The sequence below is a fragment of the Zonotrichia leucophrys genome, chromosome 1A (assembly GCF_028769735.1).
Source record: "Zonotrichia leucophrys gambelii isolate GWCS_2022_RI chromosome 1A, RI_Zleu_2.0, whole genome shotgun sequence".
Lineage (NCBI taxonomy): Eukaryota > Metazoa > Chordata > Aves > Passeriformes > Passerellidae > Zonotrichia > Zonotrichia leucophrys.
In genome coordinates this window covers 16,691,613-16,763,221 of record NC_088170.1, presented here as the reverse complement: position 1 = coordinate 16,763,221, position 71,609 = coordinate 16,691,613, and the positions used below count along the sequence as shown (strand labels likewise).

The 71,609-nt window shown below is 45.3% G+C and overlaps 4 protein-coding genes across 4 annotated transcripts; all 4 read right to left on the bottom strand.

Annotated features, from left to right (window-relative positions):
* Nucleotides 1-49,916: 49,916 nt before the first annotated feature.
* Nucleotides 49,917-51,509, bottom strand: LOC135456642 (inositol 1,4,5-trisphosphate receptor-interacting protein-like 1). Its single transcript, XM_064730627.1, has one exon. It carries the CDS (start codon nucleotides 51,492-51,494, stop codon nucleotides 49,917-49,919), a length of 1,578 nt encoding a protein of 525 aa, XP_064586697.1. The 5' UTR covers nucleotides 51,495-51,509.
* A 3,715-nt stretch (nucleotides 51,510-55,224) lies between these two features.
* Nucleotides 55,225-56,817, bottom strand: LOC135456636 (inositol 1,4,5-trisphosphate receptor-interacting protein-like 1). Its single transcript, XM_064730614.1, has one exon. The coding sequence runs from the start codon at nucleotides 56,800-56,802 to the stop codon at nucleotides 55,225-55,227; it is 1,578 nt and encodes a 525-aa protein (XP_064586684.1). The 5' UTR covers nucleotides 56,803-56,817.
* Nucleotides 56,818-60,545: 3,728 nt separating this feature from the next.
* LOC135456629 (inositol 1,4,5-trisphosphate receptor-interacting protein-like 1) lies at nucleotides 60,546-62,138 on the bottom strand. Its single transcript, XM_064730602.1, has one exon. It carries the CDS (start codon nucleotides 62,121-62,123, stop codon nucleotides 60,546-60,548), a length of 1,578 nt encoding a protein of 525 aa, XP_064586672.1. The 5' UTR covers nucleotides 62,124-62,138.
* Nucleotides 62,139-65,867: 3,729 nt separating this feature from the next.
* Nucleotides 65,868-67,459, bottom strand: LOC135456591 (inositol 1,4,5-trisphosphate receptor-interacting protein-like 1). Its single transcript, XM_064730554.1, is given in 2 exon segments — nucleotides 65,868-67,294; nucleotides 67,297-67,459. Coding segments are annotated over 2 exon segments (1,575 nt in total). The 5' UTR covers nucleotides 67,445-67,459.
* Nucleotides 67,460-71,609: the final 4,150 nt, after the last annotated feature.

Genomic DNA, 71,609 nt, shown 5'->3' with positions numbered 1-71,609 from the left:
GATTGCTGACAGTATTAGGAAATGTTAATCTCTATTTGCTACCCACTGCATTTTTCACTTACTTTGGTTTATTTTCACTTAGTCTTTTTTTCCTCCTTTTATTGCCTTCTTTTCTCAAATGTGTAACTGCATCAATACTTAAAGCTCCTAAAGATTAAATTACATATATAAAGAAAAGCAAGGCAGCAGGCTAAAAATATATCAATTAATGTTGCCTCATGATAACAGTAAAATACAGATCAGCTGCAGCTTCTAAAACATTTCCCAAAAAAGAATGGGTTTTTCCTCTAGATTTAATTCCTCAGAATTAAAGGAGAATTTCTTGTCCCCATTGTGGCCTGCTTGCTTTCTTCTGTTTCCACTGTAACACAGAGCCCAACAAGCTTGTGTACCCAAAGGACCACAGACAAAACCCTCTGCTCAGTCGCTCTGTCCATCCACTATGCATTCCCAGATTACCTGGAGCATTAGTGAGTTGTCAGCTCAGGACTTGCTGAAATAGCATAACTTCATGAGGGCTATGGAGGAATTTATTAAATACAGCTCAAAGTCAAATACACTTCTGCTCATACTGTCCAAAATTTAATGCAAGTATAGTACTTGTGGAAAGCAGCATATCACCTTTAAATAGCATTTCACTTCCAAAGGGAAATAAATACAAGAACAAAAAAGCAAACAAACAAAAAAAGCCCTTCTTACAAACAGTTTTCCACCAGTGTACAGAAAGCAAAACAGAACAGATAAAGCCAGTGGCTTGGACTGAAATACTTCCCCATGCAGCAGACAAGTTGAAGTTTAGATGCAGGCAGTTCCAGAGCCACAGTGATGGCAGGAATCTTGGTGGGTCACCTCATCTACGCCCAGGGCACACAACTGGACCAGGCCAGCCCAATAGACTGGCCTGACCCATACAGACCAAACCCCAGCCAGGGAGAAGCCTCTATCTCCCAAGGGCAGCTGCTCCTGTGCTCCCTGAACCCAGCACACACTGCCCAGGGATGCTCTTTAGAGCCTGCGAGATTCTTCAGAACATCATTTACCACTGCCCAGCTCTGTACCTGGGATAAGAAAGGATGGCTAACTTATTCCTTTTTTAATACAACATCACTCAGCTGATCCCCTGCCAGCGGGGGATGATACAATCCCCACTGCCTGACGCCTCACCATCAAGGAACTGATTGTGTTTTCACTCAGGATGTTCACAAGGCTTATGCAGAAAAAAGAGAACAATAGTCTACATATATTAGATATTACATATCTACACTGGCTCTTTACGTAGTCTCACTAAACAGCTTTTAAACATCACTGAGCGGCCACCACCCAGGACTCGCTTTTCGAGAAGTGAAATCCTGGCACATCCCATCTTTCCACACCACTTAATCCCTCTGCCCAGGTGCAGAGAATCCACCCACCCATCCATGTTTATCAGCCATTCACAAAACAGGAGGGAAATGTTCAGCATAGGGGATGGAAGTTTCCCCCAGCAGACACCAAAAAACATCTGTGCCAAGCCAAATAATCAATGGAATGGTTGGGAAATGTCATCCCATACTGGTTTTGTCTAGAAGTATAAATTCACATTAAAGAGGAGCCTCAATTCAAATGCCCTGCTATTTTCAGAAAACCCATTTGTGTTTGCAGGTGGCTGATGCTGTCTCTGCCAACCTGCTCTACTCTTCCCAACAGCTCTCCACTCATATCCTCACTGTGCTGCCCAGACCTGGTGCTGTCCATAAATTCTCATTACAGGGGGGAGATGCCTCTTGAAAGTCACTATCACAGAGAGAAGAGACAGCCATGAAGCTGAAACATACAAGAGAATGGGCAAGCTATACAGAATTTTTCTCAAAGTTGCAAAACTATGAAGCTGGGAATAAGTTGCTTGGAAGCTAAGCCTAACCTGAAGTTTGAAGACAAAAAAGGGCCAAATGCCAGTGAGAAAATTTCTTGAAGGCTTCCCTCAAGGGCCCTTGGAACACTTTGGTCACAGTCTGGTGCCTCCTCAGGGTCACCTGCAGCTGCAATGATGGTCAGTGTTTTCCCAATGTTCTGTTACAAAATATTGTCACACAAGATTACCAGCAGCCATGGGGCATCACACAGCTGTAGAAGCAAAGGGACACAGACAGGGGACAGAAGTTCACAACAGACACAGGGTAATTGCTGCATTTCAATGAGCTGACCAAAACAAAGACTCTTTGGTAGAATGAAATTACTGATGTCACAAACAGAGGTAAAATACAACTGGTAGGAAGGAAAGAAGTCCTCTCCAGACAGGATTTTCAGTGGTTTTGAGATTAAAAGAAAGGGGAAGGCAAAAAAGAGGTTTAAAATTCTAAAAATCAATGTGTTCAGTATACTTGCATATACAGCTGGGAAGGCTTTGTATCTCTGTGCCCTGGAATTCATCTTTATTGGAAAAAAAATTAAAAAGGAGATTATTACAGCCAAAAGATGGGATCTGAATCAGCAATGCAGACAGCCACAGATGTAAAAAATAGGAAAACAATGGAACATCAGTGTATTTTGGTTTACCTGCCACAGCAGCCTGGAGGAAGAGAAGTCTCTGTAGCTTCTTGGCCCCTGGGGGTTTCACAAAGAGTATATTTTATCTTTTTGCCCTACCCTCTAAGTTAAAAGAAAATCCACACTGCAGCCTCTAGCCTTCCAGTGCTCCTGATGGAAAAAAAAAAGGCCACTGAGTTTGCCAGTCTTCTGTGGGATTTGCTCCTGAGAACTTGGAAACTGCAGGGTTTTGTGCCTCGTTTGCACTACACGACAAGGAGCCCAGTGCAAGGGTTATGCTCTTCAGATGGTGCAAGATGGATGCCAGACAAACTCTTCATTTTACTGTCCAGGACAGCCACTAAGCTTTTGCTTCCTGGTCAAACTCACAAGGCATCCAACAAGAGCAATTTACCAGCTAGAGGGATGTGCTTTTCCAGTGCAAAATCAGGTCTTAAGTTTGCTTATTCTTCTCACGTAGCACAACTGGCAGAAGTAACAGAGTGAGATCAAAAGGAAAAGAAACTACATGAGAAAAGATGAAGTATGAAATAATGCTGGTAACAGACAAGCTGCAATTCATGATCAAAGGAATGAATCTGGCCCCAACTATATAAATAAAGAAGTATCTTCCCCCATTTCTGAAAGGAAGAATTCATTGTTTGCCTTTATATCACGCAATCCTTTCAAGTGCAGAAATACTTAGGTAGCTGAAAGGAAAAAAAAGTAACAGAGCACCTCAAATTTTGTCTATTTTGCTTTATTCATCATGAAAGAGGGTTTTCCTGGGACCTCACTGCTTTCCCATTCATGTTATGTATAATCCACAAAATAAATAATCAAACCCCAGAGCATTTTCCATTCCACCTAAACAAGGTAAGTATCAAAACAAGGTCTCCTGACCATTACCAGCTCAAAGCAAAGAGTCCTTAGCAGACAGATCAACACTGCATGCCCCACATATTTCACCTCCACAGTCACAAAGTGGATTTGTGAGACACATGTGTCCCGCCACCATCTCCCAGGGAAGGCAGAACCCACCCCATGAGGCTTCCCAGTGCCTTGAATTCAGCTGGAGCAAGAGGCTAAGAGGGGGGTTTGATGAGGAGGTGGTGGAAGCACATGGAAAGAAATGGTTTTCCACCCATACAAACTCACCTCAAAGCCTGAGAAAGGAAAAGAACCTCAAGCCTCTCACCCTCTGACACATGATCAGCTCTGCATTGAGAAAGCTGCCTCCAGGTCTGCTGCTTATGCTCAGGTGAGAAAAAGCGATCCCCCCACAGCTCCTCAGCACCTCCACTTAGGAATGGACTTTTGGGCCCCAGGGAAAAGGAAATCTTTTCACTGCTTGAAAAAAAAATTGTTTTACTATTCAGATAAAGGCAAATCAAAAGGAACACCTTGAAATTTTCACTTCAACTTTCAAAGTCTCAAACACTATTTATCTACCATCTTATTTATTAAGGCCACACAACACTTTGGAGACTCCCATACCAAAAACCAGGAAGCAGCAGAGTTTCTGTGACACATGCTGATTTTCCCCCTCTCCCTCTATCCCACACCAGAAATGGGTCCAGTCCCATCTCCCAGCTTCAGGAGGGGTTAATGACAGAAGCAGTGCCAGCACCACCTTCCTCGGTGCATGCAGATGTCTTGTGCAGAGTCAGAAGAATGTTACAGCATTTCCTGCTGAAATGGATGGCCTCCCAGCACACCTGAGCAGGGAGACTTTGCACAGAGAAATGCATCAGCCTGATATCAGCAGTGACTAATGGGCACTCTGCAAAGCTGAGCATTCAAAGCCTTTGTGTTCCCATGAGAAGGACCAATCTATGCAAGACCTGGGCTCATACTTTTGTTGCACCAACAACTCAATGTGCAGAAAACTTTCAAAATCCAAGAGAAAAGGTGGAAGATTTTAGATTCTATTTTGGTTTTCAGAGTCAGCTTTGAAATACACAGAATGTCCTTGTGGAACAGAAATTTCCATGTAATTTGATGGTTGCATGCCAAGAGTTTTTGGTGTGATTGTTCCTGAGCAGAAGGTGAATGTTAGGAAGCACATTAAAGGGGAATGTAGCAGAACCATTTGAATTAGTTCCTCTGTTCCTGCTGACAATGGCCAAGGCATCACCACAGAAACCTGAACTTCTTGATGCTGCACCTCCAGAGAGAAAACAGCCCCTCTGACAATCTCTGCTGTGCTACCAGATCAAACACTTCATTTTAGCTCTTCTTCCCTCATATATTATCTCTTACCCATTTAAATAAACCACTCTGAGGCATCTGCTAGTTTTTGAGGTTGTACTTATACAAGCCCCTTGCTAATTACTGTAACATCAATCATTGCAGCATGAATTTGGACTGGATATGTTTTCATAAGTGCTTCCTTTATGTACATTAGTCCTGATTATTACATTATTGTACCTGATAAGTAATTGGCAAGCAACAAATGACTCCTGGTACGCAGGCTGATGGTTCTGCTCAGGTTTGGGGTTTGTTTTCTATGGCAGACTACAGTTACTGCTGTAAGATAATATTTTAAAAAATCATTTCATACTTGATAGGATTGAAGAGAAAATACTGTTCAAACTCAAACAGAGAGAAGACATTGTGAGATGGGACAGGGTTTATGCTGGAGAAAGGACAATATGGAGGCAGAAGGTGGGAGACAGAATAAAGAAAAAATAGAGCCCCCATTTTTCCCCTTTCTGTGTGCTGAAATACAAGACACTCATTTTTCCTTTAACAAAAAATGTTTGTACTTCACAGCATCTTTCTACTAATGAACATTTTTAAACTAAACATCCTGATTTATTGAAAAGGATTTTCTTCTTATCTAGGTTTTTTGTTGTCAGTTTTTCTTTAAAACAGAGAATACCGCCAAATACAGAGAATACCACCAAAACTCTAGATAGGTATTTCTTTCTCTAGGTATCTAGAGAAAGAAGTCCCTCAGTGCTTGATTATTAGAGGCCCTTCTGTTAGAACAACATTTGCACACTTCAATAATTGCCTCCCAACTTGTGTAAAATATTGATAAGAGACATTATTTTAAAAAATTATCCTAGACACAACTTTATTTCATTCAACACAAGTTTAATGTGCTTTCTCTAAGAAGCAGCAAAAGAGAATTATTTTTATTCAAGGTCTTGTCTCTTTACCTGCTCCTATTAAAAGTCCATGAGTGTCAATGTTGGAGCCACTGGTTTTAAGAAAAAAACAGAAAAGAAAATAAAGCGAAACCAAAAACAAAAACTGAGCCACTTTCTATTGCTGACAGCAATCTGAGTAGAGTTGCAGCCCACACCCAGCAGCCAATTTGACCTGTGCAACAAACTCTGAGGGACCTGAGACCATCTATCCTTCTGAAATGCCACACTTCCCCTTAACTTGGGATTTGACAGCATAATAGCATTTACAATTCCTCAGTTTTATATCTGCCTGCCGCTCTAAGACTTCAGAGATACAAGATTATAATACAAGATTATAATCCTTGTTGCAAAACAAAACTCCTTGGAACTTCCTGCACCAAAATAGTCCAACCTCAATTAGTAATTCATTTGCCCAATGAAGGAACAATGTTTGCTTACAGTGTGAGTTTGGGGGCTGATTTTTATGGCCTGGAATGTCTAAAGAAGTATTCATAAAATTGCAAAATGTAAGGCATATCCTGGAGGGCTAATTTTAGAAAAATAGATTATCAAGTTTTAACATTAAATCTAAATCTGGAGCAGTACAGGATTAAGCAGAGACACAAAAATGTCATCATTTTAAAATTTATTAAATATTTGCTCTTTGAAGAAAAATTGTACTTTTGTAATCTCTCCATTCAAAGAGTTTGGAGAAATATTCATGCGTACAGTCTGACAGCTGAATGATTTCCTTTTGCTGTGTGTCCCATTTGCTTTTTCTGTATTATTCACTACCACGGAGACACGGTGATTTACCATTAATTTAATTTACATATATTAAATGTGCTCAGAGTATTTGCACAGCTTGACTAGAACCATGGGACTAGCTTTCCAAATTCAAATAAAATTTCCAAATTCATGACAAAGCCCACAGGATGCAGCCATTTTGCTAAGCTGGCTGTGGAACAGAGTCACTTCTTAACTCCTCAAATTTAACTATTCATGGGGAGTTAATTACTTCTTTTCTGCATATCAGCAACAGCTGACAAACCTTATGCATTAGCATATTTTTCCTTTGTCAAACCCTTGCTCTGCATCTGCGTCTGCCTCAAAGCTTTTCAGAAAGTTTCTGTGTTGATCAGTAGAGTTTTCCTTTTGAAAATCATACAATTGGATGATTATAAAAAAAAGATCATCATGTTTTGAGAGCAGAGAGAATCTGGACTTTCACAGTCACCTTTTTGTTCCTTGCAAAAATCCTCAGTGTAGGTCTAGATCTGTAATGCTGAGTATTCCAGATCCCATTCCTTGTTTCTTGGTACCACTGGGGTAGGAGGTAGAGCTGGGAAGGAGGGAAGAGTGGGGAGAAGGGGTTTCTAAGGTTTTATTTTACTTCTCATTATTCTGCTCTGATTGTATCAGTGTAATAAATTCAATTAACATCTCTACTTCAAGCCTGTTTTGCCTATGACAGTATTTGATGAGAGATCTCTCTCCAGTTCTTAACTCATGAGCCCTTGGTTGTATTTCCTTTCCCCTGCCCAGCTGTGGAGGGCAGTGTGAGAGGGGCTTTAGTGGATGCTGGAATGCAGCCAGGGCCAACCCACCACACCACAACAGCACACCCAGTGCCAACAGCCAGCTTTAGTGGAAGGTTAAAGCCACCAATCTATAAGGAGAAGGGGGAATTAGGGAATCTCAACAAGAGAAGGAGATTAGAGGATCTCAGGAACATTGCCAGGGTCCTGACTGTCTATAATAGTAGGAACATATTTGATTTTAATGCACAGAACAACCTAGACTAGCCACACTCCATTTCAGTACAGAAAGCCAGAAGGGAATTGCAGTAGTTTTTGCCAGTCTCACCTGAGGAAACTGGCTTTGGTCTCCAAATGAGGTGATGTCTTTCACTCTGAGTCAGTGTGGGTAGGACACACAAGCACCACTATCTCCTGGGTTAAGTTATATCCCAAAGAAAAATTAATTCCTTTTTAGCTTCAGCAAGCAACCAGCTGGAGCCTTAGGCATGGATTAGGACAATATCAATATGATGCAAACAGCAAACCAGTCTGTTTCTGCAGCCCCTCAAAAGTACTTACCCATGGTACATGGGTAATACATGATACTGAATGCATGAGTCACAAGTTCTATTTTCTATTTACATGGATTATTCTGTTGTGTTATAAAATCCCTTCTACAATTTTATGAAGTTCTATCATAGATTTCATGTCCTTTTCCTCAGCAATTTGCGGGGCTGTGTTCTGTGTCCCCCAGCTCCCTTGAACTTCATCTTTGAGATAGCTGGAAACTTCCACCCTGCAAATTGGTAGTGTATGAATTGAAGCAGTTCATTCTGTGCCAGTAGTCCCCCTTCAATTGTTACTTTTTAAATTCAGCAGCCTGTAGTAATCTTAAAATTCCAGATGGATGGTGGCCAGCCTCTTTCACCTCTGCCAGTAAAGAAAACTGGAACAAGCATCAGAAGCCCAAGTACAGCAACTCCCTAAACTTAAACACATCAAAACCACTTGGCCAGGAGGATTAAAACAAAGTGGTACAAGTACCATAAGAGGCAAGCACAGCTATAAAACTGTGCATGACTCATTGACTGACTGCTGCAAATAGCAGAAATTTAACCAATCACGTACTAAGGAGCCAAAAGCCTTAATAGTCAGGTGCAAATGTTAAAAAAAAAGGTGAAATTTGAAATTCCTATAATAACCCCAGAAACTGAAATATCTCCGTGTTGTCAACACAGTTTCTGGGAGAAATCTAACGTAAAGCCCCATGCTAGCTACTATGAAGAATATTAACTCCATCCCAGAAAAAAAAAAAAAGCACAGTCCTAAAGGGAAATGCCAACATTTTTCTGTTCCCTGTATCTTTTTCAGGAGAATCGACTACATCAACCTCTGGTGAACCAATACACTCAGATGCACCATCTCATCATCTTTTTAAAATAAACTATTTCTAAAGCAAGCAAGAAACTGTCCCCTGTTGTTCTGTGTAGGTATCAGAGAGGTTCAGTAAATTTCAAACATCCTCTTATGGCTGGCTTAGGAAGCAAACCTTTGGGGCTGTGACTTTGCCCAGAGGAAGGCCTGCAAAGGCAGGGGCACACAGCTGGTTGTGCACTGCTCCTCCCGTGGTATAGAAGCTTGGCAAGGGGAGACAAGTTCCTCACTCATTTTAGGAAGAGGGTATGCATGTGAAAAGGGAATAATGGCATATATTAAGAGGAAACTGTGAGGGTGAGTAGGAAAGGCACAAGAGCTGGCAGACAAGCACCAAGAGGATTTGCTAATTAGCCATCAGCTGCTGCCAAGGTGAGTGGCGGGGGAAGCACAGCACCTCTGAGTTGTCACCATCGCCTCAGCAGAGCTCACTTCTCCCAAAATTATTCTCTTCATCTCCCCTCCCATCAAAGAGTCCTGAGGGACTGCAAAGCACAAATCCTGGCAGCCAGGCAAGCCTGCCACTGAAGCACTGACAGCTCAGAGATGACATCTCCATGCAAGCTTGGGGGACTTGCATTCCAGCATGAAGCTGGGCTCGATTTTTGGTTGCCTACATGGGCACCATCCTTCAGTCAAGCCAGCCTGAAGCCTGGCAGATCTTCTCCTTCACTAAGGCTTTCTCTCTATTCAAGCTTTTTTTTCTTTTCCTCATGTCAACCTGATATGCAGGAGAAAAAACAAATGATAAATCTGTTTATTTAACTGTGTTAATAAAAATTACTGTGTCACGTCATCTGTGTTTGTCTACTGAAAGCAAACGTACAAGAATTAAACTCATGTTCTGTAAAGTCAGTTTGTGCTAAATAATACTCCCTGGTAAAGGTTTTACTTAAAAAGTGATTGGAAAATCTAGTGCTAAAGTAATTTACCAAGTTTTGTGCGAGCACCAGTTAAAAAATAGGAAATGAATGTATGAATTCAAATATATTTATAAAAGTCTTTCATCTGTACTTTAGCCCATACTTGGGATGAAGAGCACTCTTGAAAGTTGAAATTACTGTCTACTAAAAGCATTAGTCTCAGAGAATTTCATCTAAGCATTTTTTTAGGTCAGAGTTATAACTTTTTAAAAGCAAAATTGATCTAATTTCCCTTCTACAAAGCCCAATCCCTGCTTGATTTGCAGTCCAGATTTTGCATCATTGTGCTAATTCATGAGAAGAACAGAGATAAAACCACCAGAAACAAAAGGAAAACCAGTTTTGTTTCACTGTGTTAGGAGCAGAAGAAACAAAGAATTAACAGGAGAAATAGGAGGCAGAGAGAAGAAGAAGGCAGGGCAGAGAGAGAACAAAAATTTACCCAGGCTCCCTGCTTTTCAATGCCTATGAACAGCCCCTCCTGTCTATCCAAAAACACTGCAGAAAGACTCCTGGGTCCCACAGGACATCAGCTGTGCAAAGATGGGGCATGAACACAAAGTGAGTGACTGTCTTTGTGTCTTCATGGACTCAAACAGCCTCCATGACCACTCCCCTTCCCAGGCTGCAGGGATGCCTCCTAGGCTCCTAGAGCACAGCTCTGGCCTTTCTGGCAACCCTCTTCTTCACCTGCTCTCTCCCCTAAATTTAGGCAGGAACTTACAGCAGAGCCTCCTGAATAGCCACTCAATCCCTTTCAGGAAGAGAAAAACCATTTAAAATCCATTGATCACCACCACCTGCAGGAGAGGATTGCAGGTGTTTGGTTTTTTTAACAAAATAATGGCTCAGTTTCCTACTCTCTCCAGGGAATGTGTGCACAAAAAAACCAAAAAAAACAAAAAACAATTACACTCTACAATTTCCATCTCATTTATGATGCCAGCCTCCCTCTTACTTCTGTGATGAGACTCCTTCCTTCCTTGGTCATTCCAGAATTGCTACCACTTCTATGATGCCAGACTCTTTTCCTCCTCAGTGGTGCCACACTCCCTTGAACATCCAGGATGGCAGAAACCCTCTTACCTCTGTGGGGACAGAATCCTTTCTGCCTTCCCCAACAATGCCAGACTGCCTCCATCCTCTTTGATTACCTCCATCCTCTATGAAGCTAGATTCCATCTTTCCTCTGTGATGTGAGATTGCCTCCAAGCTCTGTGATTCCAGACTCCTTTCTTCTGCTATGGTGCCACATTCCCTCCAACATTTGTGATGGCAGAACTCCCTCCTTTTTGATACCAGATTACCTCCACCCTCTGTAATATCAGACTCTATCTATTTCCAAAACTATTAGAAAGGTAAATGTTGTTTATCCTCATTCAGAAGGTTTGGATAAAGGTGAGGATTAAGTTTAGCTAAGTAATATCCCATGGCTAAGTGCTTGTGGATGTGCAGAGAACCAGGAAAGAGTGACATAAGAGCATTGTGTTCCCAGGGAAGGGGCAAAATTACTTCATTAGTTTCTCTCTGTAACTCCTGTAATTTTCTTGTAACGAAAATAACCTCCAGGATGTCTGAGTCAATGACAGCCATGTTCAACCACAGCTTCCTCAGATCAGTTTTGTCATGTGAAATATTTATCAGACATATTTCGTCCTATTCTTCCCCATCTGTCTGGTGACATAAAAAGGTCACCAATGTGCAAGTTAAATGCAGTTCGAGTGACAGCAATTAGATTGGGAACTTTATTCACAAACAAATATGACGTTGGTGGGTACAAAAATTAATCCGCTGGAGATCTGAGCACTGACTCTCAGGAAGTTATTGCACAGCTAAGCACCACTTCTTAAGCCCTTCTGCTCCCCATAACCCCACTCAACAGTACCAGCACCAGGACTGGAGGCTGAGTCTGAGTATCCAAACAGCATTAGAAGTGTCCCTGCAGAGCCCTTGGCATAGGGATTGTTGGGAGCAAAGTGCGACAACACGTTTCCCAGGAGAGGGAAGAAGCTGGGACAGCACCTTCACAGCTTCAAAGTGAGAACAGCCTGCAGGTATTGTCTGGTGGGCAACACTAAATGGTCCATGGGGTCCAAGAATTAACTTCCTCAGCTTTGCTTCTGAAGCCTTCAAGTTCAACCATGCCTTGTGAACACCAACAAAAGACTTGCCTTGTTTTCAACACAAGAACTTCCTTGTGGTAGCATCTGGATTTTATCACAGCCCTACACCTTGCTCCCTTGGATCCTACTGCTCTTCAGACTTCATCCCTGTGTGAAGGCAGCAGCATTTTTTTTTTTTAGCATTTGTCTAGTGAAACTGGAGAAAGCTTTTTTTCTGTCAGGATTACACAGCAATTCTGTGTGACGTAGCATTAGTCTGTTGCTCAATGTCAAAGCGACAAATGGCAGAGTCTCTCCTGAGAGCCACAGCCAATCTTAATCTATTTTGCCACTTCCCTAACCCTTCCCAAGCACTGTGAGTTTGTAATTTATCCTTTTATCCTTCCTTTAGGTGTCCCAATAAACAGTTGCTTTTCTTTCCTCATAGGGCTGCCTCTTCTCAGCAGCCCCAGCCTTTGTGTAAATTCTGTTTACTGTAGGGAGCAACTACTCCATTCCCCTTCCTTTCTCCTGTCTTGGCTCTCCAGGTGGTGACATCTCCTGCACCTTATTTTGGTCACTAGACAAGTAAGTAAACTTTCTTTCAGAAATATTTCTTTTCCAGTGAAAGCAAGTATTCTTCTACTTGAATCCATACTTAGTTTCATTTTAAAGATACACTTTAGCACAACCTTTGTAGAAGAAAGGGAAAGAGATCAATAAATAAAATTAATAAATCATAAAGGCATCTTTTCCACAGTCAAAGGGATGAAGAGGAAAGGGTACCAAGGAAGTCACAGGGTTATTTGTGCACTTCTAAAACATTCCAGAAACAGGCACCAAAATTGGGGAACACTGTATTGTAGTATGCAGAGGTCAGAAACATTGCTCAAAGGCTCAGCCCCTGGCCTCATAGGAGTGTATTGAAATATTAATATCTTAGAATAAAGAAAGGTCAACCAAGAAAACTCCTGTTCATTCCAGTTGCTGGGAAAACTGCACATGTTAAAATATGGTCCAAGAAGACACAGAACATAACTATTAGGAGGTAGAAAACCTAGAGCTTTGCTTCTCAAAGATCTTTTAGCCAACTGGAGCACATCAGCATCATACAACTAATTATTATTGTGGGAATAGCAGTGTAATGCAATTAGCATTAATTTGGAAATGACTCAGCATGACCATGCATAAAGGATGAATTAATCACTCCTACAGAGTCTCTGGCTATAAGTAGTCCAGTCACAAGTGTGAGAAGCAAAGCAGTATGGCTAACACTGAGATACAAATTTAAGCTGTATTTGAAGCTACCTGACAAATTTAGTGTCAGTCTAAAGAGGCAAAGGGATTTAGGAATGGAAAATAAAGTCAACTGGAAAGGACAGAAGATCACTTGGATGAAATTAACTTGTACACGGGGCTGAAATTAGGAAGCAGGGAACAAGACCATGCAGGCAGATGTGCTGTCAAAGGTTCAGTCAGGCACAGGCAGAAAATAGCAGCTTTCACAATGAAGAGATACTGGCTGTGATCTGGAGAACAAATGGGCCCACCATTTACCTAAGGAAGAGGACCAATGTGAGGCAAAAACATTACTGTCAGAGTCATATTTTACCATTTTTCTACAATTCTTTTGAATCTGATGGACAAGTCTTCAGAGCACAGACCAGATCCTTCCAACACCTACCAAAGGAAGAGAAGTGGATTTTGAAGTTGCAGAACAGACCCTTTCCCCACATAACTTGTGCAAATCTTACTGCAAAGAAACCTAATTCCTTCTACAACTCTGTTGATCAAGGGAAGCTGATTGATTTCACTTTTTTTGACCTCTGCAAAGCTCTCAGTACTGCCTTTCCCAGGATCATTCTGGACAAAATTTCCGGCCCACAGCTGGATAAACACATCCTGTGACGGGTGAGCAGCTGGCTCAGGGGTCAGGCACACAGGGTGACAGTGCCTGGGGTGACACCAGGCTGGCAGCGATCACTGGTGGGGTCCCACAAGGCTCCATCCTCAGCCCTGTGCTCTTATTAAACATCCTCATTAATGATTTGAAAGAATATTAAGTAATTTTGCCAATGACACCAAACTGGGAGGAATTGTTGACTCCCTTGAGGGCAGAGAGGCCCTGCAGAGAGCCCTGGACAAATGATGGGGCTGGGCAGTTCCCACTCTGTGAGGTTCCAAGGGGATTTTGCCCCTGGGATGGGGCACCCCTGGCTGTATGGACAGACTGGGAATGAGAGGCTGCAGGAAGGGACCTGGGAGTTCCAGGCTGTGGCCAGCTAGACATGGGCCAGCAGTGGCCTGGTGCCAGGAGGAACAGCCCAGTCCTGGGGCACCAGGCCCAGCATGGCCAGCCAGGCCTGGGAGGGGATTGTCCCGCTCTGCTCTGGGCTGGGGCAACCTCACCTCCAGTCCTGGGGGCAGTTTTGGGTGCCACAACATAAAAATCATAAAAAGCACATTAAGCTGTTGGAGAATGCCCAAAGGAGGCCACAAGGATGGGGAAGGATCTGGAGGGCAGTCTTCAGAGGAGTGGCTGAGGGCACTTGGTCTATTCAGCTGGAGAAGAGAAGAATGAGGTCAGAGCTCACTGTGCTCTTCAACTACCTTGTGAGGGAAAGCATTGATCTCTTCACCTTCCTGACCAGGGACAGGACCCAAGGTAATGGCTGGACCAGTGTCAGGGAAGGATTAGGTTGGTGTTTAGGAAATTTTCTGCCCTGAGAGGGTGGTTGGGCACTAAAAAGACTCTCCAGGAATGGTCATGCCCCCAAGGCTGCCAGAGATCCAGGAGTGTTTGGATAATGCTCTCAGGCACAGGGTGGGATTGTTGGGGTGTCCTGGGCAGGGCCAGGATTTGAACTTGATGATCCTGAGTTGGTGCCTTCCGACTCAGCCTATTCTATAATTCAATTAAATTTGGCCCATAATACTAGATGATGAGCATTTTTCTATTTTGCAGACATGTAAGTGATCTTGGAAATTTCTTTTTCCTTGTATGTTCTGTATTTGAATAAATTACTCCCCTCAGTGACTATCTCACATGGTTTTCCAGCAACACAGGCCAGCAAATACTTTGATCCCTTCCAATCACGGAAACCAGGCAGGGCTGGAACAGAACCCCTTGGACTGCACAGCTACAGCACATCCCAGGATAACATAAAAATGAAGATGGTTACAAATAAGGAACTGGCCTCCTTCGCCCAAGCAGGATTCAATCATGGAGTGATTAAATTTAACCATGGTTACCTCCTTCCAAACCCCTGCCATGGGCAGGGGTACCTTCCACTATCCCAGGTTGCTCCAAGCCCTGTCCAGCCTAGCCTTGAACAGTTCTATAAAAAATGAACATTGCCCCATAAATCAAAGCTACCAGAAAAATATGATTGCATTCTTGAATGATCCAAATTCTGACACTCACTCTATTTAGTTCGGTTAAAGGTCAAAATTAACATATTGATCTTAAAAACAAGGTCACTTTAAATTCCTAATATCTGAAAAAAACTCAGATCTATCAGAAAGAAAAATAAATTTAATCACCACTTTAAAAAAGCCACCACTTGTATTCTAGTTCTGACATCCTAAAAAATAGTAAGCCTTACAATTTTATTTTGATTGTACTAGGCCTTTCTAAACACTCTGTTACAACACTTTTAGGATTTAGTATTTCCTAAGTATGGAAAATTAAGTCTTTTTTCTTTTGAAAAATACAAGAAAAGCCAATCCTTGGAAAAAAATACAGAGGGTTAATATTTAACTGTAGGAGCCCATGAGGAACCAGATGCTAAAATCAGGTGGATGCAAGTAAAATCATGTGAAACTGTTCACATTCAACAGACCCATATAGACGCTTTCAGAAAGAGTCAGCATTTCTAAATCCTCGCCTGTAATCACCAGAGAAAAAAACCAAAAATTCCTCTGGTACAGGCCACAGTGATAGGGAATCGTTTTGTTCAAGACAGAAAAATCAAGATCCTGTCCTCTTGTAGTTCGGGTAGTTAAGATGCCCTGGCAACCTTCTTAAAACAGGACTATCTAGCTTTCTGATTTGCTTCTAATTGGACTATTTCCTCCCTCCACTGCACCTCGGGAATCTTATACAACTTCAGTTTGGAAAGACACCTTTGCTCCATGTCTTTATTTTCCTGTAGCATTGCAGCATATTGGCATGTATCACATCTCCTCGATTCCAGGAATTCAGGTGCCACACACACAGGTGGGCAACATGCACTCAAAAAGTATCATGACATAAGGAACCATAACCAGATTCGGGCTCATTTCTCCAACAGCAAAAAAAGAATCAATTTGTCACACTGCTTTGATTTTCAAAAGCACATTTTTCAAAGGACATCTCTATTTATCCCTCCTAATTATGAGCACCGTTATTGGGCACAAACAAGACAGTTCAACAGTTCAAGTGGTCTGCACACAGAGATGCTTATAGATGCAGAGTTCACGTGGGGAAGACGTATTCACCATACTTATGATGCCTCTTTGAAAATGTCAAGGTACTGCCCTAAAGCTCTAGAGACAAAGCTCAGCCAGTGCAGAGCACCAGCTCTGAAAATGAGCCTGCAAGGACTTTTTGAGTCAACAACTCTGTTCATATTAACTATTTCCATTTAAAAACCACAAGTCACAAAATAAAGACAAGGTTTTACAATGCAATGCTTTCAGTTCAGAACATCCTAACACATGAGTAAGGAGGTTCCCCTTCCCACAAATGCCCTTTTTTTGTAAAATTCAGTATAAAATGCTTGAAAAGCTAGAAAAATTGTAGTACCTTTACCCTATAAAGCATAATTTTCCCCATAATTATTTATCATTCTGCTCCTGAATTGTAAGGGATAGGTTTTTCATGAGAATTTATAGTATGCCATTGTCTTCTCCAAAGTTCTGGCAATTTATAACAGCAGAAAACTTATTCATTCATAAATGCAGAATTAGAAAAAGAGTTATTGAAAATCCCTCCAAATTCAAGGCCTAGGAAATCATACTTGCATGACAAAATGTTAGAAGAGGGTAGCTCTGTTTCCTAGCCATCTTCTAAATTTTCCTATTTTCCTGCAAAATATTTCTAAAACAGAATTACAGTGGTGAGTGAGCCAACAGCTGTAATGATGGAAATGAGATGGAATTTATTACGTCACAGAACCCTGACACCCTTTAGATGTATGAAGAGTGCAGAACAGCACAGTCAGATGCAGTTAGCCCAACTTTCCCTGGAAAGAACTCAATGCTGTGAGGTGGGAAAAAACATTTTGAGTGCAAGTTAGGAGTCAGAAGGCAGGAATTCCATGCCTCCTTTGTGTGGCTGGGAGCCACGCTTGGTGCTCAGCAGCACCAGTGGGACCCACACACAGCCCATGTTTCTCACACAGGAGAAGTGCCAGCAGCAGTGGGCAAAGGTGTAGAGGAAGGGCTGAAGTGTTTGAGTAAGTCTGGGAGCTGTGTAGTTACACAGAAGCAAGGTATCTGTAGATTTCGGTAGTTATGCAAAGGGTGTTTGCCAATTGAAAAGCTGAAAGATTTACTGGGGGCAATAGTACTGGCAGGAGATTCCTCCTGCCAAGGAGAAAAAGTAATAAAACAAGTGCTAGAAATGCAAATGCCTTTTAATTAAACCAAGAGCTCTGGGCACTATTTAGAATTAGCTGCACAGGTTCCTTCAGACCAAATATCCAGCTTAACACAAGTGTGTATATTCAGTCTCTGACAATTTCATAATGTTTTATAACAGAAGCTTTTTTGCACTTCTTTCTTTTTGAAGAATAAGCCATACTCTTATAAGATGAGAGTATTGAAAACCATTTCAAAGTTTAATAACATGGAACTCTAAGTGACCCCTGTAATGATCTATTGCCCCTCCGTGAGAGTCATCATTGCTCAGCAGCCTCATGCTGATCCACCTTTCGGATACCATTGCCTGCCCAAAGCTTACTAAAAGGTCATTCTTGGTCTCTAAGGATGCAATTTAAAACTTAGCTCTGAAAATAACCTTTCATCTTTAATGATGTGTTATAATCCCTCTGCAAAATGCTATTAATTTGTAAGCCTTGTGGAGGTAATTGTGTTTACCCAAACCCATAGTCTGAAGTATTGAAGTGCTGGGGTTTGGATATCAGTGGCCAGATCCCTGTGCAAGCACACTCATTTTAATTCAACATATTGACTTCTTTCCTCTCCGCACATCTTCCCCTATTATGTAGAGCCAAGGAAAGTAAAAGCTGTATCTGCTGGCCTTCCTCCCGCTTCCAGCTTTATTTTGGTTTTCTTTCAGAAAAGGTCTCCTGTGAAGGACCACATCAAATTCATGTGGCAGAAAACAGCAGCTGCAGGCAAATTCAAAGAGTAGAAACACTGTGAATTTGTCATACCAATTAAATATATACTTGCACACTGAAAATTAAGACATTCAGGATACCCAGTTGCCATGAAAAGAGATGCAACTCTTGGCTGCTCTGACCATGGTCAGCATCTCAGAAGAAAAACAGTGAAACAAAGCTGTGAGCAAATGGGTTGGATCCCAGACATTTTTCATGTGATGGAGCAAACCTGCACCCTCATGTAGCTCTCTTTGTATATCTGATATCTTTCCTAAATGCCATGTCTTAGAATTGCATACCTTCAAATGGAAAAAAAAAAGGCATCTCACATTTCCCTCTATTATCGCCCCAAAAAGAAAAATTAGAATAATGCACATATTCAAAAGCTCAGAGGAAGAATCAAGAGTTCCTGATACTTGTTTCTTAATCATCCAACATTTTCCAAGTGTTCAGGGCTGAAAAATCACATTTATTTCACTCCTTTCTACCTTATATTCAGAGAAGCAGCAGTTATCCAAATCCACACTGAACAGACCAGTTAGTTTGGGTTCTTTTTTATATAAAACAATAAATTACAGAAGGTTACATAGAGCAAGAAAGAGTTCACTGTGGTCACATCATCAGGAACCAAAATAACACAGCATGAACAAATAGAAATTAGTTATAGACACTTGCTACTATTTTTACAGTGTTGAGCCATCATAGATGAGATTAAATAATGTCATGGTGGGGAGGGGGAGGGGAAATAACTTCCTCTAATCTCTCCTGTCAAATTGCATCCAGGTTAAGAACAGAATTAAAGGATCTCCTTTTACATTTCCCAGAAGATAAAGGCAGACAGATCATCCCACACTGGGGGTAGGGAGGAAAGATGGGATCCTGGTCTAACACTCACATCCTTAGACAGTTAATGTAGGGAAATTGGGGGTTACAGTCTGGGGTGTCCTGGCAGAATTTTGTGTGCCCACAGGAGAAGGCAGAGATGCATTTCCTGCAGAAGAGTTCTTTCTGTCCTGGCTGAGTAGCTCAAGGCTGTGAATACTCAGGGTCCCTAACCTAGCTGAGGTCCCACCTGTGGAGCTTTCCAGGTTGTCAGTACCTGGCAGATATTTCCACAAACTCTGTGTTTGGAAAGTGAGGCCAATCTATTTGAAGAACTAGAATCTCCAATATATGGTCTAATCCATCCAAACATCTTCCCCTTTATAGAAAATGAAGAATATTAAACTCAAACTTTTCCTGATGTTTTGGGTTCTTTCCCTCAAAGCACCCCAGAACAGTTATTCAAATACTGGAGAATCACCATTAGGATTTCCTTTGTCCACATTTATTTATTTATATTTTTACAACAGGCTCCTGTAAACATCACGGTAAAAAGAAATCTAGGTCGTTAGATTTTGAGGACATAATTGCCAATCTTAGCCTTAATTATCACAGATCACTTCACTGCTAGCAAGGATGACCACCCATACCTTCAAGCATATTTGCTCGTTTCTGCAAAACTTATCTAAAAATTTTGCTAATATCAGTCTTAACTTAAGGCAGGAAAGAAAGACCACCACTCAACTGCACCTCAAGAAACATGGTCTGTGCAGGATTTCACACCTCTCTTTTTATCTTATTACATAAAATCTAATCACACTGAGTATTGCTTCAATATGCTCAACATTCACCATTGAAATTTTCATTAGTAAAAATTCATTCACATCAATAAAAACACAGATGGCTTCTTCTGTACCAAACTGTTCTATCCATCTTCCCCACACACTTTGCAGGCACTTAACAGAACACTTGTCAAATCTGGGCTCCTGTGAGGTTCAATGGTGAAGTAAATCATGTCATTTTATTATCAGCAGGATTACAATGAGTTTGATCAAAGGGGTGGTGTCAATAGGGCTTTCTGAAATCTTTGGCATGAGAGCAGCATCTCAAAAACCTCATATTAATTCCTGTAAATGAATTCACCAGCATCTACTCTGTCACTGTTAATGAAGAATCATTTGCTCCCTTACGCTCCCATATAGGAAATTTTACTACATTTCATGAAATATCTTCCATCTCAAATTTTAGTTGTGATGCAACAAGTTTGCCAGTTTGCAAACAATCGCTACCACTGTCACTCTCTTTGCAAATGGTATGGGAGAAGGTGATGGAGGCAGGCTTCCTTCCCTACCTGCTCAGGTAGCCTGCCCCCATGGGGCTGGTGCAGAAGGTGTCAAGTGAGGCACGAAAGCTCAGTGATTTCCTTTTTCCTGGCCTTTTCTGCACGTGCTCTGTTTTTCTGGAGATGTCTAGCAATGCGGCAAGCCATCACAATACCAGCACTGTTAACAGAGTGACACACAGCACTAATGAACCACTTGGAATGATCATTATTCTTACAGAACTAATGAGAATTAGAGTGGAAAACCCCAACTGAATCATTCACACACTGATATATTTATACAAATCAGATGTACCTATCTGGTCTGCTTCCACCAGCTGCTTTTGGTAAAGCTGGATCAGAAAGAAGATTGTCTTAGAGAGAGAAATGACATGCAGAATAATTAATTCTCTTTCCCTTTACTTGTTTACAAAGTATGTTCACACAAAGAAAGCACTCTCTCCCTTTTTAGTATGTTCATACATTCTCTCATTCTTCTTTTCCCATCTAAAAGATTAATTTACTCAACATTTGTGGGTATGAAACATTAGACTAACATCCATCAGATGTTATAAAACAAGCCACTGATCAGCCCAAATGTAGCAGATAGGGCCTGGCGTTCGGAAGATCTCATGATGTTACGGGAAGACAGGGCCCCTGCCCCCTTAGATAAGAAAATTAACATAGGAATGTAGCCCCCTGAACCGGATTCCAGTAATTTTCCACTTGCCCAGGTAACTTTCCATCCCCTACTAACCATAGATGGTAAGGACAGACCCTCACCTGATGTAGAAGCCCCTTAGACTATAAAACCCCACGAGAAGAGAGAATAAAGGCCTTTGATCCTCCACCATATTGGTGTCCGCGTGTTTCTTAGGCCCGAGCGGCCCTGGGGAAATGGGCTGCCGTGCTGTTTCCTGAAACCAGGCCGCCTGCCTTGTATCAGAAGGCAACATCTGGTGCCGAAAACCCGGGAAGCCGATCAGCGCCCGGGGAACGGGATTCGCCTGGACGGGAAGCAGCGGCTGCAGCGGCAGGTCCGACTGCAGCGAGGGAGACGTCCCTGGACCAGCAAGGAACATGGAATCCTATGCAAAGGTCGTATCAGATATGCATGCAAAGTTTGGGATAGAATGTAAAATTAAGTGTGAGCTCAGGAATTCTAATCTTGCTATTGCAAGGCTCCTAGAGCTCGGGACGATCGAACGTCCAGTAATTCGGAAGTGCGGGAGAAGCGCACTGCTGCCTTAGCAGAGGATACTAAGTCCTCAGGCAGTGCTAAAAGCCTCAAAGCGTGGGGGAAAGGAGAAGAGGCCCTACGCAAGGCATTAGAAGAACAGGTGACGTGGAAAGTCGCGCATATACGTTTATTTCTTGCAGTAAAGCGGGGGGCGGGGGCCGTGACGCACACAGTGTCTGAGAGCGATCGGATTGAATGCGGGAATATGCCGGGGCCGGGAGCGTTCCACCCCTTCCCGAGCCCGAGCCCAGACCCCCCAGGGGACCCCCCGGAGCCCCCATGGGACCCCCCGACCCTCTCGCGGAGCCCGCCGGGTCCCAGACCCCCCGCGGAACCTTCCGAAAAATCCGCGGTTTCTCTATGCGTCCCTTCCCCGCCGGCCGCCAGCCCAGCGCGGGAGGCAGAGCGGCACACGCAGTTCTTCTGCCGGGGACAGGCAGAGGGGGCGCGGAGTGCGGCCAGATTGTCGGACCCCGCCGGGACCGGCAGGGACTCGCCGCCGCCGTTTGCGTTTGAAGGTGGCGCCGAACCGCATGGCAAGGGCGGAAGGGAAGAGGTGGGGGGCGGAGATGCAGTCAGTCTGCTTGACAACGCATGCACGGGGGAGGTGGGAGAAGGGGCGGCCCCCGCAGTGGAGCGGGAGACCAATCAGAGCGCTCTATTCAAATTAGGTCCTTATGGGGCAAGGACCTCCCCCAGCAGGAGGCGGGGGGAGACCAGGGGGAGGGAACGGCACCACCCCCAAAGAGAGGAGTGGGGTCGGAGCCGCACAAAACGGCACGGAGCGCATTCAGCTTCCGCCTCAGAGTCAAGTAACAGCTGCTCAGACAGTTCGGGAGAGCTGACCGAGCCCGGCTGGGACTCGGAAACCGAGAGAGCAGAATTAATACGGTTTCGAGCGAAACCGAATAAAGCTTTAAACAATATCGGGAAATGGTCGCAACACAAACTCACCGATTGGGGAAGAACAAAGACAGCTTGTAGGGACCGAGAACCGGCAGCCCCCATGACCGCTTTCCCGGTGGGGGTTGCCAGAGCGCAGGGAAACCAACGGGGGGCATATACCCCAGTTAACCTAAGGGAAGTCAAAGCGATTTCAGAAAGAGGAGTCAATTCAGCTGTAGTACCCACATTTGTGGACGACCTTTCTAACAGTAATGATCTGTTCACTTTTGATATTACGCAAATAAGCCGCATGCTTTTTGATGGGGCAGGGCAGATTCTATTTAAACAGGGGTGGCGGGACTACCGCGTTAGCCCAGGCTTCTGGGGAAAGGCAGCAACTCAGCGAGCTGTCCCCAGCCGGCACAGCTTTCCCTGGCAGCATCCTCGCTCCGAGCACGCCCGAGAGGGATCTGTAGGAGCTGCGGGAAGACACCCCGATGCAGCGGCCCAGCCACGGCGACCCCCAGGTGGGCAGGAGACCCTCGTGCCCTGTGCCCTCACAGGGAGCGGTCAATTTTGCATCCCCGCTTACGGTGCAATGGCCGAGCGGACGGACCAAACAAAGTGATTAAAAGCGTGCCGAAAGGGAAAAACGCAACCTACCCACTAGAGTTAGCAAAGTCCCAACCGGCCGTGCGGAAGTCTTTCAGACAGACCACGCAGCCGGGTCGGACTCAGACCCAATCCTTCATATGTTAGAAGCTACCTTTATATCCCTGAATGAATCCAACCCTAACCTAACCGAATCCTGCTGGCTTTGCTACGATGTCAAACCTCCCTTTTATGAAGGAATCGCTTTAAACACTCCCTTCAGTTACTCCACAGCCGATGCCCCTCACCAGTGCAGATGGGAAACCCCTCGCAAAGGAATCACCCTGAGCCAGGTCACAGGCCAGGGCAGATGCTTTGGCAATGCAACACTAGCTAGGCGGAGAGGCAACGTCTGCACCAAAGTTGTCAAGCCCAACAGGAAAAACAATAAGTGGGTAGTCCCATCCGCACCTGGGATGTGGGTTTGCCAGCGATCTGGAGTGAGTCCCTGTGTGTCCCTTGCCAAATTTGATGACTCTAATGACTTTTGTGTCCAAGTTCTGATTGTTCCTAGGGTCCTGTACCACTCAGACGAAGAGGTGTACCACCTTTTTGAGGAATCCAGCCGGCTCCACAAAAGAGAAATAATAACAGGTGTAACTATCGCAATACTGCTCGGGCTAGGAGCAGCAGGAACGGCAACGGGTGTCTCAGCCCTAGCAACACAGCACCAAGGACTGTCCCAGCTGCAAATGACCATCGACGAGGACCTGCAAAGAATCGAGAAATCCATCTCCTTCCTGGAGAAGTCAGTCTCCTCTCTCTCGGAAGTGGTCTTGCAGAACAGGCGAGGTCTGGACCTCCTGTTCATGCAGCAAGGGGGCCTGTGTGCCGCCTTGAGAGAGGAGTGCTGCTTCTATGCAGACCACACAGGAGTCGTGAGAGACTCCATGGTGGAACTCCGAAACAGGCTGGCTCAGAGGCAGAAGGACAGGGAAGCCCAGCAGGGCTGGTTCGAGTCCTGGTTCAATCAATCACCATGGCTAACCACTCTGATTTCTACCCTAATAGGTCCACTGGCATTGCTACTTCTAGCAGTTACCTTCGGACCTTGCCTGCTGAACAAGCTGGTCTCATTTGCTCAGGCCCGCCTGGAACGGGCCAACATCCTGTTCATCGGGCGGCGAATCCAACCAGGGAACACTGCCAGCCACAAGTCCTAACCTTGACTGGCGAAAAACTTACTCAGATGTACCAAACCCCCTTTTCCTTATCGAACTGCAACCTTATACCTCATTTCAGTGTATGACTACCTCATTCATTTGTGAAAAAGGGGGGGGAGATGTAGCAGATAGGGCCTGGCGTTCGGAAGATCTCATGATGTTACGGGAAGACAGGGCCCCTGCCCCCTTAGATAAGAAAATTAACATAGGAATGTAGCCCCCTGAACCGGATTCCAGTAATTTTCCACTTGCCCAGGTAACTTTCCATCCCCTACTAACCATAGATGGTAAGGACAGACCCTCACCTGACGTAGAAGCCCCTTAGACTATAAAACCCCACGAGAAGAGAGAATAAAGGCCTTTGATCCTCCACCATATTGGTGTCCGCGTGTTTCTTAGGCCTGAGCGGCCCTGGGGAAATGGGCCGCCGTGCTGTTTCCTGAAACCAGGCCACATGCCTTGTATCAGAAGGCAACACCCAAATTATCTCTGCTAGTATTCAAATTAGCATCAAAGTGACAAATGTGTGTTAGTCTGAAATGGTTGGTCCTGCAAAGCATGAATGGCTAAAAGGTCACCACCTAAATTGTCTCTGTGCCTTGTAGCACATCACCAACAGTCAGGATGTCATCCACTCTCTAGGAGACAAAGTTTAATGAAATTTGAAGAGCAAAGGACTGGACTTCAGAAGAGAGTTTCCATTTCCATCAAAACCCAAATATTACTCATCTTTTTAACGAAAATTATAATGAAAAAAACATGCACATTCTAATATTTAATTAGGGGCAAAAGTATTTCAGTGAAATTTCCTTATTACAAAGACAGGGATAGAGGACAATTAATCTACAATACTTATTGAAAATGTGTTAGCTTTACAATTCTCTCTCCTTCTGTCACAATTCTCCATTAGGCATAACAAAACAGCTCAAAGACCAGGTACTCTGATTAGAACAGCAGCTTATGAATATAATATAAGCTGTTGAACATACTGTAAGCAGCAAAGCTTTCAAAAAAATATCTCTTTGTCTGCAAGACAAATTACCTCTCCTCACAATTGCACTGATACTCTGAGTCCTGAATATGCTGAATATAATCTGTGGCACACAGGGCTTTGCTAGTTTTCTTTGTGTTAGATATTTCCACACAGAGACCCCTCACTCTCACCAACCACTGTTGTGGTGCATCACATTCTGAAGGCTATTTGCAGTTTGAAGTATATGACTGATCCTTTAAGTCACTGATTAATATTTCTCCTCTCAGAGACCTTTCAAAATGGCTGATTAGCATTTTTAGAGGAATTTTGGGAAACACTCCATTGCCTGGTTAATTGATGGCAATTTCTTTGTCCCCTTCACAAGCACAAGTCCTTTCTACAAATTCTAGAAGTTGAAAGAATTTAAAAGGTGGGAAAATAGTTTCCAATCCAGCAGGTCAGAATGTCATATTCATTTGATTTTAAGTAACATTGATCATCTAGTAGATCAGCAAATGTAAGAGTCATAGAAATTTATGTGGTAGTTGCGGGATGATTTGAACCAAATTTGGAGAAAGTACATTGCAATAAAAATTATGGCTTTAAGAATAATTTGTTTCATGCATTGTTTTACACCTCAAGTGAATTAAAAAAAAACCCAAAACAAAAGACCCTGCTTTTCTTTACCATTTTGAATTTAAAAACCTTAGCTTCTTATCTTGAATATTAATTTCATTCAAAGGGTTGCTGTATTTTAACCAAAGATGATAAAAATTATTAAGCCACATTGAGTTTTATGAAGTCAGAGACAAAAGCTGATTAAAGATTAAATTCTGCTGGCAATGCATCATGCTGCCTTGAAGGTAATTTTGAATTGAGGTATTAGGCTTTGGGAATACATCTTTCTACCCAATTCACACACTGTCATTCTTCAGCTCCCATTAGAAGAGGTTACCAACATGTTCCCCTGATTACACGAGGAACCGGCTACCTTGACACATCTTGAAACACCTCTCAATCATACTGGGAATGGAATTGCTTTAGAATCCCTGACTTGGGAAGCATCAGTGCTTCATCTCTTTCCCTGCAAAACAGGACTGACTGCACACTGTTTAAGACAGCACCTAAATAGATAAAAGAGAAAGCTGGGGAAAGATAAGATCAGAAACTGAACCAGAAAAAAAGGTAAAAAAAAAAAAGTAGGATGTGTAATTTCCCTAAGTTCAGAAGGAATGAAAAGCAGAACTGGGAACTGAAAGCAGAAAGCAGATCTTCTGCTTACAGAAGAAAATATCTGTATCCAGCCCTACCTTTCCCAAATGAGAATTGATGGAAAAGCAGCTGTTTGATTTTGTCTTCCTTCTAAGGAATATCTCACTGTAAACAAGATAATAAAGTGAGGCAGGGTCTAATCAGGACTGAGACAAGGTCTGGTAGAACTATCAGTCTTGATGTTCCAAGAGATTTTCAAGGACTCAATGGGAGGCATTTTCTCCCTAGTCCAAGAGTCTGTCTCAAAATTAGCTTTGCCCAGCAGTTGTGGTAATTGGATAAAATAAGCCCCTATGGGAGCTGTAAGTGTTCAAGCAGGTGGCAGGGAAAAATTTAGCTTTATATGAAGCTGGGCTTCAAAATCCATGCTAATTTTCAGCCTCATCCCTCCCCCTCAGAAAATAAGGGAAAAAAACAAGCTTGATGATAATTCAAGGTTAGGTTAAAAAACAACCACCCAAAACCATGGAGAGGATGTCCACAATCGTAAGGCAATCTGATTTCTGATGAGATTAGAGACATTCGACATAACAGCAAAGAGCATCATGACAACAGAAGCCCTTATCTCCATTTATGCTCCAGCAGAATTGCAAAATCTGTAATGTTCTGATCGTACTACAATAAAACTACATCTGCCAATCCTTACCCAGCTGTGTCTGGAATAAGCCAAGGTGCAGCCTGTCTCTGTGGGCACTGAAACCACTGTGTAACTCATAGCCTTCCCAGCTTTAAGCACCCACTGCAGGTCCTGCAAACAGTCTGTGCAGTCACATTGCTCTGGTGTCCAGACACTATTTGAAATCCTCCTGTCCTTCCACCAGAGCCTGCTTTTCCCAGGAATAGTATAGTCAGATCTTACTCTCATGACATCCTCCTCTTTTTATTTTAATCACATAAAACACATTGCTGAGTTTTTCCCAAGTATATTTAGAATAATTTTCAATTGTGATTCTACTTGTTTCTCTTTCCTACGTCACTATTGTTGATGGTATTTGCCAGACTAAACATGCCTCCTAATCTGCAAGCTAAGGAGCTTCAGCAAGCTAAGGGCCACTGGTTCTCTGCAGATTTAGATCCAAAAGACCTGAATTCTGTTACTGAGCTTCAAATTAACCACAACAGGACAGAAGGACTTTGCCATGGAAATGCAGGTAACAAAGAGCGCAGAGATTCACTGAGAAGAAGATATTTTGTGGTAATAGATTAATGGGCTCAGGTATTTACAGAGGAGAGACAGGGTGCCCAGCTTCAAGAGACACTTTCTTCCTTTGAAAAAATTCTCAGATCTACTTCTAAATACAACCACGGACAACAGCACTAGCCTGCTGCCCTGGTACAGGATCATGTTTGACATTTACTTTTCCATTGCTAAATGGCAATGAATGGGTATAGACCAACAGTGGCGGGTGGCTCTAAACCATGGTCAATTTGGAAAAGTAAAAAAAGCAAAGAATAACCAAGAATAAAGGAAAAGAAAGAATATTTAAAAGTGCCTTTGAGATGAGGCAGAGGGAAGCATCCCCAGAGAAGCAGAGGGGAAAGTAGCACAGTTAAACCTGAAGCAGAGACCGAAGACTGCACTGCAACCACTGCTCCATTTTCTGATCACATGAGTAAATTACAAACTACTGTCAAGGAAAATTAATTTGACTTTTTGTGAAGATATAGTAGGAACTAGGACAAACCAGGCAGGTTACAAAAACTGGGCCCCTACAGACTTCAGACCAGTGGAAGACAGCTTCTGTGAGACTTGACAAGGTACCTTGGACTGGAGGTGAGAAATAGGTCCTGATCCCTCAATGTCCCTTGAGGGATGACCCACATCAAATCTCAGCTCTTTGTTTAATTTTTATTATTTTCAAGCGAACTCTTTGGGGGCCAGTGGTATTTGTCACTCCATGGGCAGCACACCTCCAGTACAGAGCCAGAACATAATGACATCATTGTCACATAAAAGCAATGAAATCCAAAGACAATAGGACATAAAAAATGCAGCAGATGGCTTCGTGACTAGAAGAAAATCCTAGAAACACTTACTGAAGTGCAAGAAGAGTTGCTGCAGAAGAGCCATGGGAGAAAGCCACAAAGGGCTGTAGGTGTTTCACAGCACATCCTGTCTCCACAGTGAGCTGTAGCACATGAACAGGACAGGGCAGAAGACAGAAGGGAGTAGGAGGACTGTCAACGCCAGAAGATACAGTCTGCATAATATTCAGCCTGATGCACTTGAATACTCACCTCTCCCTGTCAGGGGAAATGCCAGACATGCTCACAGAAGAAATTCTCATAAGCCTTCTTGACCTGGGTAAGCATTTCATGCAAACTTCCCACGCTGTTGTGCGATGGGTGCAAAATTCTTATACTATTTCCTCTTTTCCAGATACATAGGCATAGTCCTAATTAGATTTCCTTTGCTGAAAGGTGTTGCCACACTTCTCATAATTACAAAAAAAAGAAAAAAAAATTACATTTATTTTCCATCTACAAATCTTCTTACAGAAGAAAATGAAAATGGTATGAGCAAACAAAGAGAACAGATGCACTGTAGAACGTATGTATTAGTAATCTTCAGTTAGGTAGGGGAAAAAAGGCAAGTAGATGACATATTCTATTTATTTATGCTGTAAGTTGAAGCATTGTACAGAGCAATCCAAGCATACTTTAAAAGAGTTGGGTCATGCAAACCTCCAGCAAGCTGGTACAAAGGATGGGGTAATTCTCCTGCCAGCAGCAGAAGTGGAACTAGTTTGCTTTGAAATGCTTCTCCCTTCATTCAGGCCATAAGGAGTTAAACTGCCTCGGTTGCCAGTGGTCTGAGTTGACACCAGGTTAAACTCAGTGATGGCAGGATGTTTTCCTTTTGCTTCTGGTGTGAACAATTATAGATAAGCAGTTGTGTGAGAGGTGAGATAATCCACTGAGTTGGAGAGGTCAAGAATCCCCATCTGAGTTGAGGAGGAATTTCCTTGCTGTTCACAGGGAGAGGGGAAAGTTTTCTCCCAACTCAGCATCAACAGGAGCCTCTTAACGCAGCCTGTCCATTAAAGTTTGTCATCTCTGGGTCCCATTGCATAGGACAAACACACTCAATTTATTTTCAAAAACAAGAGGTCACTCACAGGGTTTCCAAAGCATTAATGTTAAATAAAATAGAGTCTTTAACCCAAGGACTAAATCTTTTTCCTCTCAGGACTGTGCAAAGGCCCTGTGGGAGTGGAAGCCATGTGCTCCCTCTCATCTCCAAGAGGTTGGGTGCTTACCAGGATTTGGCCTATCTTGGTCACAGTGACAACCGCCCAGAGGAGGCACCAGCCCTCATGGGGCACATGCAGGTCACACCGTGCTTCACCCGCACATTTACACAAAACCTGTTTTGGCTTAATTACTGAGGGTTTCATGTTTCTTACAGAAAATCTGTAAAATTGCTTTCTCAGTAGCTTTAAAATCTCTGTGTTCCTTAGGAGGGCTCAAGGCATATTCAGAAATCCTTGTTATACTTTAACCAGTGTGACCACATAAGAAAAATGTTCGATTTAAACTCAAAAATGGCCAAAACCTGCAGATATGGCACAGAAAAAAAAAAAAAAAGAAAAAAATGTAGTGCTGAAACCATTGTTAAGAATAATCTATTAGCTAATGTTGTAAAAGAGTGGCATTGTATTTTTAGGCTGTCTTATTAATGATGAAAAAATACAGAAGTCAGACAAAAATGTAATGAAAGTCATAGATTTAGAAAGTTTAGCTGTGCAGAAAGTCCTAATAGCTCTAGTCCCTATAACATCTTCTTGTGAAGGAGGAAAAATTGACACATAGTGACACTCTGCATTCAAAAAAAGACCTAAACAGTCCTAAGAGACAAGAATTTATGTCACCGATTAGGGAAAAAATACAGAAAGGGTCAGGCTGTCAAGGAAGTTCAGTAAAATATCCTTTTGTGGAGACCAGATGGTCTCCTGTGCTAGTAAATTTGGCAAGGCTGATTGGTGCACCACTACCAAGCTGAAAACCAGAGGTCTTGACAAACATCTGAATGTCTTCTACCTTTCCTAGTTATTATAATTTTAAAGTTCATGTCTCTAGCTCATGGAAGCCAAAGACTGTCTTTTTTTAATTTCTCATCTTCCCCCCTCCCTCCACCTTTTTAATACTGTTTTTCTAACTAGCTGCAACTAGTTTTAATACCATGATCAGATGTTTACTCCTCCAAGGGGAGGTTCCTGTCTTAAATAAGGGATAAGGGATTCAAATGCTGAAATTTGAATTGACACAGAGTAGCAGTCTGGGGGATCCTCCCATATACAAGTGATTTGGTGGATTGCACTTTAGGTTGTTGAATCTGCCTGACTGTAGAACAAGATGGTGTGGTTTAAAATTAGCACACAGCCTTCAGCATCTTGCACATTTCAATGTCCTTTCCCCCCCCCCCCCCCCCCAAAATTAGTTTCCTTTCCATACGGAGCATGTGGGAATTCGGCCTCATCACTCCCATAATTCTCAAGAATTATTACAGTATTGGAGTACAATGGCATGTAGAAATCACAGCTTCAATCAGGGCCTCAGTGCAATTCACAAAGTTAAAAATATTCCTTGTTATAGTCTAAATATAGGAAAGCATAAATAAATAATTTTATTTTTGTAGCCAGGAAAGTAAAGCTCCAGGACATTCAGAACCAGCCCCCTGGAGCAAGTTAACATTTTCAAGAGTCTTCAAACAAGACTCAGTGCTACATGACAAACATCAAAAAACTGCAGTTCAATTTTCAGACATTTCTGCCCCACCTAAACCGAAGCCGCTCAGACAGTCCCTTGTAGCAGTATGTTTTTTAATTGTAATGCATTTCTAGCAGTCAGTTTTATAATCTTTCCTATTTTGTGCTGTTATAGCATATTTTATTATTGATGGATTGTTCCTTTCCCCGCTGTGTTATTGGTTTTGCCCTGGCTGGCCATCTCTACAAAGATCTGCGCCTCTGTTCCCTGTTCCTCCTCCTATTCAATGTTAATCCCTCCCCAAGCCTGCCTCTTTCTCTAGAAACTTCCCTATCAATTTTGTATCCTTCGAAACCCCATTGCTTTGCTTAAATTTTTCTCCTCCCCTGCAGTCCCCTTTTGGTTTAAACATTGTATTCCCCACCTTGTGTTCCACCCTCAATTTCTCCCAATTGGTCAAAGATTGTATCCTCTCCTGTGACCTCCTCTCTCTTATAATCTGATGTATGCTTTTGAGTTTGCCCTGTCACTGAACCTCCAGGAATAAACTTGTTTGGAAACCATACAGAGGGCCTCTCCCTGATCCTTGTCCCTGCCCTCGGCAGTCTGCAGTCCACCAGTGTCACAGATATCTTTTGTGAAAAATCCTTTCTTGGGATTTTTCTCCCTTCTGAGAAGCTGTGGCCTCAGCAACAAAATGTAAACAATGGTTATCTGCTGCTATGGAATGCAACACGGGTGGATCCGTGTTTGGTCTCCTGTGGATGTTTGGATTTACTGACCATTCATGGCAGAGCTGGGTCTTGCTCTCTGCCGAGAGACAGATCTTTGTTATTCATTCTTTTCTATTCTTAGCTTAGCTAGCCTTCTGAGAACTTTTCCTTCTATTTCTTTTTAGTATAGTTATAATATAGTATATATATCATAAAATAATAAATCAAGCTTCTGAACATGGAATCAACAGTCTCATCTCTCTCTCACCCTCCAAACCCTTGTGACGACCGTCACACACCTGTGCCGTAGAGCTGCCGTAGCTTGCAGCTGCACCCTGGATTGGGCAGATTTCTGGGGGCAGCCCACTCCTGCTGTCGGGGTCGGGAGCTGGTCAGGCAGAAGAAATCCGGCACCGCGGCAGTCCCTGAGCTGAGCACCACATTATGCACCTTTTCTCTTCCTCTGACCTGTCCAGTAGAGCAATCTCAAAGTGGTTTTGCCAATATTTGTCACATAGCTGCTATCATTGCAAAGAGGAATAGATCCCATCTTTTGCTATGGCCCCCAGGGGCTCATAGGAAATTAGGAGAAGAATTAATAAAATAAAACAAATCTTACCTTAAATCTTTTTCTTCTGGTTTTCCTTTCTCATTTTCAACAAGTCAATTCATCCAGGTTTTCCTATCAGTGCTTTGATCTTCAAAGCATCATAGTATCTATGTTTATTTCCATTTCTATCCCTATTTAACCAAGCAGAAAAAATACATTTGACAATAATGTTTTGCTTAAGTCCTGTAGGTCTCAGTACCTTTGGAAGGTGTTAGATGGGCAATAGGAGCTTAATATTTTTCCTTCTTAATCACATGGAGCTGATAAAAGATGATGATTGGGAAATAAACACATTACAAAAATTCCTTCTGTTTTTATCAGTAGTGGTGATGATGGCAGATTCACTTTCTTAAAAGTGAAAGTGAAAGCTTTCCCTCATGAATGAATTCATTTAATGCAGAGCCCTGGAGAGTGAACTTCTAGGTTTAGGAATGTGACAAAAACAATAATGCTCTTAGCACAGATAGGGTGCAGGGACAGACATGACAGTAGCTTTGCTACTTAAAACTTTGAAAAACTGTTTTCCTGAGAAATCATTGGGATTCCATGATATGACATGTTCTTTGAAGGATGGTTTTATGAAATTTCAGAGGTTATTTCAGTATTTGGCCAGGTCTTTGGCTCTCTAGCAAAACACAATACTAACTTGGCTAATAACACATCTGAGAATACAGTAATTTAGATATGCTTGAGAGAGAGAGTTCCACAGCTACATTCCCTAAGCATATTATTTACTCCTGGTTTACTCTGTCACAGGCCTGCAAAGGAAAATCCAGCTTTCCTACTTGCATTTCTTCGAAGTGCAGTGTTCACATGTGGAGCTGAGACAATGTGAAAATGCTGGGAGTGTTTCAAGAGTCATCAAGGCTGTTGCTATCAGGCAATGGTATAAATAATTTTGTAGCTCTACAACCTTTGTCTCAAGAACAGTTTTCCTCCACTACCCTTAAGCAATGTTTGCTTCAAAATGTTATTTTTCTGGTAGCTGGATACCTCGGAATTTTCAGCCAGGCCACAAACACCTGTTGCTTTTTGCATTACAGCTCTATCAGTGCAAACAGCTCTATTTTTTTCCTGATGCCTGCTACTCTTCCATCACCACACAGAGAAACGCTCCCAGCTTTGTGGCACAGGCAATTCCATTAATGCACTCTTACTTTTTATGGCTATACCACTAAAGGAAATGCTAAATAACAACAGAATAAACAAATGAAGCCCAACTAGCATATTTTCTTTCAAAAGCCCTTCTTGCCACCCCACTCCTGTTCTCTCTAGGACTACACCACAGAAACACACCCACATTGCCTTCCCCCTTGCACCCAAGCACCAATATTTAAGACTTCTTTGCACCCTGGGGGTTCTTCCGCAGCAATGAAGTTACACAAAATTGCTCAGTTCTACACAAGGATTTTTAACAGTCACTGACTCCACTGAACAATTTTGCCAATGGACTGTAATGGCTTTGGAAAGGAATGTGCGTCTTTTCTCAAGTGTAAAGCATTCCTTAGAAATAAATAGTTTTGTGAACGGTCAAAATCAGACAGTCAGGTAATTTGTGCTGATAAGACACACAACCAGTTGATTAGCTCCAATTAGTTTGGAGTTTCAATTCTTAATTCTTCAGCCACCTGTTCTTAGGGACCTTTCAACACTTCTCATAAGAAAGTCCCTCAAAAGAAATACCTCAGGTGATATCGCTGAATTTTGTGTAAATATCTTCCTTCGGGAATTAAAATCTGTGTCACTTGTTACAAATACAGGAGAAAGAGGAAAATGAGAAAAGCCACTTTCAAGAGTCCTTGGGCATACAAAACCTTCTTGGAGGAACTGCAGGGCAGTGAACCCTGAAGCCACAGCCGATGTTTCTGTTTGCACTGAGTAGAAAATGTCCAACAAAATACTCTTTTCATGAGTAATTTTTCATCTCTTGCCCTTGACTGGTTATTAAAAAAAAAAAAGCATTGTATTTAAAAAATTGCCCAGGTGCTTTTTTTGCCATGATTTGTATTCAGAAACAAGCAGTGCTTTAGTTTTGATTGGACTTACCTTATCATTGCCTGTCTCTCCAGTGAAAACAATACCTGATTTCTGGAGGCAAAGTTTCACAGTTACAGCAGAGAAGTAAAAGCATGAAAAGGCAGAAAAGCAGTAGAAGGTTGGCATTCTTTACCCTCTTCTTCCAGTAGTTGAATTTAAGTGCCATTAATTCAAACTCTGTATTGATCTGCAGCTTACTGCCTTCCAGTTTGTCACCCAGTATGCCAACACTGAACCCTTTAACTTATCACTCACTCTCAGAAAATTTAAAAGGTGGCTTAAAAACCTTACAAGAAGAAACATAAAAAGATGAGTGGGGAAAAGTAGATATTCTACTTTAAACATTACCCCTGTTGTAAGAGGAGACAGCCCAAAGCTCCTGCTGTTTGCAACCAACAAAAGTAGATTTTTTAAAGTTCTATGAGGACATGGCTGGACATTTCATTCTCAGGGGCAGAAGAGCAGGTGCATGGTGATGTGTCATAGTCATGGTTTTTAAGGGAATCTAGAGGCACAAAGACTGTACTCACACCAAATATAAATGTTTAGGTACTGATATAAAAATCATTCATTTATATGATTTTTCTTTGTGTCCTGGTAAATTCAGTTTGGCAGAGGCTGAGCTCTGCATCTCACAGGTGTGAGATGCCACCAGTTTCCTGCCTGATTACAACTTGCTTCACATCTCTCACTACATTCCCCCAAAAAGCCCTCCATAATTTCCTTTTTTTAATAAAAGGAATAATTAGGACTGCTCTGATGCTCACAGTAAGGCTTCATGGAGCACCCTGTTTTCAGCTGTGCTTACATACAGATGAGGATAAAAATAATTCAGGAGGGCAGGGTGATGAAGTGTTTCCTGAAAGAGATACCAGTAATTTATTTTGTTTTCACTGAAATGACCCCATGGAGAAGTTTGCCACACAGCTCAAGTGGCTTAGTCATAAAAACACATGTGCACCAAAAAGCCTCCTACATGTGAGGGCCACCAGTTGTTAAGAGACCCTTGATATATACATCTGAAAACAGAGCAGCTCAGGGACAAAACAAAGCGTTTTAGCATCAGTGAGAGCCCTGTTTCACTGCTCAAGCAAGCAAGCAAGCAAGCACGTGTAAGAGAACAGTCATGGAGCTGGCACCATGTTATTCCTCTCACAGGGAGTCCTCTGTGCTTGGAGATGTGGCAGTGCTGCTGACATACAACATGTTCAGTTGTGCCAGATCTGATATGGACGCCTATGCACTAGCCATCCCCTGCAACATGCATTCTCTAAATTGCATAAACCCTGAAATAATTTTAAATATTGTAAAATGTTAATGCATTATCCAAAACACATCTTCTCGAAATACTGACTCCTCACAGTAAATGATGGGCACACACAGAAAAATCCATGTTTATGACACCTTAAGGACCTTGAAATACCTGAGATATTTGCACAGAGAACAAGGGCATACACAGTTTAAAAAGGGTCTGTGATTTGACTCAAAAGGAAATTATTTACTCTGAGAAAAACACTCTCTAGGAACTGCCAAGGGCTTCTGTATGAAACAGTGATGAGTCCCAGTTCTTTCTTTCAATGCCCCATCAGCTGTGCAATGGCAGGAGCTCTTTAGTCCCACAGTACCAGGCGTGGGTATGTGCAGTGGCTTGTGCCAGTGGAAAGCAGAGGAACATCTCACACCTAACACTCTCATTCATGCTTCTGAATTTCTCTTTCTTTTGAACTGGGAGGAAAAAGCATCCATCTCCCCTCCAACACCACATATACCCTCCAGACACAGGCCAAGCCCTCTAGGGGGGCAGAAACCCTCTTTGGATCCCCCTCACCTTCAGTTCTCCAAGTCCTGGAACAAAGCCTTGAAAGAAGCAGACAGTTCCTAATGCTTCAACAACATAAAATTAAATATTTTGGTTTGTGAAATGCTTTTAGGCTTCTGAGGGCATCATTCAGCCAATGCTGAGGTACCACCACCAATCCAGATGTCCTCCTGCCTATTTGACCTTCCACTAGGAAGAAAAGTAGGAAAGGGATGTAGAAATACAACTGTTTTCTGACTTCCAGCCAGCAACATGCACAAGGGTGTTTCAAACGAATTTTTTGGAAACAATTTCCCGAGAAATGTTGTGGGAGGACTTCAAGGGAGATGAGTGATACCCTTGATTTCATTTCAGGAAAACCATATGCTAAATTGTAGGAATTAATTTTCCCAGCTAATATTTTGACATTTCTACAATATGGTCAAAATTAAAATGATAATAATGGTATTTGGCTTATTTATCCTGCATGGTGTCTGAATGTATAGTGGTGGGGGAGTGCAGATATATTCATTAGTGCAGATTTATACGAGATTAAAGCATTAGTTGTGTAGAAACCATGAGACACAGCTTAGCGTCTTCTTAAACTTCTGAGGAGGAACCACAGACACAGCCCCTGGCAGTATCCAGAACTCAACACAGGGAGCAAATCCTTAATTGGGGAGGAGCTGCTCCAAACCCATGGGCATTTCACTCTCTTGTGCAGGATATCACCATCACTTCACCAAAGGGAGAATATTTTCATCAAAATCAAACCCCTCCCTATGACAAGTTAGAGGGGTTTTTTTCATGTGTTTGTGCATCCATAAATCTCCAGCTCTGACCAGGCAGGATGATGCAAAGCCTCAAGGCCAGGGTTTAGGCTGGTGCTCTCACTGGTCTTTCATACAGGATTGTTTCATAATATGGCTCTATTTTACCCTCCTTGATTTATTGATTCAGCAGGTATGAGCTCTGCTAAGAGTGTACTCAGCCTTACTCAAACAAATAGCACAGGATTCCAGTGGTGTAAATAGAAATAAGATCAAAGATTAGAAGTAAAAAAAATCATAGCATGACAAAGTAACTGCCAAAAATACTTCCATAAACACTGATCCTGTTCCTTCACAAGGTGACAGAAACACTGACATATGACCAAAGCTAATTCAAACATTACAGAAAAACATTATCTCATAATGTAGCCGAGTTTGATAGAAGCTGCTTGGTTTCTCCAGAGGGCTGCTGAAGTGGCAGCTTTTGGATTTTACATTCTACAAGCCTGACTGGCACCAGGTGCTATCTGTTGTTTCACTCTCAGAAATCTGTATATTAAAAAATTATCACTTTCTCTTAGGATGCCCTCAGGTCTGGCTGCCCAGGTTCACTCTGGATTTTTCTTTATTAGACACATTTTAAAAGTTATTTTAAAACTGCCAATGTATAGGCCTGAGGCCCATCCTAACATCATCCAAATAGCAAGCCTGTCTCTGACCCCCAAACTCTGTTTTCTCTCTAGTCTTATCCAACAGTCCAGATTTTGGGTGTCAGCACTGCTGGGTAAAGGTTGTGATCTGATGCCCGCTCAATTTCTTTTTAGAGACTGTACTACTCATAAAACTAAATCTACCCTATATCCACTGATACTTAGGCTGCAACTAAAACTCATAAATATGTCATGTAACTCACTTTCTTCAATTGGTTTGATCCCTCAGGGCCCAAAGAAACAAGCAGCTGTAAAAAAATTAGTTTCCATTACTGACATGAGAAGGCATAGCTCTGACAACACGACATCCATTGATGGAGGGAATGTCATGTGCGACCATGCAGCCTGTAGGACTTATAAACACTGACTGAACTTAAAGAAGAAAGAGAAATTAAATTCTACAGGTATTGAATATAACTCCTGATTGGCAGCCAGATGTTGCTTACTCCAGGTTAACAGGCAGTATGACAATGCTCGCATCCAGCCTCAGGTAAAAACCAAAATAGAAAAAGTTTGTCCAGCAGGTGATTAAAGGAAATGTGCATGTTGAGACGTTTCATTCTTTGGTTTTTTGCAAACAACTTCAAGATGTCATTACTAAAGATATTACACTCTTTGCTCTTGATTCAGAGGTTACACACATTTTCATCCATCATCCCCCACCCTCTCCTACCATACAAACAGCTGCAGCAAACCATTTTTTAGGTAAAACATACACTGAGAAACAATGGGTAATTCAGATCATCACAGTACATTGTAAATGAGATTCTAAACTGGCAACTAACTACCAAATCTCCCCTATGAGGGCATAAACATTGGTGGAAGCATATTTCTAAAACTTCTGGCAGCAGCACATCATATGAATGGAACATATTTCCTTCTTCAGCAGATCATATAGCAAAATCCTAGCACAGAAATTAGTATAGGCAGGGCAATAAAATATAATTTTTTGCATTCCATAAAATTAAAATGAAGTTTTAAATCTAGGTCACGTAAAAAAAAAATTAAGGTCACTATCACTTCTGATCCAGTGTTTCAGGTAGATACTCATGGATTGTTTCCTGGTTTTTTTCATTTAAAAATTGCCTTAAACATGTCCCATATTTCCCTGAGCTAACACTTTCCTGCCTTAATGACAGTGTTACATCTAATGCATAAAAGAAGTACCAGGAGATTTTATTCTTCTCCTTCATTGCCGCTAAGGAGTGTGACTTTTAGAAAAGAGCCATTTTAAAAGCTGCACTTCCCATGGGTTGAAAGAGGCCTTTGAACTTGGTTGGAGCCTTTTAAAAGTCATTACTTTGAATTACAGAAGAGGTGGCACATTCTAGCTCAGCATCTTCATGCTTTGAGTTTTGCCAAAATTCCTGAGCTCTGATGTGTACACACTCTGATCTGTGCTGCAAATCTGCCATTTCAAACCCCACCAATGCAATGTCCCAGTCCAAGGGAGGCTGAGGGGCAGAGCATCTACGTTGTTCCACACCCCTGTGCTCCCTGAGGTGTTAATCATTCTGGGGAGGTGCAGCCCCATCCCCAAGCCCAGCAGCTCCTGACACCAGGGGAGGGCAGGCAGGGATGAGGAGAGCAGGGACAAACTCAGCAAAGTGGCTGCACACAGGTTTTGTGTGAGAGGTGTTGAATCAGAGGGAGCAGAGGCCAAGGAACTCCAAAGATCCATCATGGAATCCTGTCAGCTCCAGAGGTGAGGAGGGATGATGTGGAGCAGCCATCCAGCATCCAAAGCAAGCTGGGGCTAGGAGGGGCTCACCTATTGCCAGCACCCAGATAATTCTGGTCCCAGGGTAGAAAAATGCTCAGGACAAAAAATCAGAGCGGAGAAAAACACACTAACATCTAAAGCATTCTCTTTTCTCTTATGACATGCAGGATATGCATAAGCTAACTCTTTTTATTTGTTTTAAAACTGATAGCATAAGGAAGCAGATGCTATTAACCTCAACTGGGTTGAGTTGTCCTTATGCCTACTTAGTCCCAATGAAATTAATTATTATTTTCAAAGAGCAAGACACTTCTTTACAAAGAAAAACTAGAATCAAAAACTACGGAATTTTCAAACTTTGGACTCACTTTATGGACTCACTTTATATCTGCCATGATATTAAAAGGAAAAGAAATTATTTAACAGTGAGATTAATGAGAAAATGTCTTTGCCATAGCAACATAACCAGAGAGAGAAGGAGGTGACTGCTCACACTTCGTAGATGCATTACAAGGTAAAAAGTGCCTGGTGGAAGAAATACTGCATTGTGACAGTCAAAGAAGTAAATCTTTTTAACAATCCCCCAGGGAGAAAATCCCTCTTCCATAAGGAACTCAGCAAACAGAAAACGATGATATGATAATGATACTGTGAGAATTTCTAACAAGGCAGAGCAACCTGCAGACTGGGTTAATACTTTGTCTCTAATTGAAAAGCTAAAGAATAATAAATGATCCCAGAGCCCTGCAATTTAAAGCAAGCTGCACTTTGGGAATGCTTTCTGATAGCAATAGTTGACAAAGGTTCACAGAAGTAAAAACTTTCTTTGTATTCAATGCCTTTCAGCATGGAAAATTAGGTGAGTCGATATATAATTTAATATTTATTATACCATTTGAACATTGTAAATGTAAGGCAATATTGGCATTTGGAGAATGATAGTGGCTAATGAAAGCAAAAATTACTCGTAATAGAATGAAGCTGATTTATACATCATTAATCTTCCTGCCCCATAATTTAAATGCTTAATAACATTAGTTTCTCCCCATGTTTCAGCAGTAGCTGAATAACAGTGCCGTTTTGTAATCTCACATTATGTATTCAATTCTTTTGGAGGCAGGGTTGATAATACCAACAATTATTGAAATTGCTCAGTATTACCTGCACAGAGCCCTGCTTGTGGTTGCTTTCAGAATCATGCCTCAGTTTAGCAATCCAGATGGATGTTAGATGTCTTCCTTACAGGAGATTATGTTTTTCAGATCAAAACCTTCAGACAGGATAATTTACTTGCTTCAGAAAATGTGAACTTGTGAATCGGAATGTGTTTTTCTCTGCTATTTTTTTTGAAGAGCTGCTACTTTCCATGTGAGGGTGGCAGCTTGAAGAGGGCAGTAGGTGCTTTTCAAGATCCCATATTGTTTTTGCCATCAGCAGAAGAGTTACAACATGAGAACTGAAAAATCACCAAAGCCTCAGCCTCGTTTTGTCTCGCAGAGTTGCCAGGGCTGAACTGCCAACAAACTCACCATCTGCTTGGTGCCACCAAGTGTGTTCCCACCTCGGGAAGGCTTCACGCCTGTTGGCGGAGGACAGCCAGGCTGTGTACATCCCAAATCTGAAGTTTGGGATCTGGAGACTGGATTGGGCTAGATAAGAACGAGACAGTTGGTGGGAAGGGGATTGTCCCTCTCTGCTCTGCACTGGGGTGCCCTCACCTCGAGTTTCAGGGCAGCTGTGCGCACCATGATGTAAAAAAGACATTAAACTGTCAGAGAGCATCCAAAGGAGGCCACGGGCACAGTGTAGGGTCTGGAGGGGAAGCCACATGAGAAGCAGCTGAGGGCATTTGGTCTGTTCAGCTGGAGGAGACTGAGGCCAGAGCTCATTGTGCTCTTCAACACCCTCCCAAGGGGAAAAGGAGGGGCAGGCCCTGGTCTCTGCTCTGTGTGACCAGAGACAGAACCGAGGGAACGGCTGGAGCTGGGTCAGGGGAGAGTTAGGGTGGATATCAGAAAAGGTTCTTCCCCCAGAGGGTGCTGGGGCACTGAACAGGCTCCCCAGGGAACAGTCACAGCCCCAAGGCTGCCAGGGCTCCAGGAGCATTTGGACAATGCTCTCAGGCACAGGGGTGGGATTGTTGGGGTGTCCTGGGCAGGGCCAGGAGTACTCAGGGATCCTTGTGGGTCCCTTCCAACTCAGCATATTCTGTGATTCTACAGTTTGATTTTCTTTCCCTCAACTTCAGCTAAAACACAGAAACATACTAAAAGTCAGAGCATATCAAAGGCAGAGCAGCAGGCAGCCAGCAGCTGGGATGTGTAAAATTGAAGACATGGGGGGGCGATCTGAATTAATTTCCCTTACACACATACATGAAGACACACTTTTTAAACATCTGGTTACAGGCAGTTTTTCCACAGGGTGCCTCAGAAGGCCTCTGCACACAGGACACCCCTCATGGACAGCCCTCCTCCTTCTGATTTCTCTGTCCCCATGTCTCTTTACTGCCTGCTGCTCACATTTCTTCTGAAACCAGAGCAATTAGCTTTTCACCTCTATGACATTATTGCCCATATTACTGTACCTTTTTATAAATAAATAGCCTTTGCTGAGAGAACAAATCCCAAAATAAATACACAAACAGCCTAGCTTGATTCCAGTTGTGCTCAGTGGTTCAGTGTTCTGACAGTTCTGTCACATGCAAGTCCAGATACCCAAATCTCAGGTGAGGATGTAGTTAGTGATCGCTACTGAAAAGGTTTGACAGGACCAGGGATCAGATGGGTACACACATGGGCAAGGAAAGCTATTTGTGTATTGTCATTATTTTTTCTATATTACAACTTAGTGGCCAGAGCGAGGTTTTCTATACACATGGTTTCTTCATTTAACAAACAAACAAAAAAAAAGCTGTATAAAATTTTTCAACAGTAACAAATGAATTTCCAGTCAACCTGCACCATTTCTTTCAGATAGGAAAAACAAATCCTTAATTTTAGAACAGTATAATTAATTTAGAGACCTTTGAAATGTCTTTAACTCAATTTTTAAATAAAAATGTAATTTCACACTAAGAAGTCAGCAAGTTTAATTTCAAAACTCATGAAAACCAAGGCCTGTCAGAGTTTTGCCTTGGGAAAGGCCAGAATCCACACGTTTTACAAAAAGTGGGAAAATGCTGATGTGTTGGTTATGTCTTTCTGTAGTTTGTATGCAGAAGCTGGTGTGTCAGTTGAGCAAGCTTTCTAAACAATAGCACTCCCTGACCTTGAAGATTTAGGAGATTTTGGTTTTAAACCTACTTTGGTGCATACATTGTCCTCTCCAATTAGTTGCAGCTTCCTGATGAACTCTGCTATTTCTAAAAAAGGGTCTTGGCTAGTTTAATTTTGAAGTAATTGGTCATTTTTATGGGGGAAAGTTAAACAAGAAAATCTCAGGATGTTAAAAAAAATAAATTATCAATTTTCAACAAAATGTCAAAAGAAGAAGGCATTATATCTTGATGTCTCCATCAAAGCATCCTCCTCATCCTGCAGCACAGGTTTCTGATACTCAGGCTTTCTTCTGTGCCTCAGGCAACCACAGACTCAGTGTGAAGGCAGGCAGGGAAAGAACAGTTAGATACAACACTAAAAGCTGAACTTAAAAAACTCTTGCTTTCCTACCAAGTTGAATATCATTGCCTCTCTTTGAACCTCCATAGTTCAACATGCTCCACCTGTTCCAAAATTATTCAAGGGAAAAAAATAGACCTTGATTTTACATATGAAATCTAAATCTGAAGTATTTGTACACACATATGTATGTGTATGGCAAAACACAACATAAATAAATAATCCATGTTTAGTCACACACAGATTGCATAAAGGGCATGCCATGGATTCAGGGTCCTGTTCGCACCAATTTCTAGATTAGGAATGGGGTCATCTGGATGGCTGTCAGGATTCACAGAGTGACTGCCACACTGACCACAAGTGCCTGAGATTTCTACCAATCATTACAGCACTGAGGAGATCCTGAGAATTTAGTGGGAGAAAAGCCTGGGGCTCCCAGGTTGGAGCTTCTTAGATTGTAATGGTATTTGTCAGCATGCAAACATTTCATTCCTCCTTCCCAGCCATTTAGAAGCAGAAGTGAGTCAGAAAAGACAGCCAAATGGAGATATTATTTCCATGGCATGTTTATAAATACTCACTTCCATAAGACAGAAGATTCACAGAGCACTCCAAAGGATTGTCCTTGTTAAGGCATAAGGCATCATCATGGGAATATGCCTTTGGCTGTTGAAGAGATTTCCCTGGATTACAACTGAGCATATGCCAACAAGCTGGAAGGGTTCCATAGCATGGGAGTGAAGTGTTTGAGGCATCCAAAGCTGTGCTTTAGCACACGTTCCTGCCTAAATCTACTCAGAAGGGAGTCCTTTTGGAGATGGATAGTCCTGCAGTGAGAGGAAACAATTGTTTGTTGAACATCAAGAATGCCTCTCAGTGTTATTCAAGTTATGTGGAAATCAGAAATCTGGAAACCAACAAAAAGTGAACTGAATGTAAACAGTTTGTGATGTTACCTGGAAAATCTCAAAAAATTCAGAAGTAGCAACTCCAATTGCGAACACCTTTTGGAAGGCCTTTAAGTTCATCTGTTTGCAAGCTAAAACAGATGTACTTGGTTTTTTTTTTTTTCACTGTTTTACTGAAAATTAGGAAAGGACAGAACTCAGTGCCTAAGCTCTTGAGAGTGAATAGGTTTTGAAAAAGACCTTTTGTTATATCTTTTTCCTTTCAGAGGCTGAGCACCAGAGAAAACAAGATCACAAAGGCAGAATTGGCTTTGGTTATGTCTATCCCTTTTACCTTGGTCTCTGCTAATGCTGTGGTCAAGCAGCACAGAAGCTTGTTTCAAACAGATTTTGGAGAAAATATTTATTTGCATGGGAAATTTGACAAAGTACCACAATTAGTTCAACTATAGTAAGGGATTGTGATTCCAGGCACATTTCAGCCTCACTGTCAGGGTGGTTTATCTCTACAGAAGAGATTTAGCTTTCTGTTGTGCTAACAAAACTAAAGAAATTCAGAACAGAAATTAGTAAAAGATTAACCCGCTATAAAGTGTTAAGTCATCTTATAGCAAGCAATTCACTTCAAAATCCCATTTCCAGCTAAATTAGTTTTAATTTTTTAATTAAAATAGTCAATCACAGAATTTCATTAAAAAGAAACATGCCCTCAATTTTTTTTTTTCATTTGTTTTGAAGACTCCCAGTGAGTCCTTCACTACTGGCTGGTGAAAAACAGTAACACATTAAGGATTTGAACTTCTTGGCCACATCTGTGTGCAGATCCCAGCCTCCCCACCAGCTCATATCCCAAGTTGTGGGCAAACAACCACACATGTACTCCTCCCATGGGTGCACAAATACTCAGTGTGGTGTTCCTTGGGGTCTGTGCTGCAACATGCCATTAATGAAAGTTCTGAGAGTTGCTCAGAGTAATTGTTGCCCCTGTGGTATAACTAAATATTTCCTCTTTTGTGAGCAGAGATGTGATATATGGATTCCCAGTTCTTAGATGTCTCAACCCAAGTCCAAAGTTGCCTCTGAAGTATCCATGAAATCACAGAAACAAAGTTTTGGGGAAAGGGGCACATCCACGAAGAAAAGTTAGGTTTGCTAAATGTGATGGTCTGGGCCCAAGAAAAACTAAAAAGCCTGTAAAAGTAAAGATAAACTGGAGAACTGCAATGCAGGAATACCACTGAAGCAATGGAATGGAACCAAGCAGAAGAAAATGTTGATAAAATATCCAATAAAGACAGAGCGCTGGTGCTGTTTGCTCCATGGAATGGCTCTGCCCCCTCTGCTGCAAACCTCTAGCACAGAGCAACTCAACAGGCTGTATCAGGAAACAATTCTATCAGCATAGGGTATAATATATAGAAAGGTATGGATTGGTAATGTGTGTTATATTATTTTATTCTGTGGTGAAATTCTCTAAGCAGGCCCCCTTTCAGAAGTGAAAAGCCCTGGAATAAACTCAGTGAGTAAAAGGCAGGTGTTGTCATTGGGGTAGCTTCGAAATTCAGTGTAACTTGGATAAAAGGGAAAGGAAGATACAACAATCCTTCTTCTTCAATTGGTTGCCAACACCTAACATGCATGACCTACTGTGAAGAAAACTACCTCAGCCCAAACCAGTGCACACCTACCTTACAAAAAAAAAAAAACTGTGCAGAGCAGCTAACTGGGATTTCTGAAGCACTTCAGGGGCCTCTGAAAAAAAAAATGGATTTGTGATGTAAAGTGCTTGTTCTTGGGAATTATCAAAGAAATATAGATGACAATGGGGAGCTTGGCAGTGGTTAAACACTCCCAGGGAGTTCTCAATCCTTGCCATTCACAACCTGAAAATAAAGCTTGTAGATAGGAGAGTGAATGAACACATGTTTAATAGAAGAGGGGAGCGGTGATGTGTGGCACAGTGGCTGCCACAGCATGGCTGGAAAATAGTCCTCATGCTCTGCCAGGAGCTGCTGCATGCCTCAGGAAAAGGAGAATATTGCTCAATAATGAAGAGGTGGCTCTCATTTAACATGTAGGATTTGGACTGGTGGGGGAAGCTCTTTGAGTCCCTCTGGTAGTAAAGTGACCCAACAGAAGAGATTCAACAATCCCTTGTAGAAGCTAACTGTTCTTGGGGATTTTTCCCTGTGTCCAACAAGGTGTGGACCCCCATTCTACACCTTTTGTCATGCAGCAACCCAATTCTGAATTTCCTGCCTGTCTGCATCAGTCCTTCCAGGAGCAGCAGCCTTCCAGCCCCTTCCTGAGACATCACTGATGTTTCCGCTCCCTCTAAACAGCTGTCATCTACAAATCCATGAAGAGATGCTGAGAAATAAAATTGTCCCCTCCAAACTGCCCTTTCACCACTAAAACAGGACCAAAAATTCCTATCTGGCCCTAAAAAAAATCCCATTGGGAAGGATTTTTGACCAGGCATTTAACTGCCTCTAAAATAAAGATTTTACTTTCCTCAGTACTTCTTTCATGGAAGAGAGAGGGCTGAAAATGAAAATATTGAAAATGCTTCAGTTCTATGTACTAAACGGCTGGCTCATGAAGGAAACACAAAATAAGGAAGGTTTTTTTTTTTTTTTTTCTTCAGGGAAAGAAAGTGAAAGAGAAGAGAAAGCAGACGTGAGCAAAAGGAAATACAAAGCAACTGTGCATGATTTTCCGTTATATTTCCTTTAATAGGCAAAAAAAGCATTTCAAATTCAATTCCCCTTCAGAAGGTCTTCATTAAGAATACTTCCCTTTCTGTTTCGACTAGAAAACATGTAAATAGGGTATTTTTCATTCCAATGGGTTATAGTTACTTTATGTATCTGTTATATAGGGGTTTGCTTTGAAATATTCGATAAAATTAGCTTAAGAAATCAATTTTGGTGCTTTAGGGCCGTGGCAGTACTGACCTAAAGACCAAATTGAAATATGAGAGTCAAAGGAGCAAGAAAACTTACAAAGGAAAAGAATAAACTATTTCAAAAGCATGCATGAAAAGAAGAATATCCTTCAAAAATTGCTCTAAAACAGCAGTATTGTCTACTACAAGCCATAAACTGTGAACTTTGGTTTCAGCCTGGCTGCTTTTCTGCAGAATGAGCATGACAGCATCCTCCTGGCTTCCCCACACCACTTGTGGACCAGGCCTCTGGAGAGCACTCCTTTGTTCTGCTCCAGAAAGAGTTTCCCAGCACAATTGTTCTGCATTAGAAAGATGTATTTTTAGTGACCAGTTCCAGATAGATTGGTCTGTCTTTCTGTGCATAATCAGGCACAGCTACACAGACTCGCAGCGATGAACCGCCATCTAAGAGTCACAGGCTGCTATTGTCGGTCTTGCCCCTGATTCCTACCCAAAAATGCTCAACCCCATCAGCACCATCATTAAGCTCTAGACAGGTGGAACCCAGCCTTACATAGAGGGTGACCCCAGCAGCCCTCCTTCCCTGCCTGTGTCTTCTGCAGGGTTACAAATATATAAACCAGAGGGAGCATAAAACAGAGGGGTATTGTGGTGGCCAACAGCTTGCCGGAAGGCCTCACGGTTTCATTTCATCCTAATTTTAGAACTGAAGCATAAGTCATTCTATAAGTACTTTAATTATGAAACTTAAGCAGTGTGGACCGTTAGGGAGCAGGCCCGGAGCGTTGGGGACACCAGCACCTATTGGCTGTTCTACCAGGTGGCAACTGCTTCAACCAATGTGGACTGACCAGGCAGACATTCAGATCTGCAAAGGAAGAGAGCACTCAACAAAAGTTGCTTGCTGTGCATGAACCTTGGTGTGTGTGTGTGTATGGTCCCATTCCTGCCTCCACAACCAAAGTGACAGAGGGCTTCCATACAGTAGGAAACTGGAGAAGAAGTCTTGTTCCTTCTGAGTACCACAGGCAGTGGGGGAAGGAAGAGGGTGATGCACCTGGGAATTAGGATAAAAAAGGGGGCCGCGCCCTTGTCCTGGGTCTCAACAAATGGAGACACCCCAAGGGGAAATGTCCCTTGGCCTCTCCCTTTATTCCAATAACATAACAAGACTCCTCTGTGTCCTCCCTGGAGATAACCTCTGGCGTTGTGAGGTTTGTTCCCCACAGGGACACACCCTACTCTTTCAGTGCCCATTCTCCAGCTCTTCTCTGCTTTCTAACACGTCTAGAAGCCCGTGTCCTTGCTGCTGCACGGATCTCCCACGGCTCTCTGCCAGCAGCGCTCCAGAGCTCCCAGCTCCTCCAGCTGGCAGGGCCTCAGCGCCTGCCCTGTGCCCTCCCGCCCTGACGGCCGCACCAGGCCCTGCTTGCTGTCCTCATGGTGGCACTCCTGGCCCCAGTGCTCTCCAAGGCCTTCTCCGGGGCCACCTTCCTGCGGCCTTTCACTCTCTGCACCAGGCCCAGCAGAGACCTGAGAGCGGCAGTGTCTCGGACAAGGGCCTGCAGGGACTGCACCAGGCCCAGTGGCTTCCCACTGACAAGCGGGGCCGGCTTGGGCTGGAGATGCACAAGAAATTCTTGCCTCTCAGGCTGCTCAGGCCCTGGCCCACACTGCCCACAGCAGCTGTGGCTGCCCCATCCCTGACAGCATTCCAGGCCAGGCTGGACAGGGCCTGAAACAACCGGGCCTAGGAGAAGGTGTCCCTGCCCTTGGCAGCAGGGTGCAACAAGACCATTTTTAAGGATCCTTCCAAGGGAGGCCCTTCTGGCCTTCTGTGGTCGCAGGGGCCGCGGCCAACTGGACTTCATTTCTGATTAGAACCAATTCACCACGGCAAGTTTGGCCAATTTCAAGGAGACTCTTCACAAGCTCACATTCACAACTTGTCGCTTTTACCTACACCACAGGTCTGGTTGAGGTCAAGAAAGTCTTGCACGATCCAGGTTCTGGAATCTTGTCCTTTATTGAATCAAGAGCAACGAAATTTCTAGGTTGCTACTCATAAAAGCACTAACTATAGAACATAATTGTGTGTCCCCAGCAGACAGAGACACCGTATATATCTTACTACTACATTAAAAAAAAACTCTTTAATATTAAACTCTTCATATATACAATATAAAAGATGTAATTGGTATGTATGTTATAAATGTGTAGATTTCATGAAAACCTTATAATAATGTGCTATACTGTATATACGATATAAGTGCCCTATGAGCATTAATATGTATCACAGCTTAGAGTGACGCTAAATATTGGCTATATTGCATTCTTTAAACAAAATTACATATTTGACCCTTTAGAATAATTTCTTCTCATTATATAAAATTACATAATTCATGTAATTGACCATATATATATTATTCTATTGGCTTTTATGATCTTTTACTATTATATATGGTAATTGATAAGCTTTCTAGCATATAATATGTACACAGGGGATATATATACACCAATTAACAACTTAGATCTCTACGTATACAAAATATCAGGTCAGCTCCAGCACGGTTGGTACAATGCTGACCTGAAGGATTCCCATGCGGGAAGAAGGAGAAGCACCGTCGCATTCACTGATCCTAAACATTGTAGCCAGAGATTGTGGAGCCTCTCTCCCCAGAGAAAGTTAAGAACCTTGTTCCAAACGCAATCCTTTGTAGTGTAGAGCGGGAAGACCTGCCTGGAGCACCTCTGAACCAAATGATACCACCAGTGGTCCTTTCAAACATTCCCTCATCTGAGATTCTGAGATCGGCGTCTCTGCACAGGATGAAGCCCTCGGAGGGAAAATGGACTCAAAGAAAGAGGTGGGGGAACAATAGCATTTCCTTGTGCATCTTCCTTGATCTCTGTAGCCAACCTGTTCATCACTGGATGCAGTGCTTGGGAGGCTCTTGAGACCACACTGCTGCTGCTGCTGCTGCTGCTGATGGCATAGTGCTGCTACGCAGCGTTTTCCCTTCCCTCTCCAAAGCCCACATTCTCCCTTCTTTTCCCGTCTCCTGAGAGCTGCTTCTCTGCCACCCGGTGGGAGCCTCACAAGCACAGCTCTGGGCAGGACAACCTCTTTCACCGTTCATTTCTAAGGATCCGTTTGAACCAACGCTGCAGATCCATGTACTGGTTCATTGCCTGAGAGTGGGCAACGGGATTCATCACCAGGTCATGGAAGAGATTGCATGACCTGGCCATTAGGACCTCTGGGGGCAAGCGGATGCCCTGAGGAAGCCTCTGGTTGCCCACAATGAAGTGATTGAGGCGTCTCGTTTCCACAGACGTGCGCAGGCTCTCGCTGATATCCATCAGCCGACTCACAAAATGTCTCCTGCGCCACACTGACGCGGGCAAGATGTTCAGGAGGTGCATGACAATGGTCTTGATGGTGTAGGTGGAAAAGCCTAAGCCCAGCTGAAGACGAGTGAAGAACTGCAGGCATTTCAGGTGCAAGCTGTCAGGGGGAGCCCACCTGGCAATGTACATGAAGAACTTCCTCTCGGCCACAGCGTAGCTCTCTGGCCAGATTGTGCTGGAGGTGTGGGCTTGCCTAGGCTGGCTGCTCACAAAGACGTCTGAGTTGCCTTGCCGCACCCCAAAGAGCATCTCGATCCGGTAGCTTTCTCTGCCATTGGTCACCTTGAACTGGCAGGAGCGTCTGGAGGGCAGCAGCACTAAATGCCAACGGTGTGACTCAGGCAAAGCTGGCCAGATTGCTCTCACCAGCTGGTAGAACCAGCGGGCAGTTTTCTCCACGTCCAGGTAGGAGCCTGTGCACAGGGTATGAAGGAGGCTGGGATCCTGATGCCTCCTCAGCTCCTCCTCAGGGTGGTGCAGGAAGCACAGCATGTTCTCACCCTGCTGCTCACTCGTGCAGGTGCACTCCTGCTGCACGCGGATGTGGAAGTTCCTCAAGCGCCTCTGCTGTGCAGTGCCCAGCTCTAGGTGGAAGCTGTGCCCTCGGGGAGGTGTCATGGGTACGAGCACCTGGTAGACAACATCCTGCTCACGGGGACTCCAACCTTCGAAGGCACTGCCCACCCCAATGGCTCCGTGCAGCACCGGATAGAAACTGTTGGACAAGACCCGTCGAAAATAAATTGCAAAATGCTTCATCAGGGTTCTTGTCCACATGCATCCTCCCTGCAGGTCCTGCACAGGCCACTGTATGCGCTCCATTAAGACTCTTCCAAAATTGTCGGCACGATCACGGGATTCTTGCACTTGATTTCCGACGTCCATGACGTTCACTGCGAAGCCAGCCTCATTGCCAGCTTCATTCGCAGCAGCATTGTCGACATCCTCTGCACGGCCACCATCACCGTCATCTTCCTCCACCTCCATTTCATTGTCTCCTTCATCTTCATTTGCAAAGTCTTCTTCATGTGCATCCACATTTTCAACCTCCTCTTCATTTACACCATCATGTCCTTCTCCTTGCTCCTCTCTCCTCAGGCTCCCTTTCCTCCACATATACCACAGTGCCAAGAGAAGGAGCAGGAGCCCAGCAAGAGCCCAGACCTGCCAGTGCTGCCGGGCAGAGGAGAGCAGGTCTCCCCAGGCCAAGACACCCTGCTTCAGCAGGACCAGCTGCTCCACCTCGCGCTGCAGACGAATCTTCTCCTCTTCCTGGAGCTTGGCACGCACCTCCATTTGCAGACGTGCCACCTCGTCCAAGCCATCACCCACGGGCTGTGGGTACTGGACTAAACTTTGCAAGAGCAAGAGCCACAATACCCAGGTATCCATGGTCTGCAGGAGGATGGAGAGAAGGCCTTGAGAGAGAGGGGCTGAGAGGGAGGCAGCTGGCAGCAGGGATTGGCGGGGGGGGGGGGGGGCAGCAGGGACAGGAATCCCAGGGATCTGGGAGCAGGAAGCACAGGACCCCAGAGAGCTGGCAAGCAGCCAGGCCAGTTCTGCTGCCCGAGCAGCAGCAGCAGCAGCAGCAGCAGCAGCAGCACGGTGTCCTGCCCAAGGCTGTGCCATGAGGGGCTGTTCCTGGATGCAGGGGGAAAAGCCAGCCCCGGGTACTGCGTTTCTGCGCCGGCCCTTATGCCCAGCCCAGCCTCCCCACCATGTGTGCACTCACCGCTTGCCCAAGCAATACAGGGCCAGCGTTACCTGCTGGGGCCTTGTATAGCTGCCCCCATTTCTGACATGGCCCCGTGATGTCATGCTCGTCACAGTACACCACAACCAGCCCAGCCCCACCCTTTGTCCCCACCCCAGCTCGGACTGTCGCAGGGGCCCTGGGCTACCGGTTAAGGCAGCCTTTGAGTGAATCTTCTTCAAAGAGCCTCTCTTGGCCCTTCTCTTGTCTTTTGTCTCAGCTGCCCTCCACTGGCAATCTCATAGATATCCATGTTGGAAGGCACTCTTGAGGATCATGGAGTCAAAGCCTTGACTCCATGCTGAGCTTCAGTCAAATCCTCTCAGTCTATAAAAGCTGCACTTTGGTTTCAGCCTGGCTGCTTTTCTGCAGAATGAGCATGACAGCATCCTCCTGGCTTCCCCACACCACTTGTGGACCAGGCCTCTGGAGAGCACTCCTTTGTTCTGCTCCAGAAAGAGTTTCCCAGCACAATTGTTCTGCATTAGAAAGATGTATTTTTAGTGACCAGTTCCAGATAGATTGGTCTGTCTTTCTGTGCATAATCAGGCACAGCTACACAGACTCGCAGTGATGAACCGCCATCTAAGAGTCGCAGGCTGCTATTGTCGGTCTTGCCCCTGATTCCTACCCAAAAATGCTCAACCCCATCAGCACCATCATTAAGCTCTAGACAGGTGGAACCCAGCCTTACATAGAGGGTGACCCCAGCAGCCCTCCTTCCCTGCCTGTGTCTTCTGCAGGGTTACAAATATATAAACCAGAGGGAGCATAAAACAGAGGGGTATTGTGGTGGCCAACAGCTTGCCGGAAGGCCTCACGGTTTCATTTCATCCTAATTTTAGAACTGAAGCATAAGTCATTCTATAAGTACTTTAATTATGAAACTTAAGCAGTGTGGACCGTTAGGGAGCAGGCCCGGAGCGTTGGGGACACCAGCACCTATTGGCTGTTCTACCAGGTGGCAACTGCTTCAACCAATGTGGACTGACCAGGCAGACATTCAGATCTGCAAAGGAAGAGAGCACTCAACAAAAGTTGCTTGCTGTGCATGAACCTTGGTGTGTGTGTGTGTATGGTCCCATTCCTGCCTCCACAACCAAAGTGACAGAGGGCTTCCATACAGTAGGAAACTGGAGAAGAAGTCTTGTTCCTTCTGAGTACCACAGGCAGTGGGGGAAGGAAGAGGGTGATGCACCTGGGAATTAGGATAAAAAAGGGGGCCGCGCCCTTGTCCTGGGTCTCAACAAATGGAGACACCCCAAGGGGAAATGTCCCTTGGCCTCTCCCTTTATTCCAATAACATAACAAGACTCCTCTGTGTCCTCCCTGGAGATAACCTCTGGCGTTGTGAGGTTTGTTCCCCACAGGGAACAGGAACTACTCTTTCAGTGCCCATTCTCCAGCTCTTCTCTGCTTTCTAACACGTCTAGAAGCCCGTGTCCTTGCTGCTGCACGGATCTCCCACGGCTCTCTGCCAGCAGCGCTCCAGAGCTCCCAGCTCCTCCAGCTGGCAGGGCCTCAGCGCCTGCCCTGTGCCCTCCCGCCCTGACGGCCACACCAGGCCCTGCTTGCTGTCCTCATGGTGGCACTCCTGGCCCCAGTGCTCTCCAAGGCCTTCTCCGGGGGCACCTTCCTGCGGCCTTTCACTCTCTGCACCAGGCCCAGCAGAGACCTGAGAGCGGCAGTGTCTCAGACAAGGGCCTGCAGGGACTGCACCAGGCCCAGTGGCTTCCCACTGACAAGCGGGGCTGGCTTGGGCTGGAGATGCACAAGAAATTCTTGCCTCTCAGGCTGCTCAGGCCCTGGCCCACACTGCCCACAGCAGCTGTGGCTGCCCCATCCCTGGCAGCATTCCAGGCCAGGCTGGACGGGGCCTGAAACAACCGGGCCTAGGAGAAGGTGTCCCTGCCCTTGGCAGCAGGGTGCAACAAGACCATTTTTAAGGATCCTTCCAAGGGAGGCCCTTCTGGCCTTCTGTGGTCGCAGGGCCGCGGTCAACTGGACTTCATTTCTGATTAGAACCAATTCACCACGGCAAGTTTGGCCAATTTCAAGGAGACTCTTCACAAGCTCACATTCACAACTTGTCGCTTTTACCTACACCACAGGTCTGGTTGAGGTCAAGAAAGTCTTGCACGATCCAGGTTCTGGAATCTTGTCCTTTATTGAATCAAGAGCAACGAAATTTCTAGGTTGCTACTCATAAAAGCACTAACTATAGAACATAATTGTGTGTCCCCAGCAGACAGAGACACCGTATATGTCTTTACTACTACATTAAAAAAAAACTCTTTAATATTAAACTCTTCATATATACAATATAAAAGATGTAATTGGTATGTATGGTATAAATGTATCGATTTCATGAAAACCTTATAATAATGTGCTATACTGTATATACGATATAAGTGCCCTATGAGCATTAATATGTATCACAGCTTAGAGTGACGCTAAATATTGGCTATATTGCATTCTTTAAACAAAATTACATATTTGACCCTTTAGAATAATTTCTTCTCATTATATAAAATTACATAATTCATGTAATTGACCATATATATATATTATTCTATTGGCTTTTATGATCTTTTACTATTATATATGGTAATTGATAAGCTTTCTAGCATATAATATGTACACAGGGGATATATATACACCAATTAACAACTTAGATCTCTACGTATACAAAATATCAGGTCAGCTCCAGCACGGTTGGTACAATGCTGACCTGAAGGATTCCCATGCGGGAAGAAGGAGAAGCACCGTCGCATTCACTGATCCTAAACATTGTAGCCAGAGATTGTGGAGCCTCTCTCCCCAGAGAAAGTTAAGAACCTTGTTCCAAACGCAATCCTTTGTAGTGTAGAGCGGGAAGACCTGCCTGGAGCACCTCTGAACCAAATGATACCACCAGTGGTCCTTTCAAACATTCCCTCATCTGAGATTCTGAGATCGGCGTCTCTGCACAGGATGAAGCCCTCGGAGGGAAAATGGACTCAAAGAAAGAGGTGGGGGAACAATAGCATTTCCTTGTGCATCTTCCTTGATCTATGTAGCCAACCTGTTCATCACTGGATGCAGTGCTTGGGAGGCTCTTGAGACCACACTGTTGCTGCTGCTGCTGCAGCTGATGGCATAGCGCTGCTACGCAGCGTTTTCCCTTCCCTCTCCAAAGCCCACATTCTCCCTTCTTTTCCCGTCTCCTGAGAGCTGCTTCTCTGCCACCCGGTGGGAGCCTCACAAGCACAGCTCTGGGCAGAATAACCTCTTTCACCGTTCATTTCTAAGGATCCGTTTGAACCAACGCTGCAGATCCATGTACTGGTTCATTGCCTGAGAGTGGGCAACGGGATTCATCACCAGGTCATGGAAGAGATTGCATGACCTGGCCATTAGGACCTCGGGGGGCAAGCGGATGCCCTGAGGAAGCCTCTGGTTGCCCACAATGAAGTGATTGAGGCGTCTCGTTTCCACAGACGTGCGCAGGCTCTCGCTGATATCCATCAGCCGACTCACAAAATGTCTCCTGCGCCACACTGACGCGGGCAAGATGCTCAGGAGGTGCATGACAATGGTCTTGATGGTATAGGTGGAAAAGCCTAAGCCCAGCTGAAGACGAGTGAAGAACTGCAGGCATTTCAGGTGCAAGCTGTCAGGGGGAGCCCGCCTGGCGATGTACATGAAGAACTTCCTCTCGGCCACAGCGTAGCTCTCTGGCCAGATTGTGCTGGAGGTGTGGGCTTGCCTAGGCTGGCTGCTCACAAAGACGTCTGAGTTGCCTTGCCGCACCCCAAAGAGCATCTCGATCCGGTAGCTTTCTCTGCCATTGGTCACCTTGAACTGGCAGGAGCGTCTGGAGGGCAGCAGCACTAAATGCCAACGGTGTGACTCAGGCAAAGCTGGCCAGATTGCTCTCACCAGCTGGTAGAACCAGCGGGCAGTTTTCTCCACGTCCAGGTAGGAGCCTGTGCACAGGGTATGAAGGAGGCTGGGATCCTGATGCCTCCTCAGCTCCTCCTCAGGGTGGTGCAGGAAGCACAGCATGTTCTCACCCTGCTGCTCACTCGTGCAGGTGCACTCCTGCTGCACGCGGATGTAGAAGTTCCTCAAGCGCCTCTGCTGTGCAGTGCCCAGCTCTAGGTGGAAGCTGTGCCCTCGGGGAGGTGTCATGGGTACGAGCACCTGGTAGACAACATCCTGCTCACGGGGACTCCAACCTTCGAAGGCACTGCCCACCCCAATGGCTCCGTGCAGCACCGGATAGAAACTGTTGGACAAGACCCGTCGACAATAAATTGCAAAATGCTCCATCAGGGTTCTTGTCCACATGCATCCTCCCTGCAGGTCCTGCACAGGCCACTGTATGCGCTCCATTAAGACTCTTCCAAAATTGTCGGCACGATCACGGGATTCTTGCACTTGATTTCCGACGTCCATGACGTTCACTGCGAAGCCAGCCTCATTGCCAGCTTCATTCGCAGCAGCATTGTCGACATCCTCTGCACGGCCACCATCACCGTCATCTTCCTCCACCTCCATTTCATTGTCTCCTTCATCTTCATTTGCAAAGTCTTCTTCATGTGCATCCACATTTTCAACCTCCTCTTCATTTACACCATCATGTCCTTCTCCTTGCTCCTCTCTCCTCAGGCTCCCTTTCCTCCACATATACCACAGTGCCAAGAGAAGGAGCAGGAGCCCAGCAAGAGCCCAGACCTGCCAGTGCTGCCGGGCAGAGGAGAGCAGGTCTCCCCAGGCCAAGACACCCTGCTTCAGCAGGACCAGCTGCTCCACCTCGCGCTGCAGACGAATCTTCTCCTCTTCCTGGAGCTTGGCACGCACCTCCATTTGCAGACGTGCCACCTCGTCCAAGCCATCACCCACGGGCTGTGGGTACTGGACTAAACTTTGCAAGAGCAAGAGCCACAATACCCAGGTATCCATGGTCTGCAGGAGGATGGAGAGAAGGCCTTGAGAGAGAGGGGCTGAGAGGGAGGCAGCTGGCAGCAGGGATTGGGATTGGCGGGGGGAGGGGGGGGGCGCAGCAGGGACAGGAATCCCAGGGATCTGGGAGCAGGAAGCACAGGACCCCAGAGAGCTGGCAAGCAGCCAGGCCCGTTCTGCTGCCCGAGCAGCAGCAGCAGCAGCAGCAGCAGCAGCAGCAGCAGCACGGTGTCCTGCCCAAGGCTACGCCATGAGGGGCTGTTCCTGGATGCAGAGGGAAAAGCCAGCCCCGGGTACTGCGTTTCTGCGCCGGCCCTTATGCCCAGCCCAGCCTCCCCACCATGTGTGCACTCACCGCTTGCCCAAGCAATACAGGGCCAGCGTTACCTGCTGGGGCCTTGTATAGCTGCCCCCATTTCTGACATGGCCCCGTGATGTCATGCTCGTCACAGTACACCACAACCAGCCCAGCCCCACCCTTTGTCCCCACCCCAGCTCGGACTGTCGCAGGGGCCCTGGGCTACCGGTTAAGGCAGCCTTTGAGTGAATCTTCTTCAAAGAGCCTCTCTTGGCCCTTCTCTTGTCTTTTGTCTCAGCTGCCCTCCACTGGCAATCTCATAGATATCCATGTTGGAAGGCACTCTTGAGGATCATGGAGTCAAAGCCTTGACTCCATGCTGAGCTTCAGTCAAATCCTCTCAGTCTATAAAAGCTGCACTTTGGTTTCAGCCTGGCTGCTTTTCTGCAGAATGAGCATGACAGCATCCTCCTGGCTTCCCCACACCACTTGTGGACCAGGCCTCTGGAGAGCACTCCTTTGTTCTGCTCCAGAAAGAGTTTCCCAGCACAATTGTTCTGCATTAGAAAGATGTATTTTTAGTGACCAGTTCCAGATAGATTGGTCTGTCTTTCTGTGCATAATCAGGCACAGCTACACAGACTCGCAGTGATGAACCGCCATCTAAGAGTCGCAGGCTGCTATTGTCGGTCTTGCCCCTGATTCCTACCCAAAAATGCTCAACCCCATCAGCACCATCATTAAGCTCTAGACAGGTGGAACCCAGCCTTACATAGAGGGTGACCCCAGCAGCCCTCCTTCCCTGCCTGTGTCTTCTGCAGGGTTACAAATATATAAACCAGAGGGAGCATAAAACAGAGGGGTATTGTGGTGGCCAACAGCTTGCCGGAAGGCCTCACGGTTTCATTTCATCCTAATTTTAGAACTGAAGCATAAGTCATTCTATAAGTACTTTAATTATGAAACTTAAGCAGTGTGGACCGTTAGGGAGCAGGCCCGGAGCGTTGGGGACACCAGCACCTATTGGCTGTTCTACCAGGTGGCAACTGCTTCAACCAATGTGGACTGACCAGGCAGACATTCAGATCTGCAAAGGAAGAGAGCACTCAACAAAAGTTGCTTGCTGTGCATGAACCTTGGTGTGTGTGTGTGTATGGTCCCATTCCTGCCTCCACAACCAAAGTGACAGAGGGCTTCCATACAGTAGGAAACTGGAGAAGAAGTCTTGTTCCTTCTGAGTACCACAGGCAGTGGGGGAAGGAAGAGGGTGATGCACCTGGGAATTAGGATAAAAAAGGGGGCCGCGCCCTTGTCCTGGGTCTCAACAAATGGAGACACCCCAAGGGGAAATGTCCCTTGGCCTCTCCCTTTATTCCAATAACATAACAAGACTCCTCTGTGTCCTCCCTGGAGATAACCTCTGGCGTTGTGAGGTTTGTTCCCCACAGGGAACAGGAACTACTCTTTCAGTGCCCATTCTCCAGCTCTTCTCTGCTTTCTAACACGTCTAGAAGCCCGTGTCCTTGCTGCTGCACGGATCTCCCACGGCTCTCTGCCAGCAGCGCTCCAGAGCTCCCAGCTCCTCCAGCTGGCAGGGCCTCAGCGCCTGCCCTGTGCCCTCCCGCCCTGACGGCCGCACCAGGCCCTGCTTGCTGTCCTCATGGTGGCACTCCTGGCCCCAGTGCTCTCCAAGGCCTTCTCCAGGGGCACCTTCCTGCGGCCTTTCACTCTCTGCACCAGGCCCAGCAGAGACCTGAGAGCGGCAGTGTCTCGGACAAGGGCCTGCAGGGACTGCACCAGGCCCAGTGGCTTCCCACTGACAAGCGGGGCCGGCTTGGGCTGGAGATGCACAAGAAATTCTTGCCTCTCAGGCTGCTCAGGCCCTGGCCCACACTGCCCACAGCAGCTGTGGCTGCCCCATCCCTGGCAGCATTCCAGGCCAGGCTGGACGGGGCCTGAAACAACCGGGCCTAGGAGAAGGTGTCCCTGCCCTCGGCAGCAGGGTGCAACAAGACCATTTTTAAGGATCCTTCCAAGGGAGGCCCTTCTGGCCTTCTGTGGTCGCAGGGGCCGCGGTCAACTGGACTTCATTTCTGATTAGAACCAATTCACCACGGCAAGTTTGGCCAATTTCAAGGAGACTCTTCACAAGCTCACATTCACAACTTGTCGCTTTTACCTACACCACAGGTCTGGTTGAGGTCAAGAAAGTCTTGCACGATCCAGGTTCTGGAATCTTGTCCTTTATTGAATCAAGAGCAACGAAATTTCTAGGTTGCTACTCATAAAAGCACTAACTATAGAACATAATTGTGTGTCCCCAGCAGACAGAGACACCGTATATGTCTTTACTACTACATTAAAAAAAACTCTTTAATATTAAACTCTTCATATATACAATATAAAAGATGTAATTGGTATGTATGGTATAAATGTATCGATTTCATGAAAACCTTATAATAATGTGCTATACTGTATATACGATATAAGTGCCCTATGAGCATTAATATGTATCACAGCTTAGAGTGACGCTAAATATTGGCTATATTGCATTCTTTAAACAAAATTACATATTTGACCCTTTAGAATAATTTCTTCTCATTATATAAAATTACATAATTCATGTAATTGACCATATATATATATTATTCTATTGGCTTTTATGATCTTTTACTATTATATATGGTAATTGATAAGCTTTCTAGCATATAATATGTACACAGGGGATATATATACACCAATTAACAACTTAGATCTCTACGTATACAAAATATCAGGTCAGCTCCAGCACGGTTGGTACAATGCTGACCTGAAGGATTCCCATGCGGGAAGAAGGAGAAGCACCGTCGCATTCACTGATCCTAAACATTGTAGCCAGAGATTGTGGAGCCTCTCCCCAGAGAAAGTTAAGAACCTTGTTCCAAACGCAATCCTTTGTAGTGTAGAGCGGGAAGACCTGCCTGGAGCACCTCTGAACCAAATGATACCACCAGTGGTCCTTTCAAACATTCCTTCATCTGAGATTCTGAGATCGGCGTCTCTGCACAGGATGAAGCCCTCGGAGGGAAAATGGACTCAAAGAAAGAGGTGGGGGAACAATAGCATTTCCTTGTGCATCTTCCTTGATCTATGTAGCCAACCTGTTCATCACTGGATGCAGTGCTTGGGAGGCTCTTGAGACCACACTGTTGCTGCTGCTGCTGCAGCTGATGGCATAGCGCTGCTACGCAGCGTTTTCCCTTCCCTCTCCAAAGCCCACATTCTCCCTTCTTTTCCCGTCTCCTGAGAGCTGCTTCTCTGCCACCCGGTGGGAGCCTCACAAGCACAGCTCTGGGCAGAATAACCTCTTTCACCGTTCATTTCTAAGGATCCGTTTGAACCAACGCTGCAGATCCATGTACTGGTTCATTGCCTGAGAGTGGGCAACGGGATTCATCACCAGGTCATGGAAGAGATTGCATGACCTGGCCATTAGGACCTCTGGGGGCAAGCGGATGCCCTGAGGAAGCCTCTGGTTGCCCACAATGAAGTGATTGAGGCGTCTCGTTTCCACAGACGTGCGCAGGCTCTCGCTGATATCCATCAGCCGACTCACAAAATGTCTCCTGCGCCACACTGACGCGGGCAAGATGCTCAGGAGGTGCATGACAATGGTCTTGATGGTATAGGTGGAAAAGCCTAAGCCCAGCTGAAGACGAGTGAAGAACTGCAGGCATTTCAGGTGCAAGCTGTCAGGGGGAGCCCGCCTGGCGATGTACATGAAGAACTTCCTCTCGGCCACAGCGTAGCTCTCTGGCCAGATTGTGCTGGAGGTGTGGGCTTGCCTAGGCTGGCTGCTCACAAAGACGTCTGAGTTGCCTTGCCGCACCCCAAAGAGCATCTCGATCCGGTAGCTTTCTCTGCCATTGGTCACCTTGAACTGGCAGGAGCGTCTGGAGGGCAGCAGCACTAAATGCCAACGGTGTGACTCAGGCAAAGCTGGCCAGATTGCTCTCACCAGCTGGTAGAACCAGCGGGCAGTTTTCTCCACGTCCAGGTAGGAGCCTGTGCACAGGGTATGAAGGAGGCTGGGATCCTGATGCCTCCTCAGCTCCTCCTCAGGGTGGTGCAGGAAGCACAGCATGTTCTCACCCTGCTGCTCACTCGTGCAGGTGCACTCCTGCTGCACGCGGATGTGGAAGTTCCTCAAGCGCCTCTGCTGTGCAGTGCCCAGCTCTAGGTGGAAGCTGTGCCCTCGGGGAGGTGTCATGGGTACGAGCACCTGGTAGACAACATCCTGCTCACGGGGACTCCAACCTTCGAAGGCACTGCCCACCCCAATGGCTCCGTGCAGCACCGGATAGAAACTGTTGGACAAGACCCGTCGACAATAAATTGCAAAATGCTCCATCAGGGTTCTTGTCCACATGCATCCTCCCTGCAGGTCCTGCACAGGCCACTGTATGCGCTCCATTAAGACTCTTCCAAAATTGTCGGCACGATCACGGGATTCTTGCACTTGATTTCCGACGTCCATGACGTTCACTGCGAAGCCAGCCTCATTGCCAGCTTCATTCGCAGCAGCATTGTCGACATCCTCTGCACGGCCACCATCACCGTCATCTTCCTCCACCTCCATTTCATTGTCTCCTTCATCTTCATTTGCAAAGTCTTCTTCATGTGCATCCACATTTTCAACCTCCTCTTCATTTACACCATCATGTCCTTCTCCTTGCTCCTCTCTCCTCAGGCTCCCTTTCCTCCACATATACCACAGTGCCAAGAGAAGGAGCAGGAGGCCAGCAAGAGCCCAGACCTGCCAGTGCTGCCGGGCAGAGGAGAGCAGGTCTCCCCAGGCCAAGACACCCTGCTTCAGCAGGACCAGCTGCTCCACCTCGCGCTGCAGACGAATCTTCTCCTCTTCCTGGAGCTTGGCACGCACCTCCATTTGCAGACGTGCCACCTCGTCCAAGCCATCACCCACGGGCTGTGGGTACTGGACTAAACTTTGCAAGAGCAAGAGCCACAATACCCAGGTATCCAGTGGTCTGCAGGAGGATGGAGAGAAGGCCTTGAGAGAGAGGGGCTGAGAGGGAGGCAGCTGGCAGCAGGGATTGGCGGGGAGAGGGGGGGGGGCAGCAGGGACAGGAATCCCAGGGATCTGGGAGCAGGAAGCACAGGACCCCAGAGAGCTGGCAAGCAGCCAGGCCCGTTCTGCTGCCCGAGCAGCAGCAGCAGCAGCAGCAGCAGCAGCAGCAGCAGCAGCACGGTGTCCTGCCCAAGGCTACGCTATGAGGGGCTGTTCCTGGATGCAGAGGGAAAAGCCAGCCCCGGGTACTGCGTTTCTGCGCCGGCCCTTATGCCCAGCCCAGCCTCCCCACCATGTGTGCACTCACCGCTTGCCCAAGCAATACAGGGCCAGCGTTACCTGCTGGGGCCTTGTATAGCTGCCCCCATTTCTGACATGGCCCCGTGATGTCATGCTCGTCACAGTACACCACAACCAGCCCAGCCCCACCCTTTGTCCCCACCCCAGCTCGGACTGTCGCAGGGGCCCTGGGCTACCGGTTAAGGCAGCCTTTGAGTGAATCTTCTTCAAAGAGCCTCTCTTGGCCCTTCTCTTGTCTTTTGTCTCAGCTGCCCTCCACTGGCAATCTCATAGATATCCATGTTGGAAGGCACTCTTGAGGATCATGGAGTCAAAGCCTTGACTCCATGCTGAGCTTCAGTCAAATCCTCTCAGTCTATAAAAGCTGCACTTTGGTTTCAGCCTGGCTGCTTTTCTGCAGAATGAGCATGACAGCATCCTCCTGGCTTCCCCACACCACTTGTGGACCAGGCCTCTGGAGAGCACTCCTTTGTTCTGCTCCAGAAAGAGTTTCCCAGCACAATTGTTCTGCATTAGAAAGATGTATTTTTAGTGACCAGTTCCAGATAGATTGGTCTGTCTTTCTGTGCATAATCAGGCACAGCTACACAGACTCGCAGTGATGAACCGCCATCTAAGAGTCGCAGGCTGCTATTGTCATTCTTGCCCCTGATTCCTACCCAAAAATGCTCAACCCCATCAGCACCATCATTAAGCTCTAGACAGGTGGAACCCAGCCTTACATAGAGGGTGACCCCAGCAGCCCTCCTTCCCTGCCTGTGTCTTCTGCAGGGTTACAAATATATAAACCAGAGGGAGCATAAAACAGAGGGGTATTGTGGTGGCCAACAGCTTGCCGGAAGGCCTCACGGTTTCATTTCATCCTAATTTTAGAACTGAAGCATAAGTCATTCTATAAGTACTTTAATTATGAAACTTAAGCAGTGTGGACCGTTAGGGAGCAGGCCCGGAGCGTTGGGGACACCAGCACCTATTGGCTGTTCTACCAGGTGGCAACTGCTTCAACCAATGTGGACTGACCAGGCAGACATTCAGATCTGCAAAGGAAGAGAGCACTCAACAAAAGTTGCTTGCTGTGCATGAACCTTGGTGTGTGTGTGTGTATGGTCCCATTCCTGCCTCCACAACCAAAGTGACAGAGGGCTTCCATACAGTAGGAAACTGGAGAAGAAGTCTTGTTCCTTCTGAGTACCACAGGCAGTGGGGGAAGGAAGAGGGTGATGCACCTGGGAATTAGGATAAAAAAGGGGGCCGCGCCCTTGTCCTGGGTCTCAACAAATGGAGACACCCCAAGGGGAAATGTCCCTTGGCCTCTCCCTTTATTCCAATAACATAACAAGACTCCTCTGTGTCCTCCCTGGAGATAACCTCTGGCATTGTGTGGTTTGTTCCCCACAGGGAGCAGGAACTACTCTTTCAGTGCCCATTCTTCAGCTCTTCTCTGCTTTCTAACACGTCTAGAAGCCCGTGTCCTTGCTGCTGCACGGATCTCCCACGGTTCTCTGCCAGCAGCGCTCCAGAGCTCCCAGCTCCTCCAGCTGGCAGGGCCTCAGCGCCTGCCCTGTGCCCTCCCGCCCTGACGGCCACACCAGGCCCTGCTTGCTGTCCTCATGGTGGCACTCCTGGCCCCAGTGCTCTCCAAGGCCTTCTCCGGGGGCACCTTCCTGCGGCCTTTCACTCTCTGCACCAGGCCCAGCAGAGACCTGAGAGCGGCAGTGTCTCGGACAAGGGCCTGCAGGGACTGCACCAGGTCCAGTGGCTTCCCACTGACAAGCGGGGCCGGCTTGGGCTGGAGATGCACAAGAAATTCTTGCCTCTCAGGCTGCTCAGGCCCTGGCCCACACTGCCCACAGCAGCTGTGGCTGCACCATCCCTGGCAGCATTCCAGGCCAGGCTGGACGGTGCCTGAAACAACCGGGCCTAGGAGAAGGTGTCCCTGCCCTTGGCAGCAGGGTGCAACAAGACCATTTTTAAGGATCCTTCCAAGGGAGGCCCTTCTGGCCTTCTGTGGTCGCAGGGGCCGCGGTCAACTGGACTTCATTTCTGATTAGAAACAATTCACCACTGCAAGTTTGGCCAATTTCAAGGAGACTCTTCACAAGCTCACATTCACAACTTGTCGCTTTTACCTACACCACAGGTCTGGTTGGGGTCAAGAAAGTCTTGCACGATGCAGGTTCTGGAATCTTGTCCATTATTAAATCAAGAGCAACGAAATTTCTAGGTTGCTACTCATAAAAGCACTAACTATAGAACATAATTGTGTGTCCCCAGCAGACAGAGACCCCATCTATATCTTACTACTACATTAAAAAAAAACTCTTTAATATTAAACTCTTCATATATACAATATAAAAGATGTAATTGGTATGTATGGTATAAATGTATCGATTTCATGAAAACCTTATAATAATGTGCTATACTGTATATACGATATAAGTGCCCTATGAGCATTAATATGTATCACAGCTTAGAGTGACGCTAAATATTGGCTATATTGCATTCTTTAAACAAAATTACATATTTGACCCTTTAGAATAATTTCTTCTCATTATATAAAATTACATAATTCATGTAATTGACCATATATATATATTATTCTATTGGCTTTTATGATCTTTTACTATTATATATGGTAATTGATAAGCTTTCTAGCATATAATATGTACACAGGGGATATATATACACCAATTAACAACTTAGATCTCTACGTATACAAAATATCAGGTCAGCTCCAGCACGGTTGGTACAATGCTGACCTGAAGGATTCCCATGCGGGAAGAAGGAGAAGCACCATCCATTCACTGATCCTAAACATTGTAGCCAGAGATTGTGGAGCCTCTCTCCCCAGAGAAAGTTAAGAACCTTGTTCCAAACGCAATCCTTTGTAGTGTAGAGCGGGAAGACCTGCCTGGAGCACCTCTGAACCAAATGATACCACCAGTGGTCCTTTCAAACATTCCCTCATCTGAGATTCTGAGATCGGCGTCTCTGCACAGGATGAAGCCCTCGGAGGGAATATGGACTCAAAGAAAGAGGTGGGGGAACAATAGCATTTCCTTGTGCATCTTCCTTGATCTATGTAGCCAACCTGTTCATCACTGGATGCAGTGCTTGGGAGGCTCTTGAGACCACACTGTTGCTGCTGCTGCTGCTGCTGCTGCTGGCATAGTGCTGCTACGCAGCGTTTTCCCTTCCCTCTCCAAAGCCCACATTCTCCCTTCTTTTCCCGTCACCTGAGAGCTGCTTCTCTGCCACCCGGTGGGAGCCTCACAAGCACAGCTCTGTGCAGAATAACCTCTTTCACCGTTCATTTCTAAGGATCCGTTTGAACCAACGCTGCAGATCCATGTACTGGTTCATTGCCTGAGAGTGGGCAACGGGATTCATCACCAGGTCATGGAAGAGATTGCATGACCTGGCCATTAGGACCTCTGGGGGCAAGCGGATGCCCTGAGGAAGCCTCTGGTTGCCCACAATGAAGTGATCGAGGCGTCTCGTTTCCACAGACGTGCGCAGGCTCTCGCTGATATCCATCAGCCGACTCACAAAATGTCTCCTGCGCCACACTGATGCGGGCAAGATGTTCAGGAGGTGCATGACAATGGTCTTGATGGTATAGGTGGAAAAGCCTAAGCCCAGCTGAAGACGAGTGAAGAACTGCAGGCATTTCAGGTGCAAGCTGTCAGGGGGAGCCCGCCTGGCGATGTACATGAAGAACTTCCTCTCGGCCACAGCGTAGCTCTCTGGCCAGATTGTGCTGGAGGTGTGGGCTTGCCTAGGCTGGCTGCTCACAAAGACGTCTGAGTTGCCTTGCCGCACCCCAAAGAGCATCTCGATCCGGTAGCTTTCTCTGCCATTGGTCACCTTGAACTGGCAGGAGCGTCTGGAGGGCAGCAGCACTAAATGCCAACGGTGTGACTCAGGCAAAGCTGGCCAGATTGCTCTCACCAGCTGGTAGAACCAGCGGGCAGTTTTCTCCACGTCCAGGTAGGAGCCTGTGCACAGGGTATGAAGGAGGCTGGGATCCTGATGCCTCCTCAGCTCCTCCTCAGGGTGGTGCAGGAAGCACAGCATGTTCTCACCCTGCTGCTCACTCGTGCAGGTGCACTCCTGCTGCACGCGGATGTGGAAGTTCCTCAAGCGCCTCTGCTGTGCAGTGCCCAGCTCTAGGTGGAAGCTGTGCCCTCGGGGAGGTGTCATGGGTACGAGCACCTGGTAGACAACATCCTGCTCACGGGGACTCCAACCTTCGAAGGCACTGCCCACCCCAATGGCTCCGTGCAGCACCGGATAGAAACTGTTGGACAAGACCCGTCGAAAATAAATTGCAAAATGCTTCATCAGGGTTCTTGTCCACATGCATCCTCCCTGCAGGTCCTGCACAGGCCACTGTATGCGCTCCATTAAGACTCTTCCAAAATTGTCGGCACGATCACGGGATTCTTGCACTTGATTTCCGACTTCCATGACGTTCACTGCGAAGCCAGCCTCATTGCCAGCTTCATTCGCAGCAGCATTGTCGACATCCTCTGCACGGCCACCATCACCGTCATCTTCCTCCACCTCCATTTCATTGTCTCCTTCATCTTCATTTGCAAAGTCTTCTTCATGTGCATCCACATTTTCAACCTCCTCTTCATTTACACCATCATGTCCTTCTCCTTGCTCCTCTCTCCTCAGGCTCCCTTTCCTCCACATATACCACAGTGCCAAGAGAAGGAGCAGGAGCCAGCAAGAGCCCAGACCTGCCAGTGCTGCCGGGCAGAGGAGAGCAGGTCTCCCCAGGCCAAGACACCCTGCTTCAGCAGGACCAGCTGCTCCACCTCGCGCTGCAGACGAATCTTCTCCTCTTCCTGGAGCTTGGCACGCACCTCCATTTGCAGACGTGCCACCTCGTCCAAGCCATCACCCACGGGCTGTGGGTACCGGACTAAACTTTGCAAGAGCAAGAGCCACAATACCCAGGTATCCGTGGTCTGCAGGAGGATGGAGAGAAGGCCTTGAGAGAGAGGGGCTGAGAGGGAGGCAGCTGGCAACAGGGATTGGCGGGGGGGGGGGGGGGCAGCAGGGACAGGAATCCCAGGGATCTGGGAGCAGGAAGCACAGGACCCCAGAGAGCTGGCAAGCAGCCAGGCCCGTTCTGCTGCCCGAGCAGCAGCAGCAGCAGCAGCAGCACGGTGTCCTGCCCAAGGCTACGCCATGAGGGGCTGTTCCTGGATGCAGGGGGAAAAGCCAGCCCCGGGTACTGCGTTTCTGCGCCGGCCCTTATGCCCAGCCCAGCCTCCCCACCATGTGTGCACTCACCGCTTGCCCAAGCAATACAGGGCCAGCGTTACCTGCTGGGGCCTTGTATAGCTGCCCCCATTTCTGACATGGCCCCGTGATGTCATGCTCGTCACAGTACACCACAACCAGCCCAGCCCCACCCTTTGTCCCCACCCCAGCTCGGACTGTCGCAGGGGCCCTGGGCTACCGGTTAAGGCAGCCTTTGAGTGAATCTTCTTCAAAGAGCCTCTCTTGGCCCTTCTCTTGTCTTTTGTCTCAGCTGCCCTCCACTGGCAATCTCATAGATATCCATGTTGGAAGGCACCCTTGAGGATCATGGTCTCAAAGCCTTGACTCCATGCTGAGCTTCAGTTAAATCTCTGAGTCGTCAAGGTTCGAAAATCGTGAAAATAACAAAGTCTAAGTAAAGTTTTACGCTAACCATTCCCTAATCATCTAGGGCCAAAAATGCCACATCAACATGTGTTTTTATTCTGAGTGTGGTGATCCAGTAATTTTCCTGGGCAACATGTTCTTAACTTGATATCCTTTTTGTTGAAACAATCTCATCTGAAACTGCTTTGGCACAACTTGAGGTATTTTTCTCTGGTCATGTTTGTTTCCTGCGCTGATATAATAACCCCACCCTTGTAACAATCTCTCTTCAAGGGTGCTGTAGACAACTATAAGGTCTCCCTGAGGCACTTTTTCTCTGCTAGACACTTCCACTTCCCTCAGGCCTTCTTCATCACATTTGCTCTCCAGACTGTTCTTTAGTTCCATTTCGCTTCTGTGCATACACTCAAACACATCCATATCTTTCTTGTCATGAGGGGACCAAAAGTGGATGCAGGATTTGTAGTATAGCCTCACCAGTTCCCTGTGAGGGAGAACAATCACTGCTCTGCTCCTGCCGGCCTCATTGCTTCTGGCAGAACCTGGGATGCCATTGGCTTCTTACCAATTTCACACATGCTCTCCCTATGACTAGAAATAGGTGAAGCAGCCCACCAGGGCAGGAACTGAAGTGGTCCGGCAGGGAGAAGGGTTGTCCTTATCAGACGTCCTGGCAAGCTGGCCAGCACCGATTGCAGCACGGGGGGCACTATCCCACTCCATGTTATAGCAGTCGCGTTTGCCTTGGTGAAAGGACGAGGCCGCCTCTGGCTACAACCAGCAGGAACGAGAGAGTGCTCTCCAGCTGGGGCAAATCCAGGTTTATCGCGATCCCAGGCAAGCCAACAACAGAATAGCCCAAGTGGGTGGGTACATCAGCTTATAAAGGGGAAGGGATACAGGGGAGGAGCCCGTCCTTGGGCGAATGAGTATCCAGAAGGGAGTGGGGTACAGAGGACTGACATAAGGAAAATACCAATAGTAACAAACTGAAGGAGGGGCCCTGGCTCCCGAGCCAATCACTCAGTGCTCTATGTAGAAGTTTGTAGAGAAAAACGTGGGAGCAGAGAGAGACTGGCAGGGCACCGGGGAGGGGTTTGGGAAAGGATACATTCATCACTAGGACAACTGGGGAGGAGTTAGGATAACAGACAGCGGCAGGGAGGGGACGGAGTTCCAGGGCAGAACCATTACAATACAAGGGGGAAACAGAACAATCCAAACTGTGCAAACACAACACAACATAGGGCTTAAAAAAAGACAGTTCTTGCCAAACCACCTTTTGCTGACCCAAAGCACAAATTGATGGCAAAATCTTAGGTCAGGTTTTTCAGCATTTTAGGCGTTTTACAGATTTGGAATGAACATGCAACCAGCCAGTGTGGTATAGTACTCTCCTACACTGTGGTGACACACTCATCTGAAGCTGTGGGCGGTGCCCTCCCTCATGCCATGCCAGCAGTGCCACAGGCCAGAGTTCTCGCACCTGGAGGATGAACATCAGACAGGGACAGTTAGGTTTTCTGTGGTCTCACCAAGACCCTTCCATGCACATCTGCCGGGTTTAACTCCAGCACCTGAGGTTCACCCTATGACCAATAAGGAGAGCAACACAACTGAGTTCTTCCATCAAATTATTTTATATAGCATTACACAGGATTGTCACTTAAAATACAGGCAGAAGTTCTCAGGTAGTTGTTTCATGTCTTCATCATGTTCTAGCACCTATATTGGCATGTTATTATCAGCCAGGATGAGAGCAGAGGGACAGAACTCCTCTGTCACACCACAGCACCTAGGGTTAGTATACTTGGAGGGAGGGATGATTCCTCCTTAAAAATACTGACAGAGGCATGAAGAAGAGAGGCACCTGCCTCTCTTCAGACCAACAAAAGCTGCGGGTGAAGTTCACAAGAGCAGCAATGTCAGAGGTGCCTCTTATGCATTTCTCTCTTCTCCTGCCCTTGCCTCCCCAGAGCACCAGAGAGGGAAGGACAGGGCAGAGTCAGACAAAATACAAAGATCTGCAGCCAGATTCTCCATTTTAGTGTATTTATTGACATGGTGTAGGATTAAGTGCAAAGTTTAATGGGGAGGGGGGAGGAAGCAAAGCCCAGAAGAAATTGAAGCAATACACGGAATAAATTAACTCTACAACTACATATAGTTATGAAGTGGGTATGTATGTCAGTGCTCAGGACGAGCGAGATAGCTCTCCTGAAAACTTGTGCCCTGTGCTTCAGTCTGACTCACATCTTTATTCACAAAGGTATTTCATATGCAATACATTGCACAACTTTTCTATGCATATTTAACTCCTGGCCCTGCCTGTTCTTGCCTCATATGGCAATCAGATCTATGCCCTTGTGGGCATGCGTTGTTTTCTGTGGTGGTCGCACAGGAGTCTCTGGTGGTCTCTGAGGCTGAAGATTGTGGTTGTCTTCATGACTGAACTTTTCTCCTTTGCGCTTTTGGTCTCTTGGCTCTTATCTGAGTATGTCTGTCAGCCTTGATTAGCTTGGAGACAGAGGAGTCTTTTTACCTGGGCTCTTTGCATCTCTTGGTCTTCTCTGGTGTTGTTCTTTACGCAAGAAACTTCAGAAATTTGCATTTTCTTATGCTTTTTGTACCATGGCAGAGGTTTCTTAAGTAAAAAGGTTAATATTCAATACATAGTTATACAGGCTAAACTTTAAATGCTTAATTCATATTGCTAATTCAAGTGAATTCCAAAAATCTCTATTTCAAAATGAGGAAAATTGCATACAAATAACTGATAATGGCATTAGAATCTGAATGGGAAAGAAAGGTTGGCAGCTGCACACCTTTTTTTTTTTTTATTTCTTTGTTTAAATAGCAAGACAGTGGAGTGCCCTTTTGAAAGCATATAAGCCTGGATATTTTTGTTAGGAATTATAGAGAGCATGCCCTTAATAGTATTATTTTTCTAGACCCATTATCCAAGACTTGCTCTCATCTACTGTCTTGGTTTGGAAAGACAGGTATCTGCTAAGGAAGGCAGGAGCCTCCCCCAAAATGGAAAATGTAAACCTCCTCCCTCCGAATTGCTGTAAATTTTAAATTAAGGGGGCTCTTGGGCAAAAAATGTGGGAGCGGGAATAACAGTTCTTTACTAGGGAAGAAAATAAAAAGATAGAATAAACAATGCAGTAATCCAAAACAACACTGACAGAGTCAGAACACAACCTGGCACCCTGTTGGTCAGGGTGTTGGTAGCAGTCCAATTGGAATTGTGGCTGCAGTCCTCCTGAAGTGTCAATTGTGGTTCTGTTGGAGCAGGGATCCTGTAGAAAGGTGTAGTCTTCCTTTGAAGATTCAGTGGAAGGGGCAGCTGTTCTTCTGGGAAAATCCAGTGGAGAA

Excerpts from the sequence above, each read along its gene's own strand:
- LOC135456629 (XM_064730602.1), bottom strand. The coding sequence starts at position 62,123 with ATGGAGGTGCGTGCCAAGCTCCAGGAAGAGGAGAAGATTCGTCTGCAG.
- LOC135456642 (XM_064730627.1), bottom strand. The coding sequence starts at position 51,494 with ATGGAGGTGCGTGCCAAGCTCCAGGAAGAGGAGAAGATTCGTCTGCAG.
- LOC135456636 (XM_064730614.1), bottom strand. The coding sequence starts at position 56,802 with ATGGAGGTGCGTGCCAAGCTCCAGGAAGAGGAGAAGATTCGTCTGCAG.